General features: G+C 34.9%; 4 protein-coding genes across 5 annotated transcripts; all 4 read left to right on the forward strand.

The window, feature by feature from the left end:
* Positions 1-1,764: 1,764 nt before the first annotated feature.
* On the forward strand, positions 1,765-4,831 carry LOC132607205 (secoisolariciresinol dehydrogenase-like). The gene is made up of 3 exons (XM_060321076.1): positions 1,765-1,919; positions 2,665-2,704; positions 3,918-4,831. The coding sequence occupies exons 2-3, from the start codon at positions 2,667-2,669 to the stop codon at positions 4,708-4,710; spliced, it is 831 nt and encodes a 276-aa protein (XP_060177059.1). The 5' UTR covers positions 1,765-1,919; positions 2,665-2,666; the 3' UTR covers positions 4,711-4,831.
* Positions 4,832-8,769: 3,938 nt separating this feature from the next.
* LOC132608309 (uncharacterized) lies at positions 8,770-9,372 on the forward strand. The gene is made up of 2 exons (XM_060322349.1): positions 8,770-8,841; positions 8,938-9,372. The coding sequence occupies exons 1-2, from the start codon at positions 8,770-8,772 to the stop codon at positions 9,370-9,372; spliced, it is 507 nt and encodes a 168-aa protein (XP_060178332.1).
* A 16,611-nt stretch (positions 9,373-25,983) lies between these two features.
* Positions 25,984-28,680, forward strand: LOC132607206 (secoisolariciresinol dehydrogenase-like). 2 transcript variants are annotated; one of them, XM_060321077.1, is made up of 3 exons: positions 25,984-26,124; positions 26,916-26,955; positions 27,750-28,680. In XM_060321077.1, exons 2-3 carry the CDS (start codon positions 26,918-26,920, stop codon positions 28,540-28,542), a joined length of 831 nt encoding a protein of 276 aa, XP_060177060.1. In that variant the 5' UTR covers positions 25,984-26,124; positions 26,916-26,917; the 3' UTR covers positions 28,543-28,680. The 2 variants fall into 2 exon arrangements, with proteins under 2 accessions (XP_060177060.1, XP_060177062.1); XM_060321079.1 differs by having other exon boundaries at positions 26,019-26,146.
* An 8,862-nt stretch (positions 28,681-37,542) lies between these two features.
* On the forward strand, positions 37,543-40,575 carry LOC132608310 (uncharacterized). Its single transcript, XM_060322350.1, has 2 exons — positions 37,543-37,629; positions 40,141-40,575. Exons 1-2 carry the CDS (start codon positions 37,543-37,545, stop codon positions 40,573-40,575), a joined length of 522 nt encoding a protein of 173 aa, XP_060178333.1.
* The last annotated feature ends 31,514 nt before the right edge of the window (positions 40,576-72,089 follow it).

A 72,089-nucleotide genomic window follows, 5' to 3' on the forward strand; every position in this document is an offset into this window, starting at 1 on the left:
TGTCTTGGAGCAAACTGAGATAAATTTCTTCAAGTATCACTGTACCACATATTCAGGTAGCTAGCAACATTAAAATCAACAAAAATGAAAGCTTTAGGCTCAAAAAGGCTAGAAAATCCCTACCACAAGCCTCCTTTGTAAACAACGGTCCTCCAATCTAAAATTAAAAACTAAAAATCAACAATCTCTTGAAGTTTTAGGCATAAAACAATTGGGGTTGTGGTGGTGGTGGAAGTGGTGGTTGTGGTTGTGTTGAGTCGCGTGTAGTGGTGGGGGGTATATTTGGGTGGAAAGATTTTAATTTGCAGGTCGGGGTGGGTGGGGCATGGATTTTTTTAAGTTAAATCGGATAATTAATGGTGGAATTGGGGATTCTGTCGACTGAGGGGTATATTTGTGTACTTTCTTAATGGAAGGGGTATATTTATCTATTTTGACTAATGGAAGGGGTATATTTATCTACTTTGACTAACGGAGGGTATATTTAACTATTAAACTAAAATACAGGGGTATATTTGACCCTTTTCCTAATTTAAAAAGCATTAGTTTATCGGTTTACTTAAGTTTTTTACTACCGCGCGAAGCGCGGATCACTTCACTAGTTGAGTTATACAACATCTCACATCCACTATATGTGCGCATTTCAAAGGGCTTATAAAGGTGTTGGAATACTCCACTTATTTGGATTCTTATAATAAAATCTTACATCGGCCATCTAAGATCTAGAAGCGCTTATTATGATTTTGAAATACTTCACTTATTATTAATACCATGAATAATAGGGTTTTTCAAAGGGACAAGACAACGGGGAATTAGTCAAATAGGACAGCGATGGCTTTCAGGAAGAGTCTTTGTAGTGCCTAGGTCGGAGAATTTGGCAGAGAGAGCTTTGTATTTGGCTAGTGATGCTGTTTATTATGAATTATATTTTGCATTTAACCTAGAGCTGGGTGAATTTATAGGCTGCCAATAGCTCCTAGTTGATGACAGATTAGTAGTATTGTTAACAGATTAGTTAAGTCACACGGTACAATTTAGTTACTATTACTATTGAGGTTACTAAAAATCTTACTTTTCCAAAAATATAATTTATTGCTACCAGATTGTTAGTTTCTTACACAAATAAATTTCGTATGGTTACAATTTGGTTATTGCTGCTGATTAATCAGTGTATACGCCTAATTCTTTATCTAACCTTTTGTATAAGTCAGTTATGGCAGCCAACTTTGTTTTCTTCTTAAGTCCTGATTTCATCTTTGATGATTGGTTAAAAAAGATAAGAGTACTATGCTTTTATAAATGAATTTAGCCTTTTATTTTCTTAGATCTAGCTTTTGGTTTAAGGTATCATAAGTTTTATTAAATAATTGTGCATGAATTTTCCAATCTTCATCCTATTTTTTTTATTCCTAATTAAGAATGCTTTTATATCTGATTTAGTACTTAGCTTTTAGATCTCTTTATCTGTTTTTCTTTTTCATTTCTAAAATACTCCCTCCTGATAAAAAAAAGTGTTCACTTAGCCTTTTTTTTTGGGTAAAAAAGAGTGTCCATTTATCAAATCAAGAAAGAATTAACTTTTTTTTTTTTCCATATTCTGCCATTATAATTCATACTTTTTTCCCATTTTTGCACCTCATTTCTTCGTCCCTCCATATTTGATATTTACCTTACCTACTCATTTTTAAAATAGTTTTTCAGCTCACAAATATTGAATAAGGTCTTGTGCCTTTTATTCTCCCACTCATCTATCCACTCCTCTTCTCAGAGTATAAATATAGAGAGCAATACACACAAAAAATGGAGAAATAGAGAGTGAACCCAAAGGGAGTAAACTTTTTGCCTAGCATCAATCAGAATTCTTCCTGGCCCCTAGCAAATCTTTCAAGATATTTAAGTTCAATTTTTTTCCATTGCAGGTTCTATCTTTTTTTTCTTCTTTTCAGAATGCATATTATAGTTAATGTAACATTCGGTTCTCCAATATTTCAGCTCGATAAAATTTATGGGTTGCTTGTAATATATTTATTCATTATGTAATCATTTTTAATTAGTTGAGTCCGAATTTTGAACTATGCGTTGGGACTAATGACCCTCTCCCTATTTTGTTACTTTTTATTGTTGATGCTACTTTGACTTTAGGCTGATTCTAAATTTCAGGCACTGGTTTTGAGATGTTCGTTGTTAAATACAGGAAGAAAGATAAATTTTTGGTGTCTAATATATTGCTTCTTTTCGCCTTAACTTTAAGTCCTATTAATTTTGTCAATGTTTAATTATCTTTAAAGTATACCTTTAATTATCTTTAAAGGATTCTATGTTTTGTTAGGATTATTATATAAAAAAGAGAGGTTTGTCTAGTATGAGTTTTTGTATAGCTTCGTTCTAGCCTAACAAAAAAGGTGACAAGTCTTGTTTTTTGCATTATATTATTTCATGGATTACCGTAGAGATGATGACACAGTTTTTTTAATTCCAAATTTGTCTGCACTTCCTCTATGAAGTATATTCTATCAGTGCAGGCTGTCTATAATGTCCAGCAAAAAGACAAACCTGTTTAGTCTCTCCTTGTATATAATCAATATTTGCTTCTTCAGTATAGAAGGCCTTTTGTTGACATTTCTCCTCCTAAGTCAAGTTTTTTCTTTTTCCATATATCACCAGTTATGGCTTCTGCTTCATTCCTTTCAACAATCGGCAAAAGGTATGTATCACAGCCTTCTCTATAACGTCATATGCAATCAAAGTGAATATTTGATTTTCTTTAATTCATAGTATAAGACATTCTTCAGAAAACCATCCTTAATTCTTTCATATTCTTATTGTGTTTGTAATAGACCAAACTGGATATGATAATTTCCTGCACTAAAGGTAATTCTTGAAACTGGGGATGTCAAATAGGCGGTTTGAGCTGAAATTGACCCAATAAAAATGAGCTGAGATAATAAATGGGTTGGGTTAACATTGGCCCAAAAGTTATTTGGGCTGAATTGGGTTGTGCTGAAATGGACTAAAAATAGGTTGGGTCATGACCCACCCAACTTGACCCATTTTTTTGAAGGGTCTATTTTCTAAAAAAATATTTTTTTGGAAAATATTTTCTAGAAATACATTTTTCGCAAAAAATATTTTCCTGAAAATTATTTTTACTGATTTTTTTTGTGGAAAATATTTTTTAAGAAAACAATTTTCGTTTAAATATTTTTCGAGAAAAACATTTTTCATGAAAAATATTTCCCTTTATATTGAACACACCACAAACTTATAAGATATACATGATACAAAAAAGTGTATGTATTAAAGAAATAAACTAAATATCCAGCAAAAAACTCAAATTTAAGTAAATCTTAAAAATGAATTAGAATTGGGCTAGTATTGAGCTAAGTTGGAGATCACTTTTAAATGACTATGTTGGGTTGGGCTGAAATCAGCCCAACATAAAATTATCTTGAGCCCAACCCATAAAAATTTAAGCGAATTGGTCGGGTCATCATCTTGAGCCAAATTTGACACCCCTACTTGAAACTGTTGTAATCGTGTTTGTTGCATTCCATGTTTCATTGCTTTGTTTATCTTTCAAAAAGCTTAACTGAGTTCAATATCTCTTGCTGCCCGCCGCATATTCTGCTGAAAAATGTTGAGCAGTTTTGAGTAAAGGGGCATAAGATCTTGCTCTTTCCATCCAAATTGGACTTGACACTATTACTCTTTAGTAAATGCAATAGTTTTTTCTTTGACTATGATATATTTTTAAAATAGTTTATACGATAGAAAGTTTGATGCGTTGACTTCAAAATCCGAACTTGTCCTTCTTTAGGAAACAAAGATAATTTGTTTGGACATTAGATTTTCTTGCGCTAAAAGTATGAGATGCAATGAAATGCGACAGTTATAACTTTATTATTTTGTATATGAAGGCTAGAGGGGAAAGTAGCTACGGTAACTGGAGGAGCTAGTGGCATCGGTGAAGCAACTGCTAAGCTCTTCTCTGAACATGGAGCCAAAGTGGCCATTCTCGACGTTCAAGATGAACTCGGCAACTCAGTTAGCAACGCCCTTGGAGGCTCATCCAACTGCATCTACATCCACTGTGATGTCACAAACGAAGACGACATCCAAAACGCCGTCGACAAAACCATCGCCACGTTTGGAAAACTCGACATCATGCTCTGCAATGCTGGCATATCGGACGAGATGAAGCCGAGAATCCTCGACAACATGAAAGCGGATTTCGAACGGGTCCTCAGCATTAACGTGACAGGAGTTTTCTTGTGCATGAAGCACGCCGCTCGTGTCATGGTCCCGACACGTAGCGGTTGCATCATCTCCACCGCCAGCATAAGCTCCGTGGTCGGAGCTGCAGCATCGCATGCATACTGCAGCTCCAAACACGCCGTGTTGGGGCTTACCAAGAACCTGGCAGTGGAGCTGGGGCAATTCGGTATCCGCGTGAATTGCTTGTCGCCCTACGCGATGGTTACACCGTTGGCGATGAAGGCCGTTGGGCTTGAAAATGAACAGCTTGAGCAGGCTTTGGGTACGGTTGGGAACCTTAAAGGTGTGACTTTGAGGGTGGATGATATTGCAAAAGCAGCACTATTCTTGGCAAGTGATGATGCTAAGTATATCAGTGGGCACAATCTATTCATTGACGGGGGATTCTCTGTGTATAATCCGGGTCTAGGCATGTTCAAGTATCCAGAATTCTGATATATAGAATTCGGAAGTTTTTTCTTGAATAATGTGGCGGCATATATAGCAGCCTAATTTTGATTATTATGGTAATAAAAGAATTGATGATATCCAATTATCCATCATTACCTTTACAGAACGCAGCTGATACAATGTCGTTCATTATACTCCCCCGTGCCATATTATTTGTTCATTTTTTCATTTACACGCCCTTTAAGAACTCACGAATAAAAGTGTATTTAGACAAGCTAATTACCGTTATCTCTCTTCAATTAATTGCACTCTAATCAGTATTAGTTACTTTAAAAAAACAATTAATGTTAAGGCAAAGCAGGAAAAATTTAATTAATTATATCTTGATTTTGTAAATGGACAAGTATTTTGGGAGGAATATTTATTGTAATGTGGACAACTAATATGGGATGGAGGAAGTATTGGATTTTTCATACGCGATTCTTCTATTGCGTTTAGAGGTAAATTGTTATTAAATACGAAAATGTGCTTTTCTTTCTATGAAAAACTAAAAAGGAAGAGTATTGTGTAAACTTGGACAAAGTGATTATTATTTTTGCACGAGATTTACTTGGACGATTCCAACATAATCCTTCCTAAATCCAGCCGCAAGAGGTTGGGCTCACCGGTTTTGACGATCCCTTTCGAGATCTACAACACCTTCTATAAAAGGCTTCATAGGGAAATGAGATATCTAGATGTTAGTATGATAATTGTTGTTGTAAGCAAATTTGACTAGCGCAATTAATTGCTCCAATTGCCCAGGCACGTAACCTCAACATATAATGATCGACGTCAAGAAGAGACAATTAAAACACTAAAGTGTAATGTCTTTCAAAATTCAAAATGCACATACACAGTAATAAACTTCAAATCCACATCAGTAAATAATTTACAATAACCATAAACATTAAACCCAGCTAAAATTAGAAGGAAATTATATGTATCATCTTGAGGCTAAAGTTTATCCGCTTATTATATTCTTGTGCCTCAAATCGACTTAAAAACTATACAAAGTTAATATCCAAATATTAATAGAAGCATACCTGGAACTTAGACAGGTTGTACTAATTAAGTTATTCTCTTTTTATTTTCTGTAAGAATTAATGGAGCGAATATTAATAGAAGCATACCTGGAACTTAGACAGGTTGTACTAATTAAGTTATTCTCTTTTTATTTTCTGTAAGAATTAATGGAGCGAGAAATATCCTTAAGATTGTTGGAAATCTTACGGAAAATACTTGATCACGAACTTTGCAGGAAATTCTTGAAAGCTTGAGGCATGTCAATTAAGACACTGTCGTTAATGATATTTCACCCGTTATAGGTGTATCTCCCAGGATTCAACAAGCTCTTCTAATACAAAACTAGGAGCCAGAATCCAACAAAGATTTCACAAAGAAGAAACCTCAGCATAACATAATATAGAAGAAAAAATATTTCTTTATATATTACACCATAAGAAAAAGATTACTAGTATAGATATAGTACAAGAACTCAAAAAAGGTTACGACCAAATAATGCCCCAAACGGATTAAGAAAATTAATAGCCATAAAGAGTCATCAAGTGACCAAAACATAATAATACCGTTTGACAACGTCTAATTCATGTAACATAAATTATGCCATTAAGGCTAATAATATAGACCAAAATAAAATTAAGTCTTTTGTATTAAAGTCCGTAGGAACGTTACAAATAGTCTTTTTATTTTTGAGATATTAAATAGAAAATATTATTTTTCTAACAAAAACAACACTAGACTGGTTGAAGAGTACAAAACTCCACCATAAGAACACCTTTCTTCAACTAAATAAAACTCTCTCCTTTAACTCACTATTTCATGGCCTCTATATTTTTCTCTACGCCCCCATAAAATAAGAATGACTTCTAATTTATATGTGAATGAAATTCATCCTTGGAGTGAATTGGATGAGTAGTGGAAGAAGGGTAATCAATTGAGAGAATATGGAATAGTAAAGAGTTAAAGTTATGAGAGTTACAAGAGAAATAATTGCTACATTCTACCATAACTAACACGGAGTATGATTATGATTTAATGAGATAGTCGCTGAATGAGTTTCAAGGGAAACCAAGGGGACACTTTTTCTGCGACCAAACAAAATGTGGTAATTGAGGCACTTTAATATAAGATATCTTTAATACTCCATTTAAAATGCTTATTAGAACAGACAGATATTACACATTACTCCCCCAATCCTAATTGACGTGGCATATTTTTTTTAGTTTGTTTTAAAAAAAATATAACCATTTTATATATGAAATTAACTTAATCGTAAAATTTAATTTAATTTACTCTTAATGAGATAGTTAATAACCACATAAATGTCTAAGATTATTTAGATCACAAATTTTAAAGTTTTTCTTCTTAAACTCTATTTCCGGTCAAAGTGTCAAATGGTGTTTCATAAATTAAGATGGAAGAAGTTAGATTTTATGTATCGTACCTTATGTGAAAGATACATAAAATCTGGTCATTTAAAAGATAATACAACTATTTAACAAACTGACTGTTAAATTTATCAAAAAATATGAAAAAGAAAAGGATTTAGCAGAAATCACCTTTGCAGGTGCAACTTTTGATATTTACTGTATCTATGATGTTGGTGCAATTATTTGAGATGCAATTTCTCCTAATTTTAGTCCATTCTTTTTATGTTTGATGTTATTTTTTGTGTTGCAATTTTTTAAATTGAAGGAACTTTCTTGGTGTCTCTTAGTTATATAAATGTTTCATTATAATTTTTTTTATTAAATTTGATAGACATATTTGTTAAATATTCGGTAAAATCGAAAGTGTTCAAATTTGACAAACTTAAAAGGATTAAAATGCTCACAAGTATATACTTAAGAGACTACTATTTAAACTTCTCCACAAACATAATGGACCATATAATCATCTTCTCGAGTAAAGTTTCTAAATTTATTACTAAGAGAAAAGGGTCAAAAATGCCCCTCTACTTTGGAACAAGGGCTAAAAATATTTTTCATTACAAATTTGGGTCAAAAATATCCTTACCGTCATTAAAGTTTTCAAATATATCCCTGTGTTAACGGAAATTTCCAACATAACCCGATTTCATTTTTAAACCCGTTCAATTTAAACTCGACCCAACTACATAAAAAACACACATGCGACCAAATTGTTCCCGAGTCCTATATCTGGAGCCACTAGGCACAGGAGCGGGTAACCCATATGCTTTTTTTTATTTATTTGGGTCGGGTTTAAATGGAGTGGATTTAAAAATGAAATCGGGTTATGTTGGGTATTTCCGTTAAGACAAGGTTATATTTGAAACTTTAATGATAGAAGGGGTATTTTTGACCTAAATTTGTAATGTAGGATATTTTTAGCCCATTTTCCAAAGTGGAGGGACATTTTGCACGATTGCCCTTCGCTGGGGGTGGTCTTTAATTTTTGTCCTTCGCTAAAAATCCCTTGATTTTGGGTTCAAACCCCGCTCAATCAAAAATTTTAAAAAAATTCGCAACGTATAGTTTGGATTTGCAAGACAGAGTTTTGAAGGCAAAATTCTGCTTTAAGGCTTGTAAATTCAAACATCTGAATGCGAAAATTCCTTTTTTTTTACTGAGCTGAGGTTTGAACCCAGAACATCGGGTATTTGGCGAAGAACAAAAATTAAACACCACCCAAATGAAGGCAATCCGCGCAAAAAAAAAGGGGCATTTTTGACCCTTTTTCCTATTACTAAAGCCAATCTGAGCAGAATTCTCCAATAACACAGAAAAAAATGATGGTTTGGTCTTACCCACCAACACTAAAACAACTCAAAATCTTATGACTACCGGTGCCTACTTATCCTATGATCATGTCAACTGGGAGTTCGTGGATTTCATTATGTTAAAGATGGGATTTGGTGCAAGATGGAGGAAATGGATCAGGTTTTGTATCTTTATAGCTAGATAATCTATTTTGGTGATTGGAAATCCATGTGGCTTTTTTGGAAGCTCGAGAGGAGTGAGACAGGGGGACCCTCTATCCCTTATGTTGTTCATTTTGGTGATGGAAGCTTTGAGTAGAATGATGGATAGAGTTGTGGCCGGTGGATATTTGAGGGGTTTTGCTGCTGCGTTTGGTGGCCAAAGTGCGATGAGAGTGTCCCACCTTTTGTTTCCAGATGACACTCTTGTGTTTTGCGATGCTGACTGAGCCCAGTTATCTTATTTGAGACAAGTGTTAACATGGTTCCAGGTGGTGTCAGGGCTAAAACTCAATCTTAGAAAATGCGAGATCATGCCTAATGGCGAGGTGGAGAATGTCGAGGCTTTAGCACAACTTTTGAATTGCAAGGTTGGGGCTCTACCAACTACTTATTTGGGGATACCGTTAAGAGCATCTAACAAAGACAAAGCGGCTTCGAATCCAGTGATAGAGAGGGTAGAAAAAAGACTTGCAGGCTGGCAGAAGAGGTACTTATCCAAAGGGGGAAAGGAAGTGTTAATTAAGAGCACGTTCTCGAGCATTCCTACATACTTCATGTCTTTGCTTCAGGCTCCTGTTGGTGTTACAGAGAAGTTGGAAAAACTGCAGAGAGATTTTTTATGGAATAACTCAAGAGGGGGAAAAGAGGCTTCACTCGGTGGATTGGAAGTCTGTAACCACACCAAAATATTAGGGTGGACTTGAAATTAAAGATCTAAGGGTATTTAATAACGTGCTTTTAGGAAAGTGACTATGGAGATTCGGGGTAGAGGTAAATGCTTTTTGGAGGGGGTGATTGCAGAGAAGTATGGAGTTATGGAAGGGAGGTGGAGGACTAAAAATGCTCCACTTCCCTATGGTTATAGGCTATGAAGGAATATCTTGAAAGGGTGGGAAGAGTTCAACGAGTTCTTTTCGATGAGTGAGGGAGTAGGGTGAGTTTTTGGGGTCATAAATGGCATGGAAATAATATTTTGAGACTTTACTTTCCCTAACATGTATAGGATTTCTTGCCAAAAAAGGAAGTCGGTTTTACAATTATTTCGTTTACAAGTGGGAGAAGTGTTTTGGGATTTGAGATTTAGGAGAAACTTGCAAGATTGGGAAGTTGGAGAATTTCAAAACCTGGTTAGTTTGCTCAACCAACAAAAAATTACTATGGGGTTGTCAGGATGTTTTGAAAAGGGAAACGGGAGCAAACGACGCCTTTTCCGTTAAGTCCTATTATGTGAAACTTTTGGGGAGAGAGGTGATTGTTTTCTCACATACCTCAATATGGATCCCTACAATGCCGATAAAGGTGTGCTTTTTCACATGGTTAGCTATGACGGGGGTGATTTTGACAGCGGAGAACTTGAGGAAGAAGAAGATTACCTGTGTTAGTTGGTGCTTCATGTGCAATAAATTAGGGGAAGACGTAGATCACCTACTCTTACATTGCCGGGTAGCATTTCCTTATGGGGGGAGTTGATGAGATGGTTTGTTTCGAGTGGGTAATACCGAGAACTGTGAAAGAAACTATGTTTAACTGGGCTCGTAGAAGACGGAGGAGAAGATGCAGGGCATGTGAAGCCGCCTCTTTAGCGCTGATGTGGACCATATGGAGTGAGAGGAATAGGAGAGATTTTGATGGAATAGAGAGAGATTTTATACACTTGAAAAAGAGCCTCTTTTCCCTTATTTCTTTCTGGTGCACCTATGGCTATGGGGTTACCTTTTGTATCGATGATTAGGTGACTTTTGTAGAGAATCATGCATTCTTGTAGGATTTTCTACTTTTTTGGTATACTTCTTGTATACGAGCTAGTTAATGCCCTTTTTGTTAATAATATTCTTACTTCATCAAAAAAAAAAGGAGGAATACATCCCAAATTCTAGCAAGTTTCCGCAAATCATTTACCCAGTCTATTAGTAGAGAATCGAAAAAATAAAAAAATAAGAATCAGATAAGTAAATTAAGTTGCAGAGCAGAAGTAATTGGTTGTCACCGTTGGTTGTAGATGAAAGTGAAGTTAGTCATTTGAACTAGTTCATGAAATTGATGGCTCTAGGACGTTTCTTTATTCATTTATACCATCGTCTTTCTTGTGAGACCCGGGGAAGCTAGCTATGAGTTTTCCATCTCCTTACTTTACTGGCATTTCTTGTAAAGCCTTAAGCTTTGAGCATCTTGATGAGTTACTATGGCACCTCTCCCTCCATTAGCAAGTAGCTTACTGCAAGCTCAGTATGATGCTAAGGTGCTATATATTGAGGTCTCCCATGAATGCCATAGCTTACTAGTTTTGTATCTTAATGACTGACAAGACTCAAAGAAATATATGTGTCATAAATATCTTGATAAGTTAAACATTGTCTAAACAACTTTGTTATTTTGCATAATCGTGCATCCAATAGCCATGACCAATTACAATTGTAAAGTAGTACTCCATCCATCCCAATTTATGTGACACTTTCTTTTTTTAGTCAGTTCCAAAAAGAGTGACATCTTTTTTTTTAGTCAGTTCTAAAAAGAGTGACATCTTTCTATGTTTAGTAACAAATTAAGTTTAAAACATACATTTTACCCCTAATGAGATGATTTATAGCCACACAAATATCTATGATTTGTTTTAGACCACAAATTTCAAAAGTCTTTCGTTCATTCTTAAACTCTGTGCCCAGTCACGCACCTTCACGTAAATTGAGACGGAGGGAGTAGCAATGTTCAATCCTGAAGCTAAGATTTTATCAGCTAATTGCTACCAACTGGAGCAAGTTAAAGTGGGTAGGGAGGTGTCCTCCTATGCTTCAGCAGCAGAACATTTTATCTCCACAATATGAGCAATTTCTTAACATTGAGCAATTTCTTTTGCCAGGTAATTTCGTCATTGATGTTAATACCAATGCTATAACTCGTGAATTTTCTTTCAGCAGGTGGTAACTTTGAAAGATCATGAAGAAATAGTCTCTGTATTGTGCTGTGTACAATACTTATGGTGGTACCAAATGCTGTTTTGTTTGCGAGTTATCATCAACAGCGACAAGCCAACAACTAGACGTTACTCACTGCCAGCTTTGAAAGGTAAATTTATGAATTTACTCTGTGCTGAAGTGTACAAGAGCCGATTAAACTTGTGTCAGCTTCAGTTTAGTCCCCTAAACTTCATTTCTGCCGATCGAACCTTTAAAGTTTTAAAAATGAAGCAAAGCCCCTGGATGTAGAGAACTTTTAATTGGGTACCAGCAAGCTACATGTGTTTAAATTACTGTTGAAATAATTTATTTAGACGAGAAATCCATGGCATAGAGACATATAGTTAGTTAGTTACTCAAGTTGATATGGGGATTGAGTCGGCTGGTGGATTAATGGCAATACTGCTGGTTCGTATGGTTTGGTTGTGTTATACTACTATTAGAAGAGCATTAGACGTGGTTTGAAATCCTTCCAATTTATTTTTTCAATGTAAGGCCTGGAGATTGGTCAAATTTCCGGAAGGTGCTTGGTATATAGTAATCGATCTGAAATTTGTTCAGAGATATCCCTGCTTCCCTTTTTTTTTGGGTTGACAAGCTTGCTTCTCCTTTTCATCTTCTTAAAAGGCACTTGAAAAAAGATATGTTTTGAATATGGACCTTTGGTAAATTTGGCTATCTATTTATGTCTATTAGATATTGGTCATTGTCATTGCAAGTCTGACAGGCCTAGTCATCTTCACAACTTATTTGAAAATCTCAATGAAATTGAATCTAAACATGAGATCAAGAATATATCTTCAATATAAAATTCAGTAAAAATCAAAACCTGGTGGGAAGAGGGGGGGGGGGGGGGGGGGGGGGGCGCAACAACCATTGAGTGAAAACTTAGGATATTTTCTTATTTCCTTCCTTCTCTCTCTCGAACATAAATAACTTGATTTCCGAGGATTATCTACTCCATAAGACCATCATGAAACTATATACAGTCTGTTTCTCTTTATCTCTGTATGAAAAAAGCACTTCTCAATTATTGTAAATTCTTTCAGACTGACAAATAATGCCCTTAGCATGCATGCGATTCACCAAATTCAAGTAACGCAGGCTATGAATAAGACACCAATGGTTATCATACATATGACATATACAAATTATATAGCTGCATTTTTCTTTCTTTGCCTCATTTTTTGCCTTCTCATAATTTCTGATTTCATGTTCTCTCTCATGCTCCTTTCATTGCATCTTCAAACCATTACCATTAGTGGTAACCTCCTCATCTTCCATCTCTCTATTTTCTTCTTCTTCTCTATAGTTTAATTTAAAGGGAACTCAAGGAAGATAAAAAAGTTCCCCAAATACTCCCGAACTCCCGTAACACTTCTTTAATCCTCTGCTCAAGATAGGAATAGCAAATCCGATTTCATGAATGAAAATGTTGTTATGATTTTTTTTTTTTTGGATAAAGATGCAAACAACAAGGTAGAAATATTAATCAAAATTGTCTCATATAAATTTTATTAATCATAAGCTTTTATATAGGCACATAAAGTAGTAGACTGCTCCTACAACTAAAGTACTAGACTCTTACTAAGAACTGAATATTCTACTAAAAACTATTAGACTCCTCCTATAACGAAACAACTAATTATTTTAGAAAACAGTAGCAGTAACAGATGCAAAATCCAACACTCCTCCTTGTTTCTGTTGTTGCAATCTAGAAAAATTGTTCCTCCTTTATTTCGATTCTAGCAATTTGTGTTTGTGGATTTATTTTTTGAGTATTTTTGAAATTGCACACATCGGTAACATGAGTCTTTCTTCTTCTTCTTCTTCTTCTTGAACTCAATTTTGTTGAATTTTTTCATCACGTGCTTCAAGAATTTCTCCGTGATAATTTTTCTATTCTGTCGATTGAAAATAATTGTGTAAATTTTATTTTCAAACAAAAGAGAATTATTCTTACACATTGTAAAATTGCTTAACTTCATCTTTACTGACCAAATATGATAGTTTTCAGCAGTGAAGGTTTGTGTGACATTCATAGAGAGGCTATTGCTTGTCATGGTTGAAAAAATAAGGTTAAAAAGTAGTATTGATTGAAAATTGGTATGGGTTAAAAGTGGTTGAAAGTATTCTTTTTTCACAGACCCATTAATATTAATGAAATACCACTGTTATGATTTTTTGTTTTTGTTTTTGGAGAAAGTTGCAAACAACAAGTAGAAATATTAATGAAAACTGTCTCATATAAATTTTATTAATCATAAGCCTTTATATAGGCACATAAATAAAGTAGTAGACTCCTCCTACAACTAAAGTACTACACTCTTACTAAGAACTGAATATTCTACTGAAAACTATTAGACTCCTCCTATAACGAAACAACTAATTATTTTAGAAAACAGTAACAAATGCAAAATCCAACAAATGTTCCACCAACTATACGCTTGCAGATATTATATTTCCTGCTTGGGCCACCATCTTCAAATCAAACAGAGACTGCACTGTACATATTGGAAACTAACAGAAAAGACAAGCATTGACTTATTGATTCAGAATTATCCAACCATTACTTTAACTGTTAGAGTGTTAGGAACTTTGGATAGAAAATCGAACAGACGGCTTCTAGATGATCAGTTTCTGAGGAAAATAGTCGTTGGATTGCTAGAGTCGCCACATAAACAAGAAAGATTAGGTTCCTTTTTTATGCAGGGTGGTTGCATGTCCCTTGCGTTGTTGTGAACCTTCTAGAGTTAGCCATAATAGGAGCAAGTATTGAACCAATAATACCAATTAACGTACATGGTGAAACATGTAAGCCAAATATTTCTTGAAACCCATCTAGTGTGCCTCACTCTATCTTGTAAGAGGCACCACATTAGCCTTCTTCAGGTTGGAGGACAAGCTTAGCTATACCTTCGATTCACAACGTAGAATTAGCCAAATCAGTTCAGCTGAATTTAGAGCTAGAGAGTTAATTCATCTCGAAGTAGTAGTGATTCTTCTTGCATTTAACGAGACACTTCTGTTTATAAGCAAGCTGCTCCAAGCAACATAATAGTTTGAGCATAATGGCCATATGCGCGTCTATTTTGCCATTGATATTACTTTTCGGCTCCCAAGTCCAATCTACTAGTCCTTTGAAGGAATTATGCTTTGTTTCAAATATCCAGTCAATTAAGAAGTATGTTGGGATCTCTAATTCAATTGATCTCCAATCGTCTCCTTCAAACAATTTGGATAGAATTGATGATGATTTGGACAAGATAGAAGATGATGGTTTGAGGTTCAGTTCGATGGGTTCTATGTCTAAGTCTGATTGTGGAACAATTATATCTCATCTATCATCGCCGTCCATTCACCATCTTGATGGTGGTTTTACATCCGTTGGATCTCTATACTTATTAGCATCTCATTTTTTATTAGGTGTCAAGTAATACGTGTACATACATAGTATAGGTATATTCCTTATTTATTTTGTCTTGTAGAGTGTAGTTATATTTTTGTCCTTGTATTTACTAGGATTATTACAAGTGTACGTATAGGATAGAATTCAATACATATAAGATAGAATTTAGTATTCCCATTTTAGTGTATATATACACTGGTACAGATTCACAAAACTACAACACAAAAGAAAATTTTCTCATTTCTTGTCTTTTGATTTCACCATTGCACCATGTTATCAGAGCAATAGGATTTAGATTCATTTTCTTCTTCTTTTAAGAAAATCTCTTTTCTTCTCACATCACTAAGCTATCATCATGGTAAACGTCACTGATTATGTTCAAATTTCAGATGAACTTCTCTTCCACAAGTCACAGAACCCGTTGCAGCTTCTACTGAAAATGCTGTGATAGATGCTAGTCACCCCTTTTACCTTCATCCATCTGATTCACCTGGTATGACCCTTTTCCACACTGAGTTTGATGGAAAGTGATATGGTGGTTGACGTAGGGGAATCCTTTTTGCCTTGTCTGCTAGGAACAAGATAGGATTCATTGATGGAACCATCGCCAGGTCAACAAACAGCCCTGATACACTCAGGTCCTGGACAAGGTGCAATGACACGGTGATTTCTTGGATCTTGAACTCTCTTTCAAAGGAGATATCTGAGAGTGTTCTTTACTTAAAGACTGCAAGGGGAAATATGGGAAGAGCTTGAGGAGATATTTGGTCAAAGCAATGGACCTCAGCTCTTCCAACTGCAAAAAAAAATCACTGAGTTAACACAAGCAAATATGGACATTGCTGGGTACTACACTAAGTTAAAGAGACTATGGGATGAATTAGACAGTCTTAGTGTTTCTCAAAATTGTAACTGTGACTGTTCTTGTGGAGGTAAGGAAAAGACACACAAATCTGAGCAAGATGTAAGATTGATTCAGTTCCTTATGGGACTGAATGATGCTTATGCTGGGCCAAGAAGCAATTTACTAATGCTGGTTCCTTAACTCTCAGTCAACTATGCTTATTCTCTTCTGATCATATATGGGAAGCAAAGGGAAGTGCAATTCACTAATCATCCAGTTGCAGGAGCATTTTATGCTAGCAAGCATTCCTTATGGGGTTCATAAGGGAAACACAGAGAAAAAAATAGTTACTGAAACAAAGAAGTATGCTAGTTCAATCTCTTTTTTTTAAAGCTATTGTAGGAAACCCAACCACACTGTTGAGAATTGCTACAGGTTGATAGGGTTCCCTGCTGATTTCAAATTTACTAAGTCCAAAAATATTGGACAAGCAGCAAGAAGTAATGCTGCATGTGCTGCTGTACAAAGTGAAGTATAGACAAGTGAGAAACCCATGACTCAGGATCAATTTCACAGCTTGTATCAGCTTCTTCAGCATGTGAAACTTGGAACAGATGGTGAACAAACTAATGTGGACAATACTTCTACCAATTATGCTAGTATTCCTAGAATTTCCTCTTCTAAATCTTAAATTAGTGTGTCCTTAAACTCTGTTACTTGGATCTTAGACTCTGGTGCTTCAGAGCACATGACATCTAATTAAATCTTCTTTTTAATATTAAGTTCCTTCCTAAACCCATTTATGTCAATCAACCTAATTCAACTAGAGCTCTAGTTTATCATTCAGGTTCTGTTACTTTCTTTTCTGGATTCACTCTTACTCATGTGTTGTTTGTCCCTTGTTTGTATTAGAACTTACTATCAGTTCACAAATTATATCTCCAATTCAAAGTTATTCTAATTTTCTCTGTTTTGGGTGCAATTTTGCAGGCCCCTTCAATGAAGAGGCCACTGGTTCTTGGTAAGGTTAGTAAGGGTCTATATCTCCTGGAGTCAAAGAATTCAAGCCACCTCAAGCCTAGAGCCAATCAAGCTAGTTTAGGAAATGTTCTCAGTAGTTTTATTTGTAATCAAAGAGCTCATGCACCAGTTTTAAATTCCAGTGTTCCTGTTTGTAATCAAAGTGCAGTTGCACAAGTTTCTAGTCCTGGTTCTGTTTCCGTTGATGTAAGCATTTGGCACAATAGGTTGGGACATATGCCCTTTTCTAATATGAGAAATATTGCTACTATTCCTGTTTCTACAAATATATCTCCTTGTGATGTTTGTGCTAAAGCAAGACAATCAAAATTACCATTTCCTTCTAGCAACATAACATCTAAGAACATTTTTGACCTAATTCATGTTGACACTTGGGGACCATAAAAAGTACCTATGATGGATTCAAATATTTTTTAACTATTGTAGATGATTATTCTACGGGAACTTGGACCTTTCTTCTTTGGACAAAATCAAATGCTTTTACTGTCTTAAAACAATTTTTGGCTATGGGTCAAACTCAATTCACACAAAAGTAAAGGTTATTAGAACTGACAATGCTTTAGAACTGGGAGGTAGTGTAGAATCCTCTAATTTCCTTACTTCTCAAGGGATAATTTACCAAACATCTCGTGCTTATTCTCCACAATAAAATGGCGTTGTGGAGAGGAAGCACAAACATATCTTTGAGACATATAGAGCTCTTTTATTCCAATCTAATTTGCCTATCAAGTTTTGGGGAGAGTGTTTACTTACTGCAACCTTTTTAATCAACAGATTTCCATCCCAGTTACTCAAGTTAAAAACTCCTTATGATTTGATTTTTGGAAAGTCCCCTGATTACTCTATTTTGAAAACCTTTGGATGCTTATGCTATGCATCAACTCTTCTAGTTCACAGAACAAAATTGGATCCCAAGTCTATCAAATGTGTATTTTTAGGTTATCCCTATGCTAAGAAATGTTATAAACTTCTTGATCTTGATTTGCATCCAAACAAGGTCTATATTTCTAGGGATGTCATATTTCATGAGTCTATTTTTGCATTTTCTCACATAAACCAACTTCATTCTTCTTTACCTATTTTTCCTCTATCTTATACCCCAGCACATGAAACAAACCCTTCACACATCACTATTCCCAATCCTTCAACTTCACCCTTCAAATCTACATCAACTACTATATCTGATCTTGCATCTCCACTACACAATTCACCACCTATTTCACCTAATCCATCTAACCGTGTATCCCCACTACACAATCCACCACCTAATTCACCTAATGTACATATGGAGGAACCAGATCAACCAGTACATGAACCTATTCCTATACCTCCTGTCTAGACTCAACCCACCAGACAATCAAGCAGAATGCACAATCCTCCTAAGTACTTAGATGATTATCTATGCAAATCAGTCATCCTCACTGATCTCTCTCAAAGTTTCTTCACTTCAACTATTTATCCTACTGTTTTACCTTTCACTGCCTTATCTTCTTCAAAAATCAGTAATTATTAAACAATATCTCCTACATTTCTGAACCAATCAGTTATTATCAAGCCAGTTTGCATCCAGATTGGGAAGAAACAATGGACAAAGAGTTTCAAGCCCTTGAAACCAACAACACATGGGATGTAGTGGAATTACCCAAAGGCAAGAAAACTTTGCCTTGCAAGTGGGTATATAAAATAAAGTATAAGCAAGACGGCACAATTGAGAGATTTAAGTCAAGGTTGGTTGTTAGGGGAGCTATTCAAAGGCAGGGGATTGATTTCATAGAAACTTATTCACCAGTTGTTAAAATGACAACAATAAGGTGTTTGTTCTTAGTTGCAATCAGGAAAAATTGGGAAATCTCTCAATTAAATGTAAATAATGCCTTCGTGCATGGTGATTTGCAGGAACGAGGTTTACATGAAATTTCTAATTAGAATGCCTACTCCTAGTCCATCTCACGTTTGCAAATTGAAAATATCTTTATATGGTTTACGTCAAGCTTCTAGACAATAGTACTCAATATTGACAGGTGCACTCAATTTCAAAGGGTTCTCACATTCATTGAATGATTACTCCCTATTTTTCAAAAAATCAGGTCATAGAATCACTATTCTTGCAGTTTACGTTGATGATATCTTAATTACTGGGGATGATCCTATAGAAATTGCTTCACTTAAAGGATTTCTAGATTTTGAGTTCAAGATTAAGGATCTGGGGTGTGCTAATTACTTCCTAGGCATGGAAATCATCAAAGAACCACAAGGCATAATATTGTCTCAAAGAAAGTTTACATTAGACTTACTTCAAGAATTTGATTGTGCTAAATTTGAAGCATGTTTCATGCCCTCTAGACCCTTCTACTAAGATTTGCATAGACCTTGGTGAACCCATCCCCAATCCAACTCTTTTGGGCAAACTCAACTTCTTAACCCATACACGACCAGATTTATCCTACTTCTTAACCCACACACGACCAGATTTATCCTTCGCAGTTTAGCATTTAAGCCAATTTATGCAAACACCCCGTAAACCTCACCTTGAAGCTGCTTTCCGATGTCTCAAATATATTTTTTTGGACCCGGGTTTTGGGGATCTTTCTCTCTTCATCTTCATCTTTCGATCTAATTGCTTTTTGTGATTCCGATTGGGGTCATTGCCCAGACACACGTCGATCCATTAGCGTTTTTTTCATCACTTTAAGTGGTTCTCTGGTATTGTGGAAATCCAAAAAGCAAACCTTGGTGTCATTATCATCAGCTGAGGCTGAATATCATTCCATGCGGCGAGTTGTAGCTGAAATCACTTGGATAGTTCGTCTTTTGGATGATTTTTCAGTTCTGTCACCATTGTCGGTCCCTCTTCTCTCCAACAGCCAAGCCGCGATTCATAAAGCTAAGAATTCGGTCTTCCACGAACGAACAAAGCATGTGTACTTAGATTGCCACTTTGTTCGTCAGCAATACCTCGACGTATTTACAAAGCCCCTTTCTGGGCCTGTACATCAATCCCTTTTACCCAAGTTAGGAATCATCTCACCTCCCTTCGACTTGAGGGGGGTGTTGGGATCTCTAATTCAATTGATCTTCATTCGTCTCCTTCAAACAATTTGAATGGAATTGATGATGATTTGGACAAGGTAGAAGATGAAGGTTTGAGGTTCAGTTCGATGGGTTCTATGACTAAGTCTGGTTGTGGAACAATTATATCCCCATCTCTTATCACCGTCCATTCACCATCTTGATGATGGTTTGACAACCATTAGATCTCTATACTAATTAACAACTCATTTTTTATTAGGTGTCAAGTTTTACACTTGACACCTTCTAGAATAGTTATACGTGTACCTACATAGTATAGGTATATTCCTTATTTATTTTGTCTTGTATAGGGTAGTTATTATTTTGTCCTTGTATTTATTAGGATTATTACAAGTGTATGTATAGAATAGAATTCAGTGCATATAGGATAGAATTTAGTATTCTCATTTTTGTGTATATATACACTGATACATATTCACAGAAATACAACACAAAAGAAAATTTTCTCATTTCTTGTCTTTTGATTTCACCATTGCAACAAAGTATTCATTTACTACAACACAAATAATTTAAGAAAGTTTAGATTGAAGCAAACAAATGGCCCATTAATTGTCCTTTTCCTTTTGTTTCCTTTGACCACTTTCACAGTTTCATGAGCTTCATAGTAGTCCACGTTGTACTGCCACATGTTTTTTTGATATATACATATTTTTTGTCTTTTAGTATCAGAATTAAAAATTATGTGTAGAGCATTTCTGGTGGATGAATGTGCCGCTATCGTTAGTTTTCCTGCCAAAAAAAGGAGTAATTCTACTCACTGCCGGTGTATCCTTTGTCACTTTAAGGTATGGACCTCATTCTTACGGAGCAGGAAAGCACAAAATTGTTGGAGGCTCAGATGTTCCATATAATATGTGTAAGGGAATTGAGTTATAACGACATCTCACATCCACTGTATAACAGCATTTCAAAAAGGCTTAGTTGCTGAAATACTTCACTTGTTTAGGTTCTTCATATTAAACGTGTGGGAGAGTATTCAGGTATATAAAATCTTACATCGGCCTATATTTAAACTATATAGAAGCATGGGTTTGCACCTATGCTTCGTCGTCCGTCCATCATTTAAAAAAAAAAAGTGTGAGCCCCATACTAAATACAAACTAATATTTAATTTTTTTTTAAAAGTGTGGGCCCCATACTAAATACAAATCAATATTTAAAATTAAAAAAAAGTTTGAGCCCCATATTAAACACCAACCAATATTATTTTTAAAAAAAGTGGAACCTACCATCTCCAAAGTCACGGAAAATAAAAGCATGGGTTTGCACCCATGCTTCATCGTCCGTCCATCATTAAAAAAAAAGTGTGGGCCCCATACTAAACACAACAAATATTTAGAAAAAAAAAGTTTGGGCCCCATACTAAACACTAATCAATATTTAAAAAAAAAATGAAAACCACCATCTCCAAAGTCACGGAAAAAAAAAGTAGATCACATATTAACAAATCAAGCAATATAAAAAAAAAAAGTGATCCCATATTTAAAAAAAAGGTGCATCCCATATTAAAAAATCAAATAATATTCATGTAATTTTCAAAGTATCTCACTAAATCAATAATGATGGATTCATTGTCACATGCGTATCAACCTATTAGTGGGAGCAAATGAAATTATTGTACAACAAAAAACATGGACCTCATATTATTGCTTTTCTTCAAAAGGTTAAGTAGCCAAGCCATATAATTTTCTTTCTTTTTTTATATTAGCCTGAGATGTAATCTAGATATTGAACTGTTGTATTTGCTATTCCGCCATGTTATTTATTTGTTATGTTTACTAAAATAAATATACTTAAAATACTCATATTTTAAAATAAGATAGAATTTAATTATTTTTTCATTTTTTTCCTTACTCTAATAAATGTGAAAAGAGATTAAGGTCATAAAAGAATAAATAATATTAAATGGAGATCAAATAATTAATAAGGTAATTAGTGAAATTATAATTCTAATTGACGTTTCCTTAAAAAACCGTGCAAAAGACAACATGACAGGTAAAATGAGCTAAACCAAAAATATTTACCAAAAATTAAAAAATATTAGTTCTTCTTTTAAATAGAAAGTCAAATTTCTACTTTGTTTCATTTTAAACATGTAAAATTAATATAATAATTTGAATTAAAATTATCCAAATCAAAATTTGATAAAAAAAAATAATAGGTATTGTTTAGGCTCAATCTACATACATTAACAATAGAATATTTTACACCTTTAAATTAATCGAATTAAAATTCAAAGTATCAACTGATGCTTAAATATTACTATTGTTTTATCTTAAAAAGAGGAAAATAGTTTCCTTTTAAATAAGTCTTCTCTTTTAAAAAGTATTAATAAATTTTTACCAACTTTGTATTCGTAGCAAACACTAATATAATAAAATTTTGGATACAGAGCACAAACTACAATGTTATATTAATCGTGTTTTGAACATAATACACACACACACACACACACACACACACATATATATATATATATATATATATATATATATATATATATATATATATATATATATATATATATATATTACTTTACTACTATACAGAAGAGCCGATTTATAAGCAAGATCGTTGTCTGTCCTTTGATCTCACTTTTTTATTTAAGCGCAAAAAAATCCTTTGCGGTCCCACCCACTTTTTTATTTAAGGGCAAGGAAATGACATTTTATACTTTATATTACCAACCCTTCTAAAAAGTAGATAGAAATACTTTATTATATTTCTATTTTTCTACTATATAGAAGCATCGGTTTACCCATGCTTCATCGTCAGTTACTCTTAAAAAAAAGGTGGACCCCACCCTTTCCAAACTCATGAAAAAAAGTGGACCACATCCTCTCCAAACTCATGAAAAAAAAGTGGACCCCATATTAAAAAAAAAGCAATGTCAAAAATAAAAACGTGCACCCCATATATTAAAAAATCAAACAATATTCATGCAATTCTCAAAGTATCCCCATCAAGTCAATAATAATGGATTCATTGCCACATGCGTATCAACCCATTAGTGCGAGCAAATAAAATTATTGCACAGCAAAAAAAAAATGGACCACATATTATTGTTTTTATTCAAAAGGTTAAGTAGGCAAATACATACAATTTCCTTTCTTTTCTGATATTAGCCTGAGATCTAATTTGAATATTTAATTACTGTATTTGCTATTCCGCCATATCATTTATTTGTTATGTTTACTAAAATAAATATACTTAAAATAACATAGAATTTAATTACTTTTTCATTTTTATTCTTACTCTAATAAATGTGAAAAGAGATTAATATCAAATGGAGATCAAATAGTGAATAAGGTAAATTAGTCAAATTATAATTCTAATTCACGTTTCCTTAAAAAACCATGCAAAAGACAATATGACAAGTAAAATGAACTAAACCTAGAATATTTACCAAAAATTTAAAAATAGTATTTCTTCGTTTAAATAGAAAATCGATTTCTACTTTATTTCGTTTTAGACATGTAAAATTAATTTAATAATTTGAATTAGAATTATCCAAATCAAAATTTGATAAAAAAATAATAAGTATTTTACACTTTTAAATTAATCAAATTAAAATTGAAAGTATCAACTGATGCTTAAATATTGCTATTGTTTTATCTCAAAGAGAGAAAAATAATTTCCTTTTAAACAAGTCTTCTCTTTTAAAAAATATTAATAAATTTTTGCCGACTTTGTATTCATAACAAACACGAATATAATAAAGTTTTAGATATGGAGCACAAACTACAATGTTATATTAATCGTGTTTTGAACATAGTATATACATATATATATATATTCATAAAAATAGTACAAACTTATGTATGTTTATTAATATATATATATATATATATATATATATATATATATATATATATATATATATATATATATATATTATCACTATCAAAACATAACTATATACACATAGATACATTATAATCCAAAATGATAGACCCGTGCGAACATAAACTGTCTAGTAAGAGATTTAGAAGCGCTTATTAAGATTTTGAAATACTTCACTTATTAATATCTTGAATAGAAGGATTTTTCAAAGTGACAAGACAACAGGAAATTAGTCAAATAGGGCGGCGACGGCTTTCTGGAAGAGTCTTTGTAGTGCCTAGGCGGACAATTTGGAAGAGAGAACTTTCTTTTCTTCTCAAGTCCTGATTTCATCTTTAATGTTTGGTTAAATAAAGATAGACTACTTGATGAGTCGTGAAATTACGCGATATTCGACGCTAATTTCTTAAGCTTTTGTGATTTCTTAAGTATTTTTGTTGTTATTTTTTGTGTTTTTATGTTGTTTTGTAGGAAAAGATGCCCGGAGAGCATAAAAGAGCAAAATGGATCAAAAGGGACCAAAATGAAACAAAATAGAGCAAAACAAGCCAAGTAGCTGAAATGAGTGATCGGAAGAAACCAAGTGAAAAGAAAGTCAAAAAGAGGTCAAACTGGACATTTTTGCAAAACTGTCAAAACTGGACAGTTTTGCAAAAACGGGACAAATTTGCAAAACTGTCAAAAGTGGACAGTTTTGCAAAAACGGGCAGAATTGCAAAAACAGAAATATGGGGGCAGATTTTGACATTCTTTTGAACTTGGAAGAATTAGAGGAGCTACAAAAGAGAGGCTTAGGGCAAAAACATGAACATCTTTTGCCATTTTGCAAGCTTGGAGTCTAGGGTTCATCTACACCACACTTTGGGGTTGAAGATTTGAAGATTTGGTTGAGCATTTCTTAAACCTTTAATTCATTTCTTCAATCTCTTGCTTTGTATTGTATATCTAAGTGTGTAGTGTTTATTTTTTTCACTTGAATCTTGTTTATGGAAATATTCTAGGATTAAAGTGTTGGATGAAACTCTTGTTTTGCTTATGTATTGAATGATTTTTATTGCTATTGAAGTGGGTCTTTGTTGATTTAATTAATCTCGTTCTTGAATGTTTCCAAAGGGATTAGCTAACCCTAGGACTCACCCATTTACTTAGATTGAGCTTGGAAGAGGAAATCTAGGTTGGGAAAGATTAATTAACAAGAATTTGGGTCATTAAACTCATCTAATAATTTGAGCTCGGAAGAGGATAGTTACTTGAGGTTAAATTGATTGTGCTTAATATCACACTCTAAGGCTTGAAAAAGCTTAGAGTGAAATTCATTGATTTGGTTGGAAGACTTTCAATGAGATTTTAGAAATCATTATCTATTAACATAAACCCGCTCTTAGTTGTAAAATCGTGAAATACATTGGATCGTTACTTGAGTGTAATTTCCTTTGTATCCAACTTGTGGCCATTGATCATTTTACTCGCTTTCTAGGTTAGTTTACATTTCTGCATTAATTATAATCTTTCTCAAAAACCCAAAATATTATCCATCGTTTGGCTTTAGCGTAGTTGGTGAAAGTTCCTTACTTTCTTAATCGCCTAGCATATTGTTCCCTGTGGGATCGACCCCGACTCATAGTTGGGTAAATATATTGCATATGACCGTGTACACTTTCTCTTTGAGGAGTGTATTTGGACGTTATCAGTACTATGCTTTTATAAATGAATTTTGCCTTTTATTTTCTTAGATCTAGCTTTTGGTTTAAGGTATCATAAGTTTTATTAAATAATTGTGCATGGACTTTCTAATCTTCATCTTATTTTTTTTCATTCCTAATTAAGAATGTTTTTATATATGATTTAGTGCTTAATTTTTAGACCTCTTTATCTGTTTTTCTTTTTCATTTCAAAAATACTTCCTCCGGATAAAAAAGAGTGTTCATTTAGCCTTTTTTTTTTTTAGTAAAAAAGGAGTATCCATTTATCAAAATCAACAAAGAGTAAATTTTTTTTTCTCATATTCTGCCATTATAATTCATAATATTTTTCCCATTTTTGCACCTCGTTTCTTCGTCCCTCATTTTAGTTTTTCAGCTCACAAATATTGAATAAGGTCTTATGCCTTTTATTCTCCCACTCTTCTATCTACTCCTCTTCTCGGCGTATAAATATAGAGAGCAATACACACAAAAAATGGAGAAAAAGAGAGTGAACCCAAAGGAAGTAAACTTTTTGCCTAGCATCATTCAGAATTCTTCCTGGCCCCTAGCAAATCTTTCAAGATATTAAGGTTCAATTTTTTTCCATTGCAGGTTCTATTTTTTTTTTTCCTTTTTAGAATGCATATTGTAGTTAATGTAACATTCAGTTCTCCACTATTTTCAGCTCGATAAAATTTATGGGTTGCTTGTAATATATTTTTTCATTATGTAATCATTCTTAATTAGTTGAGTCCGAATTTTGAACTATACGTTGGGACTAATGACCCTCCCTATTTTCTTACTTTTTATTGTTGATGCTACTTTGACTTTAGGCTGATTCTAAATTTCACTCACTGGTTTTGAGATGTTCGCTGTTTAAATATAGGAAGAAAGATAAATTTTTGGTGTCTATATTGCTTCTTTCCGCCTTAACTTGAAGTCCGATTAATTTTGTCAATGTTTTATTATCGTCAAAGTATATCTTTTCTATTTAACATTGCTTTTGGTTTTGTTAGGATTATAATATATATATATATATATATAAAAAAAAGAGGTTTGTCTTCGTTCTAGCCTGACAAAAAAGGCGAGGTCTCGTGTTTCTTTGAAAAAGGTGTTCTCTGATGACAGGTCTTGTTTTTTGCATTATTATTCCATGGATTACCATAGAGATGATGACACAGTTTTTTCAATTCCAAATTCGTCTGCACTTCCTCTATGCAGTATATTCTATCAGTGAAGGCTGTCTAAAATGTCCAGCAAAAAGAGAAACCTGTGTAGTCTCTCCTTGTATATAATCAATATTTGCTTCTTCAGTATAGAGGGCCTTTTGTTCACATTTCTCCTCCTAAATCAAGTTTTTTCTTTTTCCATATATCACCAGTTATGGCTTCTGCTTCATTCCTTTCAACAATCGGCAAAAGGTATGTATCACAGCCTTCTCTATAACGTCATATGCAATCAAAGTGAATATTTGATTTTCTTTAATTCATATACTCTGTCGGTCCCAAAAAGATTGTTCTCTTTTTTTTTTTAGTCTTTCCCAAAAAGATTGTTATCTTTTTATATTTACAAATAATTTAATTTTATGAGATGATTTATAACCACATAAATATTTAAGGTTTATTTTGAATCACACATTTTAAAAATGTTATTTTATTTTTTAAACTTTGTGTCAAATCAAAAGAGAACAATTTTTTTGAGACGGAGGAAGGAATACATTCTTCACAAAACCATCCTTAATTTTTCATATAGTTCTTCCGAAAAGCTTGCGACAGTGTTCGTAATAGACCAACCTGTATATGATAATTTCCTGTACTAAGGGTAATTCTTGAAACTGTCGTAACGGTGTTTGTTGCATTCCATGCTTCAGTTATCTTTCAAAAAGCTTAATTGAGTTCAATATCTCTTGCTTCCCTCGCATATTCTGCTGAAAAATGTTATGCAGTTTTGAGTAGGGCAATAAGATCTTGCTCTTTCCATCCAAATTTAAAAAGGACTTGACACTATTACTCTTTAGTAAATAGTTTTTTCTTTGACTATCATATATTTTTTTAAATACTTTATACGATAGAAAGTTGGATGCATTTACTTCAAAATCTGAACTTGTCCTTCTTTAGGAAACAAAGATAATTTGTTTGGACATTAGATTTTCTTGCTAAAAGAAAAAGATGCAATGAAATGAGAGAGTTATAACTTTATTATTTTGTATATGAAGGCTAGAGGGGAAAGTAGCTATGGTAACTGGAGGAGCTAGTGGCATCGGTGAAGCAACTGCAAAGCTCTTCTCTGAACATGGAGCCAAAGTGGCCATTCTCGACGTTCAAGATGAACTCGGCAACTCAGTTAGCCACGCCCTTGGAGGCTCATCCAACTGCATTTACATCCACTGTGATGTCACAAACGAAAACGACATCCAAAACGCCGTCGACAAAACCATCGCCACGTTTGGAAAACTCGACATCATGCTCTGCAATGCTGGCATATCAGACGAGATGAAGCCGAGAATCCTCGACAACATGAAAGCGGATTTCGAACGGGTCCTCAGCATTAACGTGACAGGAGTTTTCTTGTGCATGAAGCACGCCGCTCGTGTCATGGTCCCGACACGTAGCGGTTGCATCATCTCCACCGCCAGCATAAGCTCCGTGGTCGGAGCTGCAGGATCGCATGCATACTGCAGCTCCAAACACGCCGTGCTGGGGCTTACCAAGAACCTAGCGGTGGAGCTGGGGCAATTCGGTATACGTGTGAATTGCTTGTCGCCCAACGGGATGGTTACGCCGTTGGCGATGAAGGCCATTGGGCTTGAAAATGAAGAGCTTGAGCAGGCGTTGGGTACGCTTGGGAACCTTAAAGGTGTAACTTTGAGGGTGGATGATATTGCAAAAGCAGCACTATTCTTGGCAAGTGATGATGCTAAGTATGTCAGTGGGCACAATCTATTCATTGATGGGGGATTCTCCGTGTATAATCCGGGACTTGGCATGTTCAAGTATCCAGAATTTTAATACTCCCTCCGTTTCAATTTGTTTAAACCTATTTTCTTTTTAGTCTGTATCAAAATGCATCACCTTTTTTCTAATTTAGAAACAAATTCACTTTACGAATGAATTACAGTCACACAAATTTTCAAGGCTTATTTTGAACCATAAGTTTCAAAAGTCTTTTCTCTTTCTTAAATATCGTGCCCAGTCAAATGAGTTTATATAAATTGAAACGGATGGAGTATATAGAATTTGAGGTTTTTTCCGAAGTAAGTTTTGTTTGAAAAAAAATAGTATTTAACTGTAAGGTTATTTTAGTCAACTTTATATGTCGAGAAAATTAGTCAGCTTTATTTTCAAAAATTGAAACCGCAGAAGTGAAATTGACATTCACAGCTACATTATTCCAGGATTTTTACGTTGAAATCTATTGCGTATCACCATCTTATAAGTAAATAAAACTGAAAATTTCACGTCAATTTGGGGGAAAATTAAAATTGAATGGGATAAAAGGTGTTTTTTCAAAAATTGGCTCGGCCAAACCACCTTGTCCGCATAGATATCGAAAAAATACGCAAGTTAAAAAAAAACACCTAAATCGGACGTCCGAGCGCAAAATTATGACCATCTAAAGTTTGACCACTTTACAATTAGTTTTTCTCCCTATATTTTTTAGAATTGTATTTATATTCAAAATAAAGTTATGTCTTGATTAAAAAATAACACGCTTAAATCAAAACCTTAAAAAATAAAACACTTAAACCTTAAACAAAACTTACTTCGAGTACCTTTTCAACCCCTAAAACGACGATTCGAACATTTATATATCCTTGATGTATTGAGTCTACATTATAGTACGCAAAAAAAAAAAAAAAATCAGGTTCTATATAAAATATTGACGTTTCGGAGCCTTGACACACGACTAATCGTTGGTCAAAGTATGAAAAAAACACTAAGCGCTGCAAAGAAAAGATTTATTAAAATAAGATGTTGCGATCTTTTTATGGAAAAAAACACTAAGAGCCCGTTTGGATTGGCTTATAAGTTGCTTATAAGTTGTTTTCACCTTTTTTTGAGTGTTTGATTAGCCAGCTTAAAGTCATTTTGTGCTTAAAATAAGCTCAAAAAAATAATTGGGCCCATTTGACTTAGCTTATTTAAGGCAGCTTATAAGCTAAAAACAACTTATAAGCCAAAAAAAAATAAGTTAGACTATCCCAACTTATTTTTTTTAGCTTATAAACTGTTTGCAGCTTATAGACATAAGCCCATCCAAACAAGCTCTAAATTCCTTAAGTGTGTTATTTTTTAATGCGTAAATTTCTTTCGAATATGTTGCAAAAAAAATTGCGTAAATCGGACGTCCGAGCGCAAAAAATCACGTATATTCGAAATAAAGTTACGCTTTTAAAAAATAACACACTTAAATCTAAACCCTAAAAATAAAAAAATTTAAGCTAATGACAACAAGTCTTCAAACAAAAATGGACGTCTATATATATATAGAACACTTAAACCTACAGTTTACAAACAAAATTTACTTCGGTCATCTTTTCAATCCCCTAAAATGACGATCCGAACGTTTACGTATCCTTGATGTATTGAACCTACATTATTGTACGCAGAAAAAAATATCAGGTTCTATATAAAATATTGACGTTTCGGAGTCTTGACACACGACTAATCATTGGTTAAAGTATGGAAAAAAACACCAAGTGTTTCAAAAAATAAAGTTGACCAATTTTTTTTTTGTACTGTTTCTATAACGCAGTATTTTACTGCGTTATAGATTTTTATTTTTTTAACAGCTTCTATAACACAGTAAAATATTGCGCTAAAGCAGTTAACGGCTCCGTCTCCGTGAACTGTTTTAGCGCAGTAAATTACTGCGCTAAAAGTAATTTTGTAATTTTTTTGTTGTTGTTAGAGTATCTTAATTCAACGTGGTTATTTTGGGGGTATTTTGGTTCCGGACTCCACCCTGATTTTGATTATTATGTTAATAAAAGAATTGATGATATCCAATTATCCATTATTATCTTTACAGAATGCAGCTGACACAACGTCATTCATTATACTCCCTCATATTACTTGTCCTTTTTTTTTTTTTCTTTCTTTACACGTTTTTTTAGAACTCATAAATAAAAGTGTATTTTTATTACATTACGTTTATCTCTCTTCAATTAATTACACTCTAATCAATATTGATTACTTTAAAAAACAATTAATGTTAAAGGAAAAGTAGGAAAAATTTAATTAATTATATCTTGATTTTCTACATGGACAAGTATTTTGGGAGGAATATTTATTGTAATGTGGATAACTAATATGGGACAGAGGAAGTATTAGATTTTTTATTCGCGATTCTTCTATTGCGTTCAAAGGTAAATTGTTATTAAATATGAAAGGTGCGTTTCTTTCTAGGACAAACTAAAAAGGAAAAATGTTGTGTAAACTTGGGCAAAGTGATTGCTACTTTTGCACGAGATTTACTTGGACGATATCCAACATAATCCTTCCTAAATCCAGCCCCAAGAGGTAGGGCTCACCGGTTTTGACGATCCCTTTCGGAGATCTACAACACCTTCTATATAAGGCTTCATAGGGAAATGAGATATCTAGCTGTTAGTATGATAACTGTTGTTATAAGCAAATTTGACTAGCGCAATTAATTGCTCCAATTGCCCAGGCACGTAACCTCAACATATAATGATCGATGTCAAGAAGAGACACTTAAAACACTAAAGTGCAATGTCTTTCAAAATTCAAAATGCACATACACAGTAATAAACTTCAAATCCGCATCAGTAAATAATTTACAATAACCATAAACATTAAACCCTACTAAAATTAGAAGGAAATTATATGTATCATCTTGAGGCTAAAGTTTATCCGCTTATTATATTCTTGTGCCTCAAATCGACTTAAAAACTATACAAAGTTAGTATTCAAATATTAATAGAAGCATACTTGGAATTTAGACAGGTTGTACTAATTAAGTTATTCTCTTTTTATTTTCCATAAGAATGGAGCGAGAAATATCCTTAAGATTGTTAGAAATCTTATGGAAAATACTTGATCACGAACTTTGCAGGAAATTCTTGAAACCTTGAGGCATGTCAATTAAGACACTGTCGTTAATGATATTTCACCTGGTATAGGTGTATCTCACAGGATTCAACAAGCTCTTCTAGTACAAAACTAGGAGCCAGAATATAACGAAGATTTCACAAAGAAGAAAACTCATCACAACATAATATAGAAGAAAAAATATTTCTTTTTATATTACATCATAAGAAAAAGATTACTAGTATATATATGGTACAAGAACTCAAAAAAGGTTACGACCAAATAATGCCCCAAACGGATTAAGAATAACAGACATAAAGAGTCATCAAGTGACCAAATTAAATATAATAATACCGTTTGACAACGTTGTCACACCCCGTTTTTACCCCGGAGAGTTAAAATTTAGAAGTATGACGTATTGGAGATTCCTGTTTTTGTTTGTTTTAAGGAGTCGCCACCTAATTATTTATGGTGAATTAGGACACCTAAAGTTTATTAAAGTTATGTTTAAAGTTAACTCTGTTTAAGGTCTGCGAAACTTAAGATTCTAGGTAAGGGTTCAATTAGTCTAAATGGAAGGTATTAGGCACCCTTTAAGACCCATTAACAATGGTTAACCGACCGGACTAAAATTTAATTAGGCTAAGTGTAAATATAGTATTATAGAAAAAGAAAGCAGTTTTGTAAATGTAGCTAAAATTACAGATAAGAATGTTGTTTAAAATAGGATTTGTAGAAAATAATAATTTGTATAAAAGAATACTTCTAATATTATTTTAAAATACGACTCATAGATGTTGTTAAGTTTTTAAACGATAGTATAATAGTATTGTTTTAAAATAATACTTATAGAGAAACATAATAATTTGCATAAACTAAGATTTTAAGAAAAATAATAGTTGCATAAAGAATTTAGTTTTAAAAATAGACATGTAATGTTTATATTGGAAGGAAATGACTAAAATTCGAAAGAGTTATTTAACAAAAGTTTTAAAGGTTGTTCTAGACAAATATGCAATTCTAAGTGTTGGAAGGAAACTAAATTGAAAGAGTCATTCGTTGAGTTAGTTTACCTTTTTATTTCTTAAACGAGTTAGCATTAGTATCAAATATGTAATGTTTTAAATTTCTGAAGTAGTAAGGGTGAATATTGATTCTTCTAACTCAAATATGTAGTCATGTTATTTGAAAATCTATTATTCTAATAAAGTAGATATTGTAGATATTATGAATAATCTAACAAAAAAGAGAATGAAATCTTAAGGAATTAACTATTGGTATTCTTTAAATTAACTACCCGTTATTCCCAAAACTATCTATGCTAATTCTCTTATGATTCATCTAAGCTAAATAGAAATAAGAGTAAGATAAAGTGTTAATCAAAACAATACAAGTTAAGCATAAAATAAAGCTGAAGCACACAAAATAAAATTAAATGGGTTTAATCCATTTTTCATGGACTGCTGCTACAGTCTGTTTTGTTAGTGGGCTTTGGCCCGGAATTCCTTTTGATTCCTTGGCTACAAATGGGCCGACTCGAGAGGAGAATTTTATTGGGTTTTTAGCCCAATACGGAGTGCGGAGGAGGATGAGTCCAAGACTCGTAACGCGAGGTTCATGCATAAAAACGAAAGAAAAAACAATTAGCATACGATCAATAAACACAGTTAAACATGTAAAATATAGCTCCTGGTCCCAACTTAAATAATCATTAAGCATGTTATAGTATCACATAATCTATTTTCATGATTTCGCGTATAGGCGGGACTGACCAGGTGCAGACATGCAACACATTTAGATAAATTACAGACTTTAAAACACACAGAATTAGATCCATTTAAACACCTACTTCTTGTCAAAACATCATAGATATTTGTTTGGAAGTTTCAGACTAGCTTGTTAACCAGAGAAAAGAAAAAAAAAAGCTGAGAAAGCAAACTGAATTATTCCATGACCAAGGATGATAGATTAAACAGGCTGTTCATACAGGTCAAAGGAGAAGTCATATAGCATGCATATCATGTTATAAAACAGGTAAGCAAATGAATATACATATAGCATACACTTAGCATGTTCTTATCAATAGGGAACCTCAAATATTCTTTCAGAATTCAACAGAGTCCTTAGCATATATCGGAAAATACTGAAGCTAAAATCGAAAATGTCATTCTGCCTTATTAACATGTTCTAAATTTGTAATATTGATACTACAGCACATTAATGGTGAAAGATTTCATAGTTTGAGGCAGCCACACCAAGCTTAACTAACGAGATGGTATACCCCTCTTATGTACTAAATATACCAGCTGATATACATCTAAATGGGATGAGACTGAATCTCTCGAGCCTGCCCTCCTTTAACACTCTACAGAAATCAGTCATGCTAAATAGAAACAAGCAAAAGGGAGATCATGCTGAAGTGTTGAAATTAAAGAAAATCATGTATACAGTTGCACACAGAACCAAAACAGAACCAGCCCGCGACACCAACTAAGATTAAATGACACCAATTGCAGCCCATGACTTAAGAAAACAGAACATGTTCAAGGAGAAATAAGGAACTGGAATAGAGAAATGGCATTTTATGTTGGAAATACAAATGATTTAATACTTTGTAAATAGAAAATGCCTTCAAGTAGTAATCAATTCAAAGTAGATAAGCTCCACTTAACCAACCAAGCAAAAAAAATGCAGCAAGCTATATCATACCGACAACCCTCTAAAAAAAACTCTTATCACAAAAACAGTCTATCGACACGATAGTTGCAGCTGAGTCAAGTTCTTCACTATTTCGAATAAGCAAACAGTTATATGACGATGCCTTGGATATTTATCATTTTTTCCAAACAGTCACGGGCAATGTAAAATATATTGGCAGATGCTGTTTGCCACAGACTATGCAAACTTCTCTTAACTTATGAACAGGTCCTGGTCAGTTTACAGAACATGTTGTATACCACTGAATCCCAACTGAGCATAACCTTAGGTTTAGATAGACTTATACTAATCTATATGCAGCCGAACATCAAATCTGAACAACGCGATCATACAGACACAATCAAAGTTATGAAGCAAACATCATTTCAACTCTAAACAGAACGAACACACACCAGGTACTGGCTAGACTTAGACACAACTTCACTACACAAATCATAAGCCAAACTGCAATTAACCAAACTGAAGCAACAACATGCACATACTAATTCCAGATTTTTCAAAAAAAACAAATAGCCTCATTTCAATTAATATAACGTCATCTTAATGAAACAACTTGAATATCCAAGACGTAGTATTTAGACTATACCCCCATACGCAAACAGTAGCAGCAGAGTTAATACTTGGAATTTAGAAGAGAAGAAGTCAGTTAAACTGGATCATGTTCGAGTTTCTCGACACATCATATGTTATAAATAAATAAGAGAAGAAGCAGATAGAAAATTCCTTTCAAAGTTTCTATAGGCAGTCTCAATTCTTGGTTTTCGCAATAACACTGTCGAATATCCTTAAGCAATTTGTCCCCTTATTACATTAGTTTTGACAGATGGCTTCTTCAGCTGAACTCAGAACAAAACACATCAAGTAAACTCTCACGTCGACACCATTACCAGTTAACAGTATGAAACATTACTAGGGCATTCAATGGTTTGCAACTCTATTCAACTAAGGCAATGTATTGATATTTTAACCTCACACAAGTCACTGGTTACTACTTCATGCCAAGATCAGATGGAATACTCCCATTCCGCGCTAAAACAGATTTTAGAAAAGATAGGCAGGGGAAAGGGAAAGGAACAACAACCAGAGGCAATGATATACGCATGATGTGTAAATGGTCAAATTTTCTCAAGTTCCACACATAGGTACAGTCAAATCCCAAAGGAAATTAAAGTAATCAAATCCTCTTGTTCAGGGAGTATATACTCAATCATGGTGGGAGCAAAAATAAGAGTTCTTTGAATGATTTAGTTAGGAATGAGAGAGAGGGTTGAGGTACAGAACAGACCTAAATTAAAACTTAAAGAATACTTAGATGCTTTAATATCTCAACCAATTAATTAAGTCTGCGCAACACTAATGGGCTGCCAGGGATTACGAAATAAGATGACTATCTTTCAAAGTAGCTAACTGGTTTGAAATCATTTAAGAGTGAGCATCAGACTTAGTTCCGACAAGATATACATGCTTGACAAACATACGAGGCGACACAACACCATGCCGAACAAATTTACCATGTTGTTACTGATCAAATCCAAACAAGCAAGGGAATCTAACCAAACATCAGATATTTGGACATAGTCCAGAGACTCAGCAATAAAAAAAACCAACATATAAACATGTTTGACTGGAACATAACTAATCTAATCCACCAAGTAAACATGCTAAGCAAACCAACACATAAGTATTCTAAACAAACTGGGCTAATTAATACCTAATCATGCTTAACTGAATAAAATGATCATACAAGACTTACTGAACTAAGCTAATCTGGGCATACCAAACAGATTTAACTATTAAAACTCGATGGGGAATTATTCAATCTGATCATAACCAACATGTTTAACAACCAATTAAGCTAACAGATATGACCCTATCAAGGCAGATTTAACTAACATAATATAACTCTTATAACTAGTACAAACTAAACTAATAAACATACTTAATTAAGTTACTAATCATCACACCAAATCAAATAGACAACGATAATGAACTAAATTAAACTAGTTTAGCTACATAAAGCTGTATAGATCCTAATTAAAAGCAAAGAGAGAAGGAGGATTTCTGACCTGTTTGGGTACAGTGAACTGGGTGTCAATGTCTCGAATCTACACTCGAACGCGACGAACTCGAAATCGATTAAAGAAACCAAAGTTTTTCAACCAACAGATAGAGTAATCGCTGGCTGCTCTTTTGGAATCCCGCTATATTTGATGATTAAACTTGGGTTTTGTAGGGAATTTTTGGTTCTAGATCCTTCGTTTTTCGATCTTTTGTTCCTAAAAATAAACCATTCCAAAAAAATCCCCCCGAGTTTTCGTGTACTCGAATTTGAAAAGATAACACCGCAAACAGAATAAAATGTTGGGGTATTTCAATTGATGTCAAGAAACCATAGGATTTTTCCAGGTCCCTTTTTTTTTCCCTTTGATTTCCGGGTTCTTCTCGATTTTGTTTTGTTTCCTTTTTCTCTGAAAACCTGAGTCCCAATCCCCCAAAGACAACTGAATATCCCTCCAAATATTCCTGAATCCCCTCTATACTCGAACTCGAAATAAAAGAAACCAAACAGAAATAATGTTTTGAGATTACAAACTGAGGTCAAGAAAAACGAAAAATGGTATTCCCCCTTTCCCAAAACTAAAAAAAAAATAGAGATAGCACAAATATAAGACTAAAACGTAGTGGAAAGGTGAAGAATCCCCCCCCCCCCCCCCAAGAAACCATAGGATTTTTCCAGGTCCCTTTTTTTTTCCCTTTGATTTCCGGGTTCTTCTCGATTTTGTTTTGTTTCCTTTTTCTCTGAAAACCTGAGTCCCAATCCCCCAAAGACAACTGAATATCCCTCCAAATATTCCTGAATCCCCTCTATACTCGAACTCGAAATAAAAGAAACCAAACAGAAATAATGTTTTGAGATTACAAACTGAGGTCAAGAAAAACGAAAAATGGTATTCCCCCTTTCCCAAAACTAAAAAAGAAATAGAGATAGCACAAAGATAAGACTAAAACGTAGTGGAAAGGTGAAGAATCCCCCCCCCCCCCAAATACAGTCTTCTGCCTCCCTATTTATAGTATCAAGATAGTGTTTTTCCGCTTGAAATTAGGCGGGGGTTTGAAATCAAATAACTGTTTGAATCATAATCGAATCTCGGTAGTTGTTTTTTTTTTTTTTTTTTTCGAAATGTCAGAAGGGTTTTTGCCCTTTTATGTTGACTGAATTCGTTGTAGGAGACAAAGATGGCAGACGCATGGGGGGCAACAGTGAGTGGAGGTGCAGGGATGGCAGGAGAGGAACGTGAGTGCGAGAGGGGAGTGGCGGAGATGGTGAGGGAACGAGAAAAAGAAGAGAGAGAGAGAGTGAAGGGTTGGTGAGGGAGGCGGAAAATGAAAAGGAAAAAAGAAAGGAACCCTAGGGGTTCCTTTTCTTCACGGACTCGGGTCGGGTCTGGTCGGGTAGAGTTAATTGGGCTGGTCCGTTTTGGGCTGGCCAATTAATTTAAATATGGGCTGATATAAATGTAGGTTGGATATTAAAATGTGGGTCGCTTATTTGGGTAGGGAAATAATATCTGTATTTTGGGCCATTAAATTGGCTGAAAATTGTTGATCATTCCTCCGCTATTTAATTATTTTTTAGGATTCTAATTTGATAACTGGTATAATATATATTATATAAAGACAACAAATAATTAATATGTAAAATAAATATTTTGCAAAGTATTGTCTTGTAATTAATTTGACGATTCCAAACCCGAAAATAAAACGATGATGAAAAAATTTGTAGCAAGGTGATGCTCGTAATGTTTTAAAGATAAAATAGTGAAAATAAAGTATTTAGCTCGTCAATAAATTTAGACGCCCGAGTAAATAAAATCAAATAAAGGAGGGACAAAATTGGGTGTCAACAAACGTCTAATTCATTTAACATGAATTATGCTATTAAGGCTTATAATATAGACCAAAATAAAATTTAAGTCTTTTGTATTAAAGTCCATAGGAACGTTACAAATAGTCTTTTTATTTTTGAGCTATTAAATAGAAAATATTATTTTTCTAACAAAAACAACACTAGACTGGTTGAAGAGTACAAAGCTCCACCATAAGAATACCTTTCTTCAATTAAATAAAACTCTCTCCTTTAACTCACTATTTCATGCCATCTATAATTTTCTCTACACCCCAACAAAATAAGAATGACTTCTAATTTATATGTGAAGAAATTCATCCTTGGAGTGAATTGGATGAGTAGTGGAAGAAGGGTAATCAATTGAGAGAATATGAAATAGTAAAGAGTTAAAGTTATGAGAGTTACAAGAGAAATAATTGCTACATTCAACCATAACTAACACGGAGTATGATTATGATTTAATGAGATAGTGGCTGAATGAGTTTCAAGGGTAACCAAGGGGACACTTTTTCTGCGACCAAACAAAATGTGGTAATTGAGGCACTTTAATATGAGATATCTTTAACACTCCATTTAAAATGCTTATTAGAACAAACAGATATTACAAATTACTCCCTCAATCCTAATTGACGTGGCATATTTTTTTTAGTTTGTTTTAAAAAAAATATAACCATTTTATATATGAAATTAACGTAATCGTAAAATTTAATTTAATTTACTCTTAATGAGATAAGTTAATAACCACATAAATGTCTGAGATTATTTAGATCACAAATTTTAAAGTTTTTCTTCTTAAACTCTATTTCCGGTCAAAGTGTCAAATGGTGTTTCATAAATTAAGATGGAAGAAGTTAGATTTTATGTATCGTACCTTATGTGAAAGATACATAAAATCTGGTCATTTAAAAGATAATACAACTATTTAACAAACTGACTGTTAAATTTATCGAAAAATATGAAAAATATGAAAAATAAAAGGATTTAGCAGAATTTACCTTTGCAGGTGCAATTTTTGATATTTAGTGTATCTATGGTGTTGATGCAATTATTTGAGATGCAATTTCTGCTAAATTCTTTTTATGTTTGATGTTGTTTTTTGTGTTGCAATTTTTAAAATTGAAGGAACTTTCTTGGTGTCTCTCAGTTATATAAATGTTTCATTATAAATTTTTTTGTTAAATTTGATAGACATATTTGTTAAATATTTTCGGTAAAACCGAAAGTGTTCAAATTTGACAAACTTAAAAGGATCAAAATGCTCGCAAGTATATACTTAAGAGACTACTATTTAAACTTCCCCACAAACATAATGGACCATATAATCATCTTCTCGAGTAAAGTTTCTAAATTTATTACTAAGGGAAAAGGGTCAAAAATGCCCCTCTACTTTGGAACAAGGGCTAAAAATATTCTTCATTACAAATTTGGGTCAAAAATATCCTTACCGTCATTAAAGTTTTCAAATATACCCCTGTGTTAACGGAAATTTCCAACATAACCCGATTTCATTTTTAAACCCGCTCAATTTAAACTCTACCCAACTACATAAAAAACACACATGCGGCCAACTTGTTCCCGAGTCCTATATTTGGAGCCACTAGGCACAGGAGCGGGTCACCCATATGCTTTTTTTTTATTTATTTCGGTCGGGTTTAAATAGAGCGGATTTAAAAATGAAATCGGGTTACGTTGGGTATTTCCGTTAAGACAAGGCTATATTTAAAACTTTAATGATAAAAGGGGTATTTTTGACCTAAATTTGTAATGTAGGATATTTTTAGCCCCTTTTCCAAAGTGGAGGGACATTTGGCACGATCAAAAATGCGGTGAGAGTGTCCCACCTTTTGTTTCCAGATGACACTCTTGTGTTTTGCGATGCTGACTGAGCCCAGTTATCTTATTTGAGACAAGTGTTAACATGGTTCCAGGTGGTCTCAGGGCGAAAAATCAATCTTAGAAAATGCGAGATCATGCCTAATGGCGAGGTGGAGAATGTCAAGGCTTTAGCACAACTTTTGAATTACAAGGTTGGGCCTCTACCAACTCCTTATTTGGGGATACCATTAGGAGCATCTAATAAAGACAAAGCGGCTTCGAATCCAATGATAGAAAGGGTAGAAAAAATACTTCCAGGCTGGCAGAAGAGGTACTTATCCAAAGGGGGGAAGGAAGTGTTAATTAAGAGCATGTTCTCGAGCATTCCTACATACTTCATGTCTTTGCTTCAAGCTCATGTTGGTGTTACAGAGAAGTTGGAAAAACTGCAGAGAGATTTTTTATGGAATGACTCAAGAGGGGGAAAAGAAGCTTCACTCAGTGGATTGGAAGTCTGTAACCACACCAAAATGTTAGGGTGGCCTTGAAATTAAATATCTAAGGGTCTTTAATAATGCGCTTTTAGGAAAGTGACTATAGAGATTCGGGGTAGAGGTAAATGCTTTTTTTTGGGGGGGGGGGGGGGGGGGTGATTGCGGAGAAGTATGGAGTTATGGAAGGGAGGTGGAGGACTAAAAATGCTCCACTTCCCTATGGTTATTGGCTATGAAGGAATATCTTGAAAGGGTGGGAAGAGTTCAACGAGTTCCTTTTAAGTGAGTGAGGGAGTAGGGTGAGTTTTTGGGGTCATAAGTGGCATGGAAATAATATTTTGAGACTTCACTTTCCCTAACATGTATAGGATTTCTTTCCAAAAAAGGAAGTCGGTTTACAATTATTTAGTTTACAAGTGGGAGAAGTGTTTTGAGATTTGAGATTTAGGAGAACCTTGCAAGATTGGGAAGTTGGAGAATTTCAAAACCTGGTTAGTTTGCTCAACCAACAAAAAATTACTATGGGGTTGTCAGGATGTTTTGAAAAGGGAAACGGGAGGAAACGACGCCTTTTCCGTTAAGTCATATTTTGTGAAACTTATGGGGAGAGAGGTGATTGTTTTCCCACATGCCTCGATATGGATCCCTACAATCCCGATAAAGGTGTGCTTTTTCACATGGTTAGCTACGAAGGGGGTGATTTTGACAGCGGAAAACTTGAGGAAGAAGAATATTACATGTGTTAGTTGGTGCTTTATGTGCAATGAATTAGGGGAAGACATAGATCACCTACTCTTACATTGCCGGGTAGCATTTCCTTATGGGGGGAGTTGATGAGATGGTTTGTTTCGAGTGGGTAATACCGAGAACTGTGAAAGAAACTATGTTTAACTGGGCTCGTAGAAGACGGAGGAGAAGATGCAGGGCATGTGAAGTTGCCTCTTTAGCGCTGATGTGGACCATATGGAGTGAGAGGAATAGGAGAGCTTTTGATGGAATAGAGAGAGATTTTATACACCTGAAAAAAAGCCTCTTTTCCCTTATTTCTTTCTGGTGCACCTATGGCCATGGGGTTACCTTTTATATAGATGATTGGGTGACTTTTGTATAGAATCATGTATTTTTGTAGGATTTTCTACTTTTTTGGTATACTTCTTGTATACGATCTAGTTAATGCCCTTTTTGTTAATAATATTCTTACTTCATCAAAAAAAAGGAGGAATACATCCCAAATTCTAGCAAGTTGCCGCAAATCATTTACCCAGTCTATTAGTAGAGAATCGAAAAAATAAAAGAATAAGAATCAGATAAGTAAATTAAGTTGCAGAACAGAAGTAATTGGTTGTCACCGTTGGTTGTAGATGAAAGTGAAGTTAGTCATTTGAACTAGTTCATGAAATTGATTGCTCTAGGACGTTTCTTTCTTCATTTATATCATTGTCTTTCTTGTGAGACCCGGGGAAGCTAGCTATGAGTTTTCCATCTCCTTAGTTTACTGGAATTTCTTGTAAAGCCTTAAGCTTTGAGCATCTTGATGAGTTACTACAGCACCTCTCCCTCCATTAGCAAGCAGCTTACTGCAAGCTCAGTATGATGCTAAGGTGCTATTGAGGTCTCCCATGAATGCCATAGCTTACTAGTTTTGTATCTTAATGACTGACAGGACTCAAAGAAATATATGTGTCATAAATATCTTGATAAGTTAAACATTGTCTAAACAGCTTTGTTATTTTTCATAATCGTGCATCCAATAGTCATGACCAATTACAATTGTAAAGTAGTATTCCACCCATCCCAATTTATGTGACACTTTCTTTTTTTACTCAGTTCCAAAAAGAGTGACATTTTTTTTAGTTAGTTCCAAAAAGAGTGACATCTTTCTATGTTTAGTAACAAATTAAGTTTAAAACATACATTTTACCCCTAATGAGATGATTTATGGCCACACAAATATCTATGGTTTGTTTTAGACCATAAGTTTCAAAAGTCTTCCGTTCATTCTTAAACTTTGTGTCCAGTCACGCACCTTCACGTAAATTGAGACGGAGGGAGTAGCAATGTTCAATCCTGAAGCTAAGATTTTATCGGCTAATTGCTACCTACTGGAGCAAGTTAAAGTGAGTAGGGAGCCGTCCTCCTATGCCTCAGCAGCAGAACATTTTATCTCCACAATATGAGCAATTTCTTAACATTGAGCAATTTCTTTTGCCAGGTAATTTCGTCATTGATGTTAATACCAATGTTATAACTCGTGAATTTTCTTTCAGTAGGTGGTAACTTTGAAACATCATGAAGAAATGGTTTCTGTATTATGCTGTGTACAATACTTATGGTGGTACCAAATGCTGTTTTGTTTGCGAGTTATCATCAACAACGACAAGCCAACAACTAGTCGTTACTCACTACCAGCTTTGAAAGGTAAATTTATGAATTTACTCTGTGCTGAAGTGTATAAGATCCGATTAAAATTGTGTCAGCTTCAGTTTAGTCCCCCAAACTTCATTTCTACCGATCGAACCTTTAAAGTTTTAAAAATGAAGCAAAGACCCTGGGTGTAGAGAACTTGTAATTGGGTACCAGCAAACTACATGTGTTTAAGTTACTATTAAAATAATTTATTTAGACGATAAATCCGTGGCATAGAGACATATAGTTAGTTAGTTACTCAAGTTGATAAGGGGATTGAGTCAGCTGGTGGATTAATGGCAATACTGTTGGTTCGTATAGTTTGGTTGTGTTATACTACTATTAGAAGAGAATTAGACGCGGTTTGAAATCCTTCTTTAATCCTCTGCTCAAGATAGGAATAGCAAATCCGATTTCATGAATGAAAATGTTGTTATGATTTATTTTTATTTTTGGAGAAAGATGCAAACAACAAGGTAGAAATATTAATGAAAATTGTCTCATATAAATTTTATTAATCATAAGCCTTTATATAGGCACATAAAGTAGTAGACTCCTCCTACAACTAAAGTACTAGACTCTTACTAAGAACTGAATATTCTACTAAAGACTATTAGACTCCTCCTTTAACGAAACAACTAATTATTTTAGAAAATAGTAGCAGTAACAGATGCAAAATCCAACACTCCTCCTTGTTTCTGTTGCTGCAATCTAGAAAATTTGTTCCTCCTTAATTTCGATTCTAGCAATTTGTGTTTGTGGATTTCTTTTTTGGGTATTTTTGAACTTGCACACATCGGTAACATGAGTCTTTCTTCTTCTTCTTCTTCTTCTTCTTCTTGAACTCAATTTTGTTGAATTTTTTCATCACGTGCTTCAAGTATTTCTCCGTGATAATTTTTCTATTCCGTCGATTGAAAATAATTGTGTAACTTTTATTTTCAAACAGAAGAGAATTATTCTTACACATTGTAAAATTGCTTAACTTCATCTTTACTGACCAAATATCATAGTTTTCAGCAGTGAAGGTTTGTGTGACATTCAAAGAGAGACTATTGCTTGTCATGGTTGAAAAAATAAGGTTAAAAAGTAGTATTGGTTGAAAATTGGTATGGGTTAAAAGTGGTTGAAAGTATTCTTTTTCACAGACCCATTAATATTAATGAAATACCACTGTTATGATTTTTTATTTTTTTTTGGAGAAAGTTGCAAACAACAAGTAGAAATATTAATGAAAACTGTCTCATATAAATTTTATTAATCATAAGCCTTTATATAGGCACATAAATAAAGTAGTAGACTCCTCCTACAACTAAAGTACTACACTCTTACTAAGAACTGAATATTCTACTAAAAACTATTAGACTCCTCCTATAACGAAACAACTAATTATTTTAGAAAACAGTAACAAATGCAAAATCCAACAAATGTTCCACCAACTATACCCTTGCAGATATTATATTTCCTGCTTGGGCCACCATCTTCAAATCAAACAGAGACTGCACTGTACATATTGGAAACTAACAGAAAAGACAAGCATTGACTTATTGATTTAAATTATCCAACCATTACTTTAACTGTTAGAGTGTTAGGAACTTTGGATAGAAAACCGAACAGGCAACATCTAGATGATCAGTTTCTAAGGAAACTAGTTGTTGGATTGCTAGAGTCTCCACATAAACAAGAAAGATTAGGTTCCTTTTTTTATGCAGGGTGGCTGCATGTCCCTTGCGTTGTTGTGAACCTTCTAGAGTTAGCCATAATAGGACCAAGTATTGAACCAATAATACAAATTAACGTAAATGGTGAAACAGGTAAGCCAAATATTTCTTGAAACCCATCTAGTGTGCCTCACTCTATCTTGTAAGAGGCACCACATTATCCTTCTTCAGGTTGGAGGACAAGCTTAGCTATACCTTCGATTCACAGCGTAGAATTCGCCAAATCAGTTCAGCTGAATTTAGAGCAAGAGAGTTAATTCATCTCGAAGTAGTAGTGATTCTTCTTGCATTTAATGAGACACCTCTGTTTATAAGCAAGATGCTCCAAGCAGCATAATAGTCTGAGCATAATGGCCACATGCGTGTCTATTTTTCCATTGATATTGCTTTTCGGCTCTCAAGTCCAATCTACTAGTCCTTTGAAGGAATTATGCTTTGTTTCAAATATCCAGTCAATTAAGAAGTATGTTGGGATCTTTAATTCAATTGATCTCCATTCGTCCCCTTCAAACAATTTGGATGGAATTGATGATGATTTGGACAAGATAGAAGATGATTGTTTGAGGTTCAGTTCGATGGGTTCTATGTCTAAGTCTGATTGTGGAACAATTATATCCCATCTCTTATCGCCATCCATTCACCATCTTGATGATGGTTTTACAGCCGTTGGATCTTTATACTTATAAGCAGCTCATTTTTTATTAGGTGTCAAGTAATACGTGTACATACATAGTTTAGGTATATTCCTTATTTATTTTGTCTTGTAGAGTGTAGTTATATTTTTGTCCTTGTATTTTCTAGGATTATTACAAGTGTACGTATAGGATAGAATTCAGTACATATAGGATAGAATTTAGTATTCCCATTTTAGTGTATATATACACTGGTACAGATTAACAGAAATACAACACAAAAGAAAATTTTCTCATTTCTTATCTTTTGATTTAACCATTGCACCATGTTATCAGAGCAATAGGATTTAAATTCATTTTCTTCTTTTTTTAAGAAAATCTCTTTTCTTTTCATATCACTAAGCTATTATCATGGTAAACGTCACTGATTATGTTCAAATTTCAGATGAAACTTCTCTTCCACAAGTCACAGAACCTGTTGCAGCTTCTACTGAAAATGCTGTGATAGATGCTAATCACCCCTTTTACCTTCATCCATCTGATTCACCTGGTATGACCCTTGTCCACACTGAGTTTGATGGAAAGGGATATGGTGGTTGGCGTAGGGGAATCCTTTTTGCCTTGTCTGCTAGGAACAAGATAGGATTCATTGATGGAACTATCGCCAAGTCAACAAACAACTCTGATACACTCAAGTCCTGGACAAGGTGCAATGACATGGTGATTTCTTCGATCTTGAACTCTCTTTCAAAGAAGATATCTGAGAGTGATCTTTACTTAAACACTGCAAGGGAAATCTGGGAAGAGCTTGAGGAGATATTTGGTCAAAGCAATGGACCTCAGCTCTTCCAACTGCAAAAACAAATCACTGAGCTAACACAAGCAAATCTGGACATTGCTGGGTACTACACTAAGTTAAAGAGACTATGGGATGAATTAGACAGTCTTAGTGTTTCTCAAACTTGTAATTGTGATTGTTCTTGTGGAGGTAAGGAAAATACACATAAGTCTGAGCAAGATGTAAGATTGATTCAGTTCCTTATAGGACTGAATGATGCTTATGCTGAGCCAAGAAGCAATTTACTAATGTTGGTTCCTTGACTCTTAGTCAACTATGCTTATTCTCTTCTCATCAGGAGCATTTTATGCTAGCAAGCAGTCCTATGGGGTTCATAAGGGAAACACAGAGAAGAAAACAGTTACTGAAACAAGGAAGTATGCTAGTTCAAGTTTTTTTTTTTTTGTAGCTATTGTAGGAAACCAAACCACACTGCTGAGAATTGCTACAGGTTGATAGGGTTCCCTACTGATTTCAAATTTACTAAGACCAAAAATATTGGACAAGCAGCAAGAAGTAATGCTGCATATGCTGCTGTGCAAAGTGAAGTACAGACAGGGGAGAAACCCATGACTCAGGATCAATTTCACAGCTTGAATCAGCTTCTTCAGCATGTGAAACTTGGAACAGATGGTGAACAAACTAATGTGGACAATACTTCTGCCAATTGTGCTAGTATTCCTAGAATTTCCTCTTCTAAATCTTAAATTAGTGTGTCCTTAAACTCTGTTACTTGGATCTTAGACTTTGGTGCTTCAGAGCACATGACATCTGAATAAATCTTCTTTTTAATATTAAGTTCCTTCCTAAACCCATTTATGTCAATCAACCTAATTCAACTAGAGCTCTAGTTTATCATTCAGGTTCTGTTACTTTCTTTTCTGGATTCACTCTTACTCATGTGTTGTTTGTCCCTTGTTTCCATTACAACTTACTATCAGTTCACAAATTATGTCTCCAATTCAAAGCTATTCTAAGTTTCTCTGTTTTGGGTGCAATTTTGTAGGCCCCTTTAATGAAGAGGCCACTAGTTCTTGGTAAGGTTAGTAAGGGTCTATATCTTCTGGAGTCAAATAATTCAAGCCACCTCAAGCCTAGAGCCAATCAAGCTAGTTTAGGAAATGTTCTCAGTAGTTTTGTTTGTAATCAAAGTGCTCATGCACCAGTTTTAAATTCCAGTGTTCCTGTTTGTAATCAAAGTGCAGTTGCACAAGTTTCTAGTCCTGGTTTTGTTTCTGTTGATGTAAGCATTTGGCACAATAGGTTGGGACATATGCCTTTTCTAATATGAGAAATATTGCTACTATTTCTATTTCTACAAATATATCTCCTTGTGATGTTTGTGCTAAAGCAAGACAATCAAAATTACCATTTCCTTCTAGCAACATAACATCTAAACACATTTTTGACCTAATTCATGTTGACACTTGGGGACCATAAAAAGTACCTATGATGGATTCAAATATTTTTTAACTATTGTGGATGATTATTCTAGGGGAACTTGGACCTTTCTTTTTTGGACAAAATCAAATGCTTTTACTGTCTTAAAACAAATTTTGGCTATGGCTCAAACTAAATTCACACAAAAGTAAAGGTTATTAGAACTGACAATGCTTTAAAACAGGGAGGTAGTGTATAATCCTCTGATTTCCTTACTTCTCAAGGGATAATTCACCAAACATCTCGTGCTTATTCTCTACAACAAAATGGAGTTGTGGAGAGGAAGCACAAACATATCTTTGAGACATGTAGAGCTCTTTTATTCCAATCTAATTTACCTATCAAGTTTTGGGGAGAGTGTGTCACGCCCCGAACCATGGCCTGGGCGAAACACGACACTCGGTGCCTTACTGCATGTGACCGAGCGAACCTCATGGCTTGCTGAATCACCATGAGGCATAACATGAGCAGAATATAATGTGAATGCATGATGAGCCTTTATAAAACGTAATAAATCATAATACTTAATAAAAATACTTGTTTAAACATGAGTGCGGAAATAACATGAATGAGCCAAAAATGGCTATACAACTCTGAAAGTCTGACATAACATAACTGACTTGTCTAGTCTATGAAACCTCTAACACAAGTCTGAACATGGAAAACATATTCGCTGGGACAAGGCCCCCAGCATACCTTAGATGCATAACTAATCATAAAGCAAAAGTTGACAAAACCCCGAATGAGGTGGGGCTCACCAATAAGACGATACGAATGCTGTCCTACTGAGCAGATGGGTCGTCCTGTATATCAGTACCTACATCGTGAAATGCAGGTCCACCGGGCAATAGAAAGGGGACGTCAGCACTTTGAATGTTCTGGTATGTAAAGCAACTTAATGAAATAACATGAGACATGAAATAATAATGATAAGAGCTGAAACCTGGTTATGAACATGAATACATATATTTATATATAATATGGTAAAAAAATATCATAGGTAGGGAGAGCAATAACTTATAACCGATCCATGGTCTGGTGCTTGCGTCCCGCCAGCAGAATACTCAGTCCTTGCCAAGGAACATGAGATTTAATAAAATATGAAAGGATCCAGTCATTATGAGAGATCGTCCAGGACATGGGTGGAGCGATCCTCATCCTACGGTGACTACGTAGTTTCAGGCTATCTGAAGCCCTCCTCGGTAATTAAAACAACTCCCAAAAACATGAACATGTAAAATAAGTGGCACTTGCTGCCCATGGTTTTCATGAATATAACTTGCTTGTATGAATATCATGAATTATAGCTTGCTTGCATAAACTTGTAAAACATGTATAGTATTTTCTTGAAAATAGCATAATATATCATAAACTAGCATGCATGAACCCATGGAATGAGATATATGAGTTTTTCATAGATTACGGACAGATTCTTAATAATCATAAAGAAATATTAAGAACTCAATGATGGAATTATAACAATTCATACATAATATAATCATTGACATGGACCTAGGGTTATTATGAACATGGTATAGAAACCCTAGTTTTCGTAAAGAATCATAATTTATGGATTATGAGGCATGGGGAAGAACAATGATGTTCTCACACGTAGATAGTAACTCTACATACCTTAGTCACTCCAAAACTTGAATGAAAGACTTGAGTTTTGAAGAAGATTTCCAAAATCTTGAATTCTTGAACCTTGAGATAGGTTTTCTTGAAACCCTAATTTAGGAATGATAATTTCTTGATTAGATTATTAGAGTATATGTTGGAATTGAGTTGGAATAATTAGAGTCGGCTTACCTTGGTGTTCTTGATGATGGAGAAGGGTCGGGGGTCCCTCTAGGGCTTGCAGGAATGAAAAATAATTATTTGAACTGATATGGACGAATATATATTGTTCTGGAAAATTAAATTTTACGTTCGGCTAAATACTGGCCGTATTTTGAAAGACGGGCCGTATTTTGAAATACGGTCCGTATTCCGTATGGACTGAACTGCGTCTCTTCAGTAAAATGATCATAACTCTTCGCACGGATGTCCGTTTGACCCCCATAATATACCGTTGGAAAGGTATTTTAAAGATTTACAACTTTTATCGAGGAAATTTTCCCTAATTCCAAATATGTTTTGAAATACGAGCCGTATTGTAAAATACTGTCCGTATTTAACGATGTAACCTCTAAGTGTCAAATTCCAGAATGCTCAGAAATATTTGGTACCAGTTTACGACTTGAAATAGGGGCCGTATACTGAAATACGGTCACTGTTCATGGGCGTAAACCACCATCTTACAACTGAAGAGGAAATTTCAAATTCCCACATTCTTTATCTGGTTTTCTAAGTCTAGGATCATGGTCAAAGCTTAGAATAAAGGTACGGGGTGTTACAATATCTCCCCCTTGGGATCATTCGTCCTAGAATGATGGGTCATGGTTAAGAAAATGGCTGGACATGGCTTGAATATATGAACATGAAAGAAACATGACGTAAAACATAAGAGCTTGACATGGTGGGAACATGGTCACGTGGGAACATGGTCACGGATCATGAGAACTGAATACGTGATTACATGGAAACATGTACATGGGGAACATGAAACTGAGTAGCACTTACATGAATGAGAATCATGAAATATTTGTCCTTGATTTATAACTAGTCATTAAGAATCGCTACTAACTCTGGAATCTACAAAATTTTATGGCAGGACTTCCTTCATAATTCAGACCCTCACAACATTTCTCAAACGCCTGTCAGCTAACTAAAGTACCAACACACAACTCACATATTATCTTAATGTGATTACTGAATCTTGAATGTAGCTAACATAAATACTGAGCTGGCTTGAACACACGGATATTGGTTGAATGATTACATGATTACTATACATGGGGTTTGGAAGAAATGCGTAGGCACGAATGACATGAGTATTGGAAATAGGCACGAACATGACATGATTACCTGGGCGTGAGATGCATAACGTGGGACATAAATACACGAAGACTGGATGACATGAATACATGAGTGCTAAACTGTCATGAGATACGAATACGTGTGAAAATGGATATCGTAACATGGGATCTGAATGTCGAAAACATGATTGTTACAACATGTGGGTTGAATACTAAGCGCGTGTAGGATTTGGATGCTTAGAGACTTAATCACAGATGTTCGTATGTCACCATGGTAATATGAGATAGGAGTATGACTTAGGCTTTGAATGTAAGCGCAAATCGATGTGAATGCGACAGACTTGAGTCGTATAACAAGAATATGATCCTACCATAGGTATTCATAAATCTCTAGCATAGGCATGACATGAATACGTCGAATCTAAGTAGAATATTCCTGAGATAAGTACCACAAGGTACATGAAAAGATATCTATTTGAATATAGGAATGCACCTTACTTCTGATTATCTTGTTAGCTGTTAATCATGATTATGAATACCTTAGCTCATCTTGCTCATTCTCGTGAGCGAATTATGCAGTACTGAGAGAAAATGAATTATTGGTACTATTCACATGAGATACTTTGCTTTAGAGAACAGACATGACATGGTGCATTGTACATGGAGGACGTAATGTGGAACATGCGTACATGGGAACGTGATTCATATGGCATGAAACGTGAATAGCATGACATGGGGCATGGGACCATGAGCAACCTGACATTTATATAAGTACATCATAGATGCATATCATGGCGTCTGGACCTGATTTCATGAGTATTGAGCTAATAATAAGGCATAAGTGTGATTTGCATGGAGTACAATTGTAGGCTCACTCTTGGGTCAGAGACATAAGGCATGGCTAAAACATTACCTTTAGGATTTAGATATACCGAAAGAATAGGACATGGTTCAATATAACTTACTCTTATCACCGTGAGTAAACGCCCTTGTTATAAATAAGGCTCATGAAAGAATGGATTATAGGCATGAATAATTCGTTCCTCGAGCATCTAAGACATGGGTAAAAAGTCACCTTGAACATAACAAGGCCTAGATACTTAACGAAAGGAAAAAGAAAAAAAATCATGTCATCATGATCGTAAAACATTAGCTAAAGGAACATAAGCACGAATTACATAGAATCATGGGTAGGACATCCATCTTAGCTCACCTTCATTGTTATCTGACAAAATGATTGTTACGATACCGCTATAAGTGGGATGCATAGCGAAATGGATTGGGGCACAAGTATGTGGTAACATCGATAAAATAATCATAGGGGTCAAGATCATCATCAGATTTGAAAAGCACTTAGATGCTAGAACATGGACATAAGTATAAAAGCATGATATATACGTGAGACATGAGTGATGTAACTTTAGACATGAGCACAACCTGATGTGCAAAACATGAAAGAATATTTCTTTTGCATGGATTACTATCATTATGGAGTCTTGGTTCTTGAATTATAAGCATGGAGTGTAAAACACTAACTTGGGCATGAAATAAGTACGAAAGGCACGAGTAGAGTACGTCTGGGCATTAGTACTGCATAGTACATGAATTACTCTAGAATTGGAACCGTTATACCCTTAAAATCTGCTCGATCTAGAACTTTATCTTATAACATAATTGCCTAGTACTTGATCTCAACGGCATGACAAAAATGATTTCTACACACTTTATCTTAGCTACATGAAACTGTGATCTTCTGACATAATCTCCTCAACACCTATGAACTTACGAAACACATAATCTATTTCAGCACCTCATCGCACGATCTCCCTCTTAGTTTCAAAGGATGACGTTTAAAGCCTGTGGATCTCTCGAGTTAGCGATAAGTGGTCATCTAATGGTTCTGCTAATTTCCTCTAAAATACTGATGACTCATTTATTCTGCTTACTTCACGCAATTCTTACTTAATGGGAAAACCGGATTACTTAAATGAACAGGTTTCTAATGTACATAACTGGCATACTAGCTTTGTGATGAGTCGTAAAATTACGGGATATTCGATGCTAATTCCTTAAGCTTTTGTGACTCTTTAAGCACTTTTGTTGTTACTTTTTGTGTATTTATGTTGTTTTGTAGGATAAGATGCCCGGAGAGCATAACGGAGCAAAACGGACCAAAATAGAGCAAAAATAGAACAAATCAACACTTTCTGGCAGCATATGCTAATAGCAGATGGTGCAGCATGTTGTGCATGCAGCATCTGCGAGTAGCAGATGGTGCAGCATGTTGAACATGCGAGTAGCATGTTATGCAGCATATGCTGACAGAGAAATTGGCACAACATGCTATGATTTTGGCACAACATGCGACTAGCATGTTGCACCTACGACACAACATGCGACTAGCATGTTGTGCATGAGGGAATTATTGTCCAGATTTTGTTCCCGTTTTTGAAATGATATAAATACTCTTTTAGGGTTTGTAATAGACATCTTTGGCAGTTTTTCATCAAGCTTTGGAGGCTAGGGTTTCATCTACACCAGTGGAGGAGAAGATTAGAGCACCTTAATGAGATATTTCTTAAACCATTCTTCAATTCCTTGCTTTGTATTGTATATCTAAGTGTGTAGTATTTATTTTCTTCACTTGAATTTTGTTTATGGAAATATTCTAGGATTAAAGTGTTAGATGAAACTCTTGTTTTGCTTATGTATTGAATGATTTTTATTGCTATTGAAGTGGGTCTTTGTTGATTTAATTAATCTTGTTCTTTCATGTTTCTTAAGGGATTAGCTAACCCTAAGACTCGCCCATTTACTTTGATTGAGCTCAGAAGAGGAAATCTAGGTTGGGAAATATTAATTAACAAGAATTTGGGTCATTAAACTCATCTAATAACTTGATCTCGGAAGAGGATAGTTACTTGAGGTTAAATTTATTGTGCCTAATATCACACTCTAAGGCTTGGAAAAACTTAAAGTGAAATTCATTGATTTGGTTGGAAGATTTTCAATGAGATTTTAGAAATCATTATCTATCAACATAAACCCGCTCTTAGTTGTAAAATTATAAAATACATTGGATCGTTACTTGAGTGTAATCTCCTATTATCCATGCTTGTGGTCATTGATCATTTTACTTGCTTTCTAGGTTAGTTTACATTTCCACATTAGTTATAATTTTCTCAAACAAAACCAAAATATTTTCTGTCGTTTGGCTTTAGCTTAGTTGGTGAAAGTTCCTTACTTTCTTAATCGCCTAGCATATTGTTCCCTGTGGGATCGACCCCGACTCATAGTTGGGTAAATTATATTGCATACGACCGTGTACACTTTCTCATTGAGGAGTGGATTTGGACATTATAAAAAATGGCGTCGTTGCCGGGGAACAATTTGGCGTATTTGAGTTAGTTTGGGATTTTAGCTTACTTGCTTTGGTCTAAACTTGTGAATACTTGTGAAAATGTGTTTGTGACTTTTTTTTTGTGTTTTGTGTTTTGTGTTTAGTTTTTCTTTTATTTTTACTTTTGTCTCTATGGCATCTTGGAATGAAAATGGATTTGATATTTTGATGGTTGCAATTTATATTTTGATGACCCATGCTCGTATTGTGGAGGGCCCCACTTTTGGCAAGATTGTAAAAATTTTCCCGGGAGAGAGATGTGTGCACAGTCTCAATTCTATGATGGGAATATTTGTAATATATGTGGTAGTCAAGGTGGACATTGGGGTGATTGTCCCAATTATTTTGCTTCCCCTCCCCCAAATTGTTCTAACAAAAATGTTAGTTGTGCTTTTGAGTTTGATAGGGAAAATGACATGGCAAGTGAAGGACAAAGTGCCGGATATAAAGGCATCATGGCAATGCTTCAAACATACTTAGATCGAGAAGCTAAAATGGAGGAAGAGCGAAAGCTCGTCCAACAATCCATTTTAGAAAATGGAGAAACTATGAAAAGAATGAATGATTCATTTGAGGATGCCAATTCCTCAATTGTCATAAAAGTGTCTACTCCTCAAAATGAATTGGTTGAAGAAGAGATTTCAAATTTAAAAGATGAGCCCGAAAATTCTTGTGACCACAACGAAAGTTGTGAAATTGAAGAAATGGTTCAACTTGAAGAAGAAGAAGAAGAAGAGCATAATCTTGAAGAAGAAATCTCCAATTCTCAAAAAGAAGAAGTTGAGGAAATTTTGAAAAGCATAAGGGGGAGGAATGAAAAATATGGGCAAGTCTTGACCAAATTGTGGGAAGAAGTTCAACGTGGAGATGATGAAACTGTCCAAAAGGTGTATCTCACCGTGGATGGATTTTTACAAGAGTTGGACGACTCTCACAATGAAAAAAAACTTGACAAAATGGAAATTTTGAGCCAAGATTGGCTAATGAATCAAGCTCAACAACTTGAAGCCTATGGAGATCACCGTGAAGGCATTTCATGGATGATGGAAGAATTTCTAAAAATGCATGTTGAGCAAAGTCAAGAAATGGAGCTACTTGAAATTGATATCCAGAAATTGGAGGCCGAATTGAATGCAAAGATTGAAGCATGTAATGCTCAATATCGAAGGGCCATGGATTATAATTTTGAGTTGGTTTCTAATGAAGAAGAGGTCAAGATTAATTTTGATGAGCTAATGGTGAATTGCCAACTGACCAATCCAAAAATAATGCAAGATGCCGAGATTGAAGAAATGATACTAGAGTTGCATAAAAATGTTCATGAAATGGTTTTTGAAGACTCTAGTTCATTCTTGGGTGAGGATCTCAAAAATGAAGCGAATTTGAAATTGAAGCGCATTGGACCACACTCCAACCATTTTTCAGCATTGTGCTTGGTTGATGATATGGAAGTTGAACTAACCGAGCCTATGGAGAATTTTGGAGATGAAGAAAAAAGCGTTTTCATATTGAAGTTTGCTATGACAAGAAGACAAAATGGCATGCCTCACTTACGGGCTAAGAAGTGCAAAATGCGACACCCGAGAGTTGGCCTCCTTGTTTTTCTACCACCGCCCCATGAGCGTCATCATGATCTTGATTCAAAGTTGGGGCGCAAGTTCATATCTTCCAAATGGAGGAAAAAGTGGTAAAGGTAACCGTCGTGCCGCGACGTTAACTTAAGCGCTTGGTGGGAGGCAACCCATCGTTTTAAAAATTTTAAGTCATTTTTGAAATGTTCGTTTTTAGAATAGCTTAGTAGATTATTTTTGACTAATTTGAAAAGTTTCAGAATTTTTGGAATTGTTTTGAGCAGGTCGGGCTTTCAAAGCAGCCACAAACCAGTAGCTGCTGTTGAAATAGATCCCAACAGCCACACCAAGTTTTCAGGTGACATCACTTGCGATTCGCAGGTCATGCCTGCGAGTCGTAGTTGCTGACAGCAAAAACAAAATCAGGTGATATCACCTGCGAATCGCAGGTCATGCCTGCGAGTCGCAGGTACTGTCGCAGGTCGTGACAATAATTAAAAAAAAAATAATTGCCCTCAAACTATTTTGTATTTTATTTTGATTATGTGCAGTGAGGACACTGCAATGTTTATAGTTGGGGGTGGCATGTGGTAGCACATTATATTTTGGTTATGCATAAATTGTGCCCTTGCCGGGATTTTGGCTTATATATGTATATTGTGTGCCCTTGCCGGGTTTGTTTTGTGAACTGTTGGTGTGGTTGTGGCTAGACGTTGCTGCAAATGGAACTTGCTCAAACTTTTGAAGATTTTGTTTTGTTGGCGTGTTGTGGATTAGTCACTTTTATTATTTTATTTTCTTTCTTAGCTTCCTTCATTAGTCTTGTAGTTTAGGTGTAGGTGCTTCTTTGAGGGAAAATACGAAAACTCTTGGCTTGTTTGGTACTAATAGAGTTAGTCTCTTGCATGTGAAATTGAAATGCGAATACCCCTCCAAATTGTTTTGTGGAAGTTAAAAAAAACAAGGTGCATAGGAACGAATGATCTTTGTGACAACTTTTTGGCTCATTTGGTGACTCTCTACCTACTAGTTGTGTTTACTTTGGATTATGAGATATTGCACTAGTTGTTCTTGCTTAGGAAGTGAAATTGATCCATCTTAACTAGTTCATATGCCATGTGTGGTGAGTGTTTGTTGAATAATTCTTGTGTTTACTTTTATCATCTAGAACTTGCCCGGTTAGTCGTTCAATGCTAATTTTGATTATGTTGGTCGGAGAGATGACCTTGGGCTATCTTTGTGATTTTTGAAAAAGCCTCTTTAGCCTTTCTAGCCTACCATTGCATAAATAATATCACTAGTAACCCCATTTGAGCCTACGACCTTTTCTTTATTGCCACATTATAAGTTTTTACCCTTTTTGATGAAAAGTCTCTCTTTTGAACATTTCCCTCCTTGAACATGAAATTGTGAATTTGAGGCCAAAAGCCTAAGTTGGGGGTATTAGTGTTGGTTGAGAGTGGTGAAGGTTGGTGTTGTGGAAAAGTCAAAAGAAAAGAAGAAAATTTGAAAAATACAAAAAGGTTGCAAACTTTTTGTGCAAAAAAAAAAGTTTGAATAATTGGGGAAACTAGTATGCAAAGGAAGGAGTGATGTTTTGAAATGAAGAGGAAAGTGGACAAAAAGTATGTGTAGTGTTCAAAGGGGGCGTAGTCACTTGTATCCCAAATACTTATCCTACCCTTTCCAAAGCATACATTACAATCTTAAAAAAGTGCCTATGTGATCTCCAACCGAATGTTCTTGAGTTAGTGATGAACGAAAATAAGGGCAAGCTTATGGTGTGATATTTGTTAGCAATAGAACTTCTTTGTTGAGTGTGAGCGACTTTTGTGTATTTGTCCCTTGCGTCGTTGTTGTGAATATAGTGATTTTGGGACTTTCTTTCTTGTGATAGATTGGTGATGTTGAAAAATTCAAAGTTGAGTCAACTGAGCATATCTAGTAAGCTAGTGATTTTGAGTCACTTATTGAGGCTTGAGTGTTGTTGCTTGATGGTTTTAAATCTCTATTGCATTCTTGAAATTGTATTTTGAAATGAGGGAGTTATTTGGTTGAAGTTTCACATGCTTGTAGCCTAATTGTTGGTACAACCCAAAGTCATGTTTTTGTGCTTAAAGTGGATCCTCATTGAGATTTTTGTTTTGATTTGCTCGAGGACAAGCAAAGACTTTAAGTTAGGGGTGTTGATGAGTCGTGAAATTACGGGATATTCGATGCTAGTTCCTTAAGCTTTTGTGACTCTTTAAGCACTTTTGTTGTTACTTTTTGTGTATTTATGTTGTTTTGTTGGATAAGATGCCCGGAGAGCATAACGGAGCAAAACGGACCAAAATAGAGCAAAAATAGAACAAAGCAACACTTTCTGGCAGCATATGCTAATAGCAGATGGTGCACCATATTGTGCATGCAGCATCTGCGAGTAGCAGATGGTGCAGCATGTTGAACATGCGAGTAGCATGTTGTGCAGCATATGCTGACAGAGAAATTGGCACAACATGCTACGATTTTGGCACAACATGCGACTAGCATGTTGCACCTGCGACACAACATGCGAGTAGAATGTTGTGCATAAGGGTATTATTGTCCAAATTTTGTTTCCATTTTTGGAATGATATAAATACTCTTTTAGGGTTTGTAATAGACATCTTTGGCAGTTTTTAATCAAGCTTTGGAGGCTAGGTTTTCATCTACACCATTGGAGGAGAAGATTGGAGCACCTTAATGAGATATTTCTTAAACCTTTCTTCAATTTCTTGCTTTGTATTGTATATCTAAGTGTGTAGTATTTATTTTCTTCACTTGAATCTTGTTTATGGAAATATTCTAGGATTAAAGTGTTAGATGAAACTCTTGTTTTGCTTATGTATTGAATGATTTTTATTGCCATTGAAGTAGGTCTTTGTTGATTTAATTAATTGTTATGTCCCGTATTTTCATACATTGGGACGTTTTAAAATAAACGCGACAAGTTAAAGACAAGACTATCTTAAGGTACGAAGTAGAGATTTTAACTTCCGGTTTCGTTTCGAGTCACAATTTATCTACAATTTTCGTTTGGCATTGAAGTATTAATGGAAAATTGGGATTAAACTAACCATAATTGGATTAATAAGTGGGATTGGAAAGACAAAAATCTGCCCACTATTTTAGGCCATGTTTGGCCGTGCACTATAGTGCAAGGGGTCAAGGAATCTTGACCCAATTTAGTGTGATCCACATGTCCAAGGCATGGAGGGGACATATAGACAATAAAATCTGTTCACTCCACATTTTCACAACTCATTTCAACATTCCAAAGTGTAGAACACTTAGAGAGAGAGAGAGAAGCTCTCGGCTAAGAGCTAGCCGAGAGTGAGGTTCAAAAATTGCTCAAAAATTCCAGTTTTCTCCACCAATTTTACTCCTCATCTAGTGTATAAGAAGGTGTAGTAGTTGTTGAAAAGAAACAAGAAAGTGTAGCACCTCAATAGAGTTGAAGTTTCGGCCAAGGTGAAGAACAAGATTGAAAGGTAAGAATGCTTATTGTTCTTGTGTTGCATGATAATTTGAATGTATAGTTCATGCATGTTGTTGTTGGATTGTTGTTGTGGTTGAAGTAGAGAGTGAGCCGTGAGTGTGGTGAAGTCATGATTGATTTCATTTTTCATGTATTGATGATGAATTGAATATGTATCAACAAAGGTAAATGAACAAAGATTGTAGAAGTTTGGTTGTGATGTTGCATGTTGGATATTGGACTGTTTTCTTGAAATTAAAATGAGCCGTGTGCCCTTGGTTCTAATGAAGTCATGCTTAATCTTCTTGTACATGGATTGGAAGTGAATTGAATGTGTTGTAGTATGGAAAAATGGATGAAAATCATGAAGTTGTTGAAGTGGTGTTGTAGCCGTGTGAGTGGACTGTTTTGGGGGGATTTAGGGACTGTTTTGTGTCACATTTGGATTGTTGTTGTTATGGACATTGTGGTGTATTGTATGCATGTTGAATATGTGAATTGAGGTGTTAAAGAAATGAATTATGTTGAAGTGTATAGGCAGTCCAAAACCGTGGACTGTTTTGGTACTAGAAGTTAATTTGTGTGTGTTGAATGTTGATTCTTGTTGCAAACGTCTAGTGAAAGTAAAGTGCAATGATTCAAGTTAAATCTGAAATGAATTGTGGTTTGTTGTAAGAATGAAAATGATGCTAAAACAGTTCCAAGAACCATGAAAGTAATGTTATTAAACGTGTTGTTGTTGTTGTTGCAAGTTAAAACTGAAAAATTGCTAAGCGAGAATGAAAACGTTATGTGTGTTGTTTAGCCGTGTGTATGGGGCAGTTTTGAATGATGTATGGACTGCCCAAGTTCCCTAAGTAATGTTTAAACAAGTTTGGATTGATACATGAAAGAACGATTAGCAATGTTAGCTTGTAGCGCTAGTTGGTTTGAATGTGAACGAAATGTCGTTTAAATGTTAGGAAGGGATTGTGAGCGTCAAAATACGTATTGAATTCCCTTGTAGACTAATTGTAGCTCTTCATATCTTGATATAGGATAAGTGTTTTTGGGCAGCAAGTACAAGTTAGAATACAACTAAACGCTAAAGGTATGTAAAGCCTATTCCTTCTTTCTTTTGGCATGTCCTAGACGTAAGTATGAAACGATATGAACCTTGGGGTAAATTCTATTCTCTAGTTCCATGCATGACTTATGATTCTATATTTCATTAAGGCTATTGTCATGTGCCTACAATATGAGTGACTAATGAATAATGCATGAAAGTTCCTATTCTTAAAGAATTGCACAACTAGAGACATACTTGACTTTCAAAAGCTACACCATGTTAAAGTGATATACGTACATGAAATCTGAAACGTTCCTTGTAATAGTTTGTTGTGAGACTTAAAATGAACTGAATATGAATATTATTTTGACACTTTAGAGCTGGTTAGTTGCTTATCCATTGAGTCTCAAAAAGATAAATTGCATATATGTGGTTGCCTATTATTCTGCTCGTGCCTACCGCTATATCCTTCACTGAGTCCCGGGCCAGGATACGTTTTCATGCGCATGTTTACTATATTATTCATCGATTCCCTCATTAAAGGGTCGGGACACGTTATATATATATATATATATATATATGTGATGATATGATGATATGATGATGATATGATGACAAGATGATATGATGATATGATGATGATATGATGATATGATGATATGGAGATGGTGGCCAGGAGGGCATATATATTTCTTATTACCGAGTCCCTCATTAAAGGGCCGGGACACGTACATGTTTATGATTATGATGCTATGATTTTAATTACCGAGTCCCTCATTAAAGGGCCAGGACACGTAATATATGTTATATACAGAATGATTATACTATGCAGCTTTGATTACAAAACTCTATAATGACATTGATATGAGAATGATACAGATGAAATATGTTCAAAGGCAAGTTTTATGAAATTTTGGTTGTTACATTGAATCCTATATACCTTGTCTCAATATAAGTCTATTACTATGTTTCAAGCTTTACATGCTCAGCACATATTCCGTACTGACCCCCCTTTTTTCGGGAGGCTGCGTTCATGCCCGCAGGTACAGACGCTCGTTTCGGAGATCCGCCAGCTTAGGACACTTATTCAGCTATTTTGGACTGCTCCTTTGTTCCGGAGCTAGCTTGTGGTATAACTCCCTTATGTTGTATTCATATGTGTTTAATTGGGTACGGCGGGGCCCTGTCCCGCCATATGATACAGTCATTACTCTTAGAGGTCTGTGGACATCTGTGTGGGTCTGTTTGTAGTTGTTGATGCGTTTTACGACTATGACTTATGTTTGGGGCGTACCCATTCGTAATGGCAGCCTTGTCGGCTTGCATATATATGTATGTTTGGTATTTTGCATATCGTGACAGCCTTGTCGGCTTGCGTAGGAATATATACATGTTGTTGTTTAAAAAGTGCAACTCCTCAGGAGACAGGTGCCTAAGACATACAAAACTTGACAGCTTTAAAATAACACTCTACCTTTTTATACAAATGAGATCATGACATGTTGATTATAAATGATTATAGTTAACAGATAATATGAGTGTCCAACTCGGGCACTAGTCATGGCCTACGGGGTTGAGTCGTGACATTAATCTTGGTCTTTCATGTTTCTTAAGGGATTAGCTAACCCTAAGGCTCGCCCATTTACTTTGATTGAGCTCGGAAGAGGAAATCTAGGTTGGGAAATATTAATTAACAAGAATTTGGGTCATTAAACTCATCTAATAACTTGAGCTCGGAAGAGGATGGTTACTTAAGGTTAAATTGATTGTGCCTAATATCACACTCTAAGGCTTGGAAAATCTTAGAGTGAAATTCATTGATTTGGTTGGAAGACTTTCAATGAGATTTTAGAAATCATTATCTATCAACATAAACCCGCTCTTAGTTGTAAAATTATAAAATACATTGGATCGTTACTTGAGTGTAATCTCCTATTATCCATGCTTGTGGCCATTGATCATTTTACTTGCTTTCTAGGTTAGTTTACATTTCCGCATTAGTTATAATTTTCTCAAACAAAACCAAAATATTTTCTATCGTTTGACTTTAGCTAAGTTGGTGAAAGTTCCTTACTTTCTTAATCGCCTAGCATATTGTTCCCTGTGGGATCGACCCCGACTCATAGTTGGGTAAATTATATTGCATACGTCCGTGTACACTTTCTATTTGAGGAGTGGATTTAGACGTTATCACTTTGTCAGTCTTGGGGAAAACTCTATTTTGATAACTCTTAAAGGCTGTTCTTCTGTAGCTTGCTCTCTTACTGCTTAGTTGGTTTTATTCTTTCACCAATTTCTATACCTCAAATTTACCTTAAACCCTTTGGGTTCTAACACGCCTTCGATGTATTCAGACAGTTACCCACTTAGTAGTGCTAACTTGACTAAGTAACTCAAATCGTACTTCTACTAACTCTGCTGAAAATTTCTAATTCACTGTATCTATTCAAACTTACTATGCTTCTGTTAACCATTTGCTAGCATCATATTATCTAATTCTTCTCTTAGTACTAAAGTGAAGCATAAGGTTATTTCTAATATTTCCTCCTTATCTGACTCTATTCTGGGGTTGTATACTATTTTTTCTGAACTATGGACATAGATCACACTTAGGGAAATTTCATCTGTCTCAAACAAGGAATTGGAACAACTAACCCCAAACTCCCTATACACTTTCAAAATTATATCATACTATACATATCAGGGATAAATACTTAATCACATAACCTAAGGGGGAATTGTCATATCTTTTATCTCATAGTAATATCTAGTAACTTACTAACGTCATCTCTCTAGGTCTGATCTGAATAAGCTTAAATAATTTAAATCTAACCCTAAAAAAAATTCAATATCGTCTGCTCGTGATTTTCTTATCGCATCAGTCCCTTCCTAGTCATGTGCATAGATCATATGGCAAAAAAATATATATCCCAGAAAAGGTCGAGACTTTTTAGTATTACATGTGGTTGGCTCTTAGGCTATTTCCTGCTCAAAACTACCGTGGACAATTTATGCTTGCTGCGGTTAACTTCATAACATCTTACCTCATGGGGTCTTAAATATGAACCATCACCCTTATACTATAGCTCCATGGTCAAAGAGTCCAAATAAACTTACTCTATAGGGTATATAACTTACGTGTGCTACCATACCAAAATTTGTCTTTCAACTAGTACTAACACCTGATAAACACACCACGCACTATTTGGCAAGTCTTGGGTCTCAAATTTCCTTCTTTCCACTTACACATTTGATACATTCAAAATTCTATGGAAAACGAATGTTACTTACTGCTCTAAACTTCATGGCACAAATTAGAATAATTCCTGATGACTCCATTTGAAAGAAACATATTGATAATGATTAGATTTATATCTTTCTCATCCATTGAGACGTGGCGTATTCGGTAGAATGGGAAGCAACACACTAGTCCGAGTGATTTCTGAGAACATAGCTCTATTGCACGATCTAGAGTTGAAAGAAGTGAGACAAACTTAAATGTCTTGGTGGTCAACTGTTTATATGTGTGGCACGCACACACATATAAAAGTGACCCCACTGGACAAGGTTTTATAGTGCTCTGATACCAAGCTTTGTCACGCCCCGAACCATGGCCTGGGCAAAACACAGCACTCGGTGCCTTACTGCATATGACCGAGTGAACCACATGGCTTGCTGAATCATCATGAGGCATAACATGAGCAGAATATAACGTGAATGCATGATGAGCCTTTATAAAACGTAATAAATCATAATACTTAATAAAAATACTTGTTTAAACATGAGTGCGGAAATAACATGAATGAGCCAAAAATGGCTATACGACTCCGAAAGTCTGACATAATATAACTGACTTGTCTAGTCTATGAAACCTCTAACATAAGTCTGAACATGAAAAACATACTCGCTGGGACAAGGCCCTCAGCATACCTTAGATGCATAACTAATCATAAAACAAAAGTTGACTAAACCCCGAATGAGATGGGACTCACCAATAAGCTGATACGAATGTTGTCCTACTGAGCAGATGTGTCGTCCTGTATATCAGTACCTGCATCGTGAAATGCAGGCTCCCCGGGCAATAGAAAGGGAACGTCAACACTTTGAATGTACTGGTATGTAAAACAATTGAATGAAATAACATGGGCATGAAATAATAATGATAAGAACTGAAACCTGGTCATGAACATGAATACATATATTTATATATAACATGGTAAAAAATATCATAGGTAGGGAGAGCAATAACTTATAACTGACCCATGGTCTGGTGCTTGTGTCCCGCTAGCCGAACACTCAGTCCTTGCCAGGGAACATGAGATTTAATAAAATATGAAAGGATCCAGTCATTATGAGAGATCGTCCGGGACATGGGTGGAGCGATCCTCATCCTACGGTGGCTACGTAGTTTCAGGCTATCTGAAGCCTTCCTCGGTATTAAAGCAACTCCTAAAAACATGGACATGTAAAATAAGTGGCACTTGCTACCCATGGTTTTCATGAATATAACTTGCTTGTATGGATATCATGAATTATAGCTTGCTTGCATGAAAATAGCATAATATATCATAAACTAGCATGCATGAACCCATGAAATGAGATATATGGGTTTTTCATAGATTACGGACAGATTCTTAATAATCATAAAGAAATATTAAGAACTCAATGATGGAATTATAACAATTCATACATAATATAATCATGGACATGGACCTAGATCATGACCATGGTATAAAAACCCTAGTTTTCGTAAAGAATCATAATTTATGGATTATGAGGCGTAGGGAAGAACAATGATGTTCCCACACGTAGATAGTAACTCTACATACCTTAGTCGCTCCAAAACTTGAATGAAAGACTTGAGTTTTGAAGAAGATTTCCAAAATCTTGAATTCTTGAACCTTGAGATGGGTTTTCTTGAAAACCCTAGTTTAGGAATGATGATTTCTTGATTAGATTATTAGAGTATATGTTGGAATTGAGTTGGAATAATTAGAGTAGGCTTACCTTGGTGTTCTTGATGATGGAGAAGGGTAGGGGGTCGTTCTAGGGCTTGAAGGAATGAAAAATAATGATTTGAACTGATATGGACGAATATATACTGTTCTGAAAAATTGAATTTTACGTCCAGCAAAATACTGGCCATATTTTGAAAGACGGGCCGTATTTTAAAATACGGTCCGTATTCCGTATGGACTGCACTGCGTCTTTTCAGTAAAATGGCTATAACTCTTTGCACGGATGTCCGTTTGACCCCCAAAATATACCGTTAGAAATGTATTTCAAAGCTCTACAACTTTCATTAAGGAAGTTTTCTCAAATTCCAAATATGTTTTAAAATACGGGCCATATTTCTAAATACGATCCGTATTTAACGATGTAACCTCTAAGTGTCAAATTCCAGAATGCTCAGAAATCTTTGGTACCAATTTACGACTTGAAATACGGCCCGTATACTTAAATACGGTCATTGTTCATGGGCGTAAACCACCATCTTACAACTGAAGAGGAAATTTCAAATTCCCACATTCTTTATCTGGTTTTCTAAGTCTAGGATTATGGTCAAAGCTTAGGTTAAAGGTACGGGGTGTTACAGAGTGTTTACTTACTGCAACCTTTTTAATCAACAGATTTCCATCCCAGTTACTCAAGTTAAAAACTCCTTATGATTTGATTTTTGGAAAGTCCCCTGATTACTCTATTTCGAAAACCTTTGGATGCTTATACTATGCATCAACTCTTCTAGTTCACAGAACAAAATTGGATCCTAAGTCTATCAAATGTGTATTTTTAGGTTATCCCTATGCTAAGAAATGTTATAAACTTCTTGATCTTGATTTCCATTCAAAAAGGTCTTTATTTCTAGGGATGTCATATTTCATGAGTCTATTTTCGCATTTTCTCACATAAACCAACTTCATTCTTCTTTACCTATTTTTCCTCTATCTTATACCCTAGCACATGAAACAAACCCTTCACACATCACTATTCCCAATCCTTCAACTTCACCCTTCAAATCTACATCAACTACTATATCTGATCTTGCATCTCCACTACACAATTCACCACCTATTTCACCTAATTCATCTAACCGTGTATCCCCACTACACAATCCACCACCTAATTCACCTGATGTACATATGGAGGAACCAGATCATCCAGTACATGAACCTATTCCTATACCTCTTGTCCAAACTCAACCTACCAGACAATCAAGCAAAATGCACAATCCTCCTAAGTACTGTAGATGATTATATATGCAACTCAGTCATCCTCACTGATCTCACTCAAAGTTGCTTCACTTTAACTATTTCTCCTACTGTTTTACCTTTCACTGCCTAATCTTCTTCAAATCAGTAATTATTAAACAATATATCCTACATTTCTGAACCAACCAGTTATTATCAAGCTAGTTTGCATCCAGATTGGGAAGAAACAATGGGCAAAGAGTTTCAAGCCTTTAAAACCAACAACACATGGGATATGGTGGAATTACCCAAAGGCAAGAAAGTTTTGTCTTGCAAGTGGGTATATAAAATAAAGTATAAGCAAGATGGCACAGTTAAGAGATTTAAGTCAAGGTTGGTTGTTAGGGGAGATATTCAAAGGCAGGGGATTGATTTCATAGAAACGTATTCACCAATTGTTAAAATGACAACAATAAGGTGTTTGCTCTCAGTTGTAGTCAAGAAAAAATGGGAAATCTCTCAATTAGATGTAAACAATGCCTTCGTGCACGGTGCTTTGCAGGAAAGAGGTTTACATGAAATTTCCAATTAGAATGCCTACTCCTAGTCCATCTCACGTTTGCAAATTGAAAAGATATTTATATGGTTTACGTCAAGCTTCTAGACAATAGTACTCAAGATTGACAGGTGCACTCAGTTTCAAAGGGTTCTCACATTCATTGAATGATCACTCCCTATTTTTCAAAAAATCAGGTCATAGAATCACTATTCTTGCAGTTTACGTTGATGATATCTTAATTACTGGGGATGATCCTATAGAAATTGCTTCACTTAAAGGATTTCTAGATTCTGAGTTCAAGATTAAGGATCTGAGGTGTGCTAATTACTTCCTAGGCATGGAAATCATCGAAGAACCACAAGGCATAATATTGTCTCAAAGAAAGTTTACATTAGAATTACTTCAAGAATTTGATTGTGCTAAATTTGAAGCATATTTCATGCCCTCTAGACCCTTCCACTAATATTTCCATGGACCTTGGTGAACCCATCCCCAATCCAACTCTATATCAAACTCTTTTGGCCAAAATCAACTTCTTAACCCACACACGACCAGATTTATCCTTCGCAGTTTAGCATTTAAGCCAACTTATGCAAACACCCCGTAAACCTCACCTTGAAGCTCCTTTCCGATGTCTCAGATATATTTTATTGGATTCGGGGTTGGGGATCTTTCTCTCTTCATCTTCATCTTTCGATCTAGTTGCTTTTTGTGATTCCGATTGGGGTCATTGCCCAGACACACGTCGATCCATTAGCGTTTTCTTCATCACTTTAGGTGGTTCTCCGGTATCGTGGCAATCCAAAAAGCAAACCTTGGTGTCATTATCATCAGCTGAGGCTGAATATCGTTCCATGAGGTGAGTTGTACCTGAAATCACTTGGATAGTTCATCTTTTGGATGATTTTTCAGTTCTGCCTCCATTGTCGGTCCCTCTTCTCTCCGACAGCCAAGCCGCGATTCATAAAGCTAAGAATTCGGTCTTCCACGAACGAACAAAGCATGTGGACTTAGATTGCCACTTTGTTCGTCAGCAATACCTCGCCGATTTGATTTCTCTCAGCTACATACCTTAATTTCTCAACTCGCCGACGTATTTACAAAGCCCCTTTCTGGGCCTGTACATCAATCCCTTTTACCCAAGTTAGGAATCATCTCACCTCCCTCCAACTTGAGGGGGTGTTGGGATCTCTAATTCAATTGATCTTCATTCGTCTCCTTCAAACAATTTGGATGGAATTGATGATGATTTGGACAAGGTAGAAGATGAAGGTTTGAGGTTCAGTTCGATGGGTTCTATGTCTAAGTCTAGTTGTGGAACAATTATAACGAGCATGAAAGGTATGGACCTCATTCTTACGGAGCATGAAAGCACAAAATTGTTGGAGGCTCAGATGTTCCATATAATGTGTAAGGGAATTGAGTTATAACGACATCCCACATCCACTGTATAACAGCATTTCAAAAAGGCTTAGTTGCTGGAATACTTCACTTGTTTAGGTTCTTCATATTAAACGTGTGGGAGAGTATTCAGGTATATAAAATCTTACATCGGCCTATATTACTATATTATATAAGAGCAAATGTGAGGACTTTTGTACTCCTCACAATAATTTCCTAATTTTTTTAAAACTTTTTAATTGATTACTTTTAGGTCCTAATCTTATTTATTTAAGTTAATTTTTTTGTTTTTTGTTTTTAATGTCTACTTTTCAAAAGCTATCGAACCTGGGGACTTTTGTAGTCCTCACAATAATTTCTAAATTTTTTTAAAACTTTTTAATTAATTACTTTTAGGTCATATTCTTATTTATTTAAGTCAATTTTTTTGTTTTTTGTTTTTAAGGTCTACTTTTGAAAAGCTATCGAACCTCCTACCTCATTTTTCATGTTCTTTGGTTTTCTGGTTGGTGTTCGATATCCGCATTTGAGCCCAATTAATCCAGATAATTCGCACTATATCACGCCTATTCAGGGGGAGCGCTTCCTCCAAAGATTTTTTCCATATCCATGTTCGAACCTCTAATCTCTAATTAAGAGAGGAGCAGCTCCATCCGCTGCACAAGTTAAACTATGTATTTGTCTTAAAAGTTCATTAACTATATATAGATTATTTATTTAGAACTAAATAACTTTAGAAAATTAGGATACATAAGTTATAAATGTCAAATTCTAGCTCCACATGTGATTTGAAGTAAATAATTTCATCAAAATGGAAGTTAAAATATTAAAGGAGTGGAATGAAAATTTTGCTTTCATATAACTACCCACTTGTGGGACTACAATGGGTCTATGATTGTTGTTGTTGTTGTTGCTGTACACTTGTACTAACACAAATTATATTTCTTAAGTTAAAATATCCACTTTTATATCTTGAGTTTGGGCCCGGGCTTAGCACGGGTCTCACATAACTAGTTACTATTATATATAAGAGCAAATGTGGAGACTTTTGTAGTCCTCACAATAATTTCTCAATTTTTTTAAAACTTTTTAATTAATTACTTTTAGGTCCTAATCTTATTTATTTAAGTCAATTTTTTTTTGTTTTTAAGGTCTACTTTTCAAAAGCTATAGAACCTGGGGACTTTTGTAGTCCTCACAATAATTTCTAAATTTTTTTAAAACTTTTTAATTAATTACTTTTAGGTCATATTCTTATTTATTTAAGTCAATGTTTTTGTTTTTTATTTTTAAGGTCTACTTTTGAAAAGCTATCGAACCTCCTACCTCATTTTTCATGTTCTTTGGTTTTCTGGTTGGTGTTCGATATCCGCATTTGTGTTACATCCCGTATTTTTGAACGTCGGATTAATTGTAAGTTGAGGTGGGGCCCACACGTCAAGATTTTTTTTTGGGACATGTGACAAATTATATAAATCACATATGTGAAGTTAAACACAACTCATGAAGTACCCTTGGTCCAAATCAAAGTGGAAGCCCTCCAAACGAATATTTTTAAGAAAACATTTTCGGATGACCTGACTTGGAGGGGAAAAAACGGTATTATAAATTTGGAATTTGGAAAAAATACCAAGAAATAGAAGTTGTATATAATTGAATTAGCTTTCCATCCATAGGTCGTGGGTTCCAAGGTGACGTCGGTACAAGGAGATATGGACGTTTTAAGGTCGAAAGGTCAGTGGGCTAGGCCCAACTCGGGACCAACCGAGTTGGCCCAAAAAAATTGAAAAGAAAAATTTAGGCCCAAAGTGAGGGGGTGGCCGGCCATACCTGGTCCAAGCCCACCAAATTGATTAATTTTCCATATGATTGAATTAGTATATAGTGGTCTTTATCTTTTAGAATGTTCAAGAAAAATAAGACAAGGAAACAAACACAAAGAAGAGCAAGAACAAGAGCAAAAACAAGGACCATTTCGGGTTGGCCATAAAAAAAATCACCCTCAAAAATCTTGACTCTAAAATTATTTTCTTGTTGAATTCTTACTAATTCAAGGGTCCTCTACAACTTGGTGTAATTATTTTGGAAGAAAGGGCACTTGTTTCATCAATTTAACACCTTAGCCAAGTGAAGAAGTTTGGAGAAAAAGGTAAGAATTAATTCCTTTTTATCATATTATGAAGGTTTGTTTATTTTGTAGTATGTAGAAATGAGTAGAATTTATGAAAATATGGAAGTTTGCAAAGTGGGTGTGTATATATGTAAGTGGCCATATATGTATATTGTTGTATAGGTAATATGGGTTGAATTTTATGTTGTATTCTAGTTGTGGTTATGGTGAAATTCATATTGGAAATGGAAGTTGAATGACTTTGGTTGAGGTTGAAAATATGAAATATAGCCATGTGGTGTATGGAAGTAGAATGGAAATGGATTAATTTTGTTTAATGTGTTAGTTGTGTTGTGGTGAACCTTATGATGTAAATGAAGGTTAAAGAGCTTAAGTTGGCATTGAATTGGAATGTAGAAGATTATGTCACTTTAGAATGATTTGTGATATTATGGAAATGAAGTTGTTAAGATGTGAATTATGATCATGGTTGATGAAATTGGAAGATGGAAATATATTATGAATATGTATGTTGAAGATTAGAAGTTTTGGATGGATTATGGTTTGGTGGAAAATTTGTATATTTTGTATATTTTGTGAATATTTTGTAAAATGATATGAAATATTTCCAAATTGTATTATAATGATCTTGATTAGTAAATGAATATGAGAAGGTTGGTATTGATTTAAAAATGTGAAGTTGGAATGAAAACTATTACACTATGTTGGAAAGGAGACTAGTTATGCTATATTGTGTTTTGTGATGATTGTTGGTGTTGTTGGTGTTGTTGTTGAATTATTTTGACCGAGTTAAATTCTCGGGGGTGCTATACGTATAGGGGAAATGCTGCCCAAATTTTTGTAGAAAAGTATAAGTTAAGATTCAAGTTCTAAAGGCTTGAAATTGATAATTGGTAAAAGTGACCAATTGCAGATTTTAGACGAAACGGGAATTGAATTTGGACTAGCGTAAAGGGCGAAAAAAGGTATGTAAAGCTATCCCGATTCTTCTTTTGGCATGTCCTAGGTGTACTAGGATCGGATTTGAGCCTCCGAAAGTACTCTGTTCATCGGGATCCGCATTTGAAAATATCCCTTTATCATTCAGTGGAATTGAATCCTTTAAGGATATTTTGGTTGAAAGAATCATGTAAACTTTTACAAATTGTCTAGAAAGTTATGGAATGTCCCTAGGACCTCTATAGGTGATTCCATAGGCATAATATACGTAATTCGATCCCTTCGCTTCGGTTGTCCCGAGGTGGACCACTATTTCCGATTTTACCCTTTTGTATCTATGATTTGTCTTCGAGCGGTTCTAAAGGAAATATTTTAACTACTCTTCTAACTACTAAATAAAAACTGTTTTAAATGCTCCCTTAAGTCTTATAAACTATTTTGGAACATGGAAACGATCGTAGAAAGGTTATTTCTCTGTAATCCATTATGACATCTGAAATACACTCACTATGATTCTGTCCGATTTCATTATTTCGATTTGTCATCCGATAGGTCTTATTGAGTCTCTGGAAATATATGACATTCGTTTGAATTATTTTGATAAGCCCCATAATGTATTTTGAAACATGAAAATGATTACAAAAAGCTTATTTTGACATATGCTATTGGGATATCCGAAATGCATACACTATGATTACTGCTCCGCTTCTATCATATGGTTTGTCATCTGAATTATGCTACTGAGTCTCCGTAAATGTGCTATATTTTATTTTGCATTAGTTTCTCACTACTCCATTCGTGGATGCCTCAACGTTTCCCACACTGAGCCCGGGCCAGGATATGTTCTCAAGCGTCTTCCACTGCATTGTTCGCCATG

Source organism: Lycium barbarum, chromosome 8 (assembly GCF_019175385.1).
Source record: "Lycium barbarum isolate Lr01 chromosome 8, ASM1917538v2, whole genome shotgun sequence".
Taxonomy (NCBI): Eukaryota; Viridiplantae; Streptophyta; class Magnoliopsida; order Solanales; family Solanaceae; genus Lycium; species Lycium barbarum.

Coding starts and splice junctions, on each gene's coding strand:
- LOC132607205 (XM_060321076.1), top strand. CDS start 2,667: ATGGCTTCTGCTTCATTCCTTTCAACAATCGGCAAAAG. Junction 2,705..3,917: donor CTTTCAACAATCGGCAAAAG/GTATGTATCACA, acceptor TTGTATATGAAG/GCTAGAGGGGAAAGTAGCTA.
- LOC132608309 (XM_060322349.1), top strand. CDS start 8,770: ATGGATAGAGTTGTGGCCGGTGGATATTTGAGGGGTTTTGCTGCTGCG. Junction 8,842..8,937: donor GTGGCCAAAGTGCGATGAGA/GTGTCCCACCTT, acceptor ACATGGTTCCAG/GTGGTGTCAGGGCTAAAACT.
- LOC132607206 (XM_060321077.1), top strand. CDS start 26,918: ATGGCTTCTGCTTCATTCCTTTCAACAATCGGCAAAAG. Junction 26,956..27,749: donor CTTTCAACAATCGGCAAAAG/GTATGTATCACA, acceptor TTGTATATGAAG/GCTAGAGGGGAAAGTAGCTA.
- LOC132608310 (XM_060322350.1), top strand. CDS start 37,543: ATGGCAGACGCATGGGGGGCAACAGTGAGTGGAGGTGCAGGGATGGCA. Junction 37,630..40,140: donor AGAGGGGAGTGGCGGAGATG/GTGAGGGAACGA, acceptor ACATGGTTCCAG/GTGGTCTCAGGGCGAAAAAT.